The sequence below is a fragment of the Carex rostrata genome, chromosome 16, assembly GCF_964058835.1.
Source record: "Carex rostrata chromosome 16, lpCarRost1.2, whole genome shotgun sequence".
Lineage (NCBI taxonomy): Eukaryota > Viridiplantae > Streptophyta > Magnoliopsida > Poales > Cyperaceae > Carex > Carex rostrata.
The window spans coordinates 9,914,489-9,986,577 of record NC_135933.1 but is presented as its reverse complement, the minus strand read 5'-3'; the positions used below and the strand labels follow the sequence as shown (position 1 = coordinate 9,986,577).

Here is a 72,089-nt window from a genome sequence, read left to right as displayed (position 1 = left end):
TATTTTTCAAATCGTTATAACGTTTTATAAACGTTACAACGTTTACAAACATTACCAACGTTTGTTCCCTGTTTAAACAGCCTCAAACTTACTTTATCAAGTTTATGATTTTACAATTTATATTCTTGATAAATATCTTCATGATTTCTTCAGTTCAAGTATTATATATTGTTATTTCATTTGACTTAAACCTGCATATCTTTCAAAAATAGAAGAAAAAATAAAATTCAATAATTGTATGTTTTTGCAAATTAGTTAAATAGTCGAAAAAAATTTATTGGTAGAACAACACCTATTTCATGCACAAACAGTGAACATTTCACTAACATATAACTGAAGTGAAATAACTAATATATTGACATCACTAGACGTGTAATCCAAACATGAATTATGGATTTCTAAACAAAGCAGTTTAATTAAGTCCGATTTTTTTGAGATAAAATCAAGCATATCGATCTAAAGTCTAAACCGATGTCTATGCAATTTTTTTTTTAAGTATTGGCAGCGGCTGCCAATAATAAAATTTTATTGAATCAAAGTTGAGTATTTGCATCCTTCACAGAGAAGTTGAAAAATCTTAGGTCTATTTACATAAGTGAAAACCCCACTACTCTATCTCTAACTATAATGTAATTAACAATTGTCAATCCACATCTTCCCAACCTCTAAAGCCCCTATAGCGATTATCTCAAGTGGTATCCCAATTCCACGAAAAATCAGGTTATTGCGCTGCAACCATATATGCCAACAGATGCTAATAAAACATATAGAGAGTAGTTTTGACACAGAAAGACCTCTCAATTTGAAGTTGTTCCATGATCTTCTCCAACTGGTACGCAAGTCCTGATCACTATAGTTCAGATTGAACCCCAAAGTACTAGGATGTCTATGCAATTTAATGCTATCAAATACAAATTGCAAACTAACAGTTCATACAAATTGAATTGAAATACAAATTTAATGCTTACCCACTAAGTACCCAAGACAGATCCATGTTTGGCAGAGAGGAGGGGAGGGCTCACAGGAGAGGAAGGGTGGAGAGGAGAGGAAGGCGGAGTGGAGAGGACGGTGGAGAGGAGGCGGGCCGAAGGTGGAGGCGAACGGAGAGGAGGCGAGGTTTAGGGTTGGCGACTTCAGTTTCCGTCCAAGGGGGACAGTGCCACGAAGAGGAGGCGAGAAAATAATTCGCGTTAGAAGAGAAAAATAAATTTTGAAGATCAAGGCTATTTCGGTCAGTTCACTTATACTGTAAATTGTTTATTTAAAATTATACATTAATATGGTATTTGTGGCAATTTCCTTAATAAATGTGATTTGGAGTGGTATTTAGCAAAACAGAAATTTTGGGGTGGCATTTTTCTAAATACACCATTTTGGAGTGGCATAGAACCAATTTCCCTTTGTTTTTTTAGTATTGAGGATTGAGACGAAGTAATAGGGTTTCTTATCTCTCCCTGCGGAGGTTCCAATCGACTGGAGAACGATGGTATGGTGGAGACAAATAGAGGAGACGAACATAAATGTATATAATCGGACCCATTAAGGGTTAAAGGGTGAGGGTATTTTTGAAATATACGAAAATACTACTCAAAATACAACATATTTTGTTTATTTTTATTACAAATGTATAATAATTTGTTAATTGTGATATTTTCCTTAATAAATGAGATTTGGGGTGGTATTTAGTAAAACAGAAATTTTGAAGTAACATTTTTTTAAATTCACCATTTTGAAGTGGCATAGAACCAATTTTCCTTTTTTTTTTATCAATATTCATAATGACATTTACGAATTACGTATACCCTTCCACGTTTTATAATGGAATTTTTCCCTTATTCGAAGTAGATACACTTCTATATATTTTAATAACAAAATGTACTGAATATGCTTAGATACACTTCTGTATATTTTAATAACAAAATGTACTGAATATGCTTAGATACACTTCTGTATATTTTAATAACAAAATGTACTGAATATGCAAAGTAACAGCCTACGCCATTGCCAGCCCTAGGACGACCGCATTACAGATTGTACCATGTTTGGGAACTGACACGTGTCGAATTACATAACAATCATTAGTTTTGGCAATTTTAATAAATTAACACAAAAAAAAAAAAATTTCAAATCTTATCTTTACGATCTCCAAAAGTAAATTTAAAATTTAAAACGTAATATTATAAACATGATCAAACATGTATCATGTTTATAAAAATGATAAGACTTGATGTTTGTTTTACCCGGAATCAACAATCCTTGATGCATTATCAAATAATACTTGAATTATATATGAATAATTGTTAGATTATCCATATGTTCAATATCATATATATAAATTAAACCTTTTGAGTTTTAATTTTATTTGAATCCATTGAAAAAACTATGATCAAAATTGTCAAAAGTAACCATTGCCTTGCCGAATTCGAATCCTCTGAGATATCTCAAACTTTGCGTGACTTTATGGAAAATCCAAACCGTTTAGTTGCGCTATACACGAATCTCAAATCACACATATACGGCCCCCCTGCATCACCCCCGAATAGGCACCGGACACGTCGGTCACGCAAAAGTTGAGATATCTCAGAGGATACGCACTCTTGCCAAGTGATCCCTTCTCATATATGAAAAAGTAAAAAAGATGTGCATTCGCAAAATCACTCTACAGCTTTGCATTAATTTACAACTTGGCATCCTTACAACAAAATTCTGAACTAATATAAGAATAAAAAATAAATACACCCAAAAAAAAAACTACCAAGAAAAATACTACGAGGGGAAAGATCATAAAAATTAAGACTTGACAAGATCCCGGTTCTTCTTGCCTTTAATAAATGCAAGTTTAGCCAAATAAACTGCAGCATGATCCGTGAAGATTGCCAGTACTACCCCTCCAGCCACCATCATACCAAGCCTATTATCAAATGGCAAAACATTGAACTTTTTTATAAAAGGAATAACCAGACACCAAAAGGTTCCATGGATTCACATCATATCTTTGGTTATTTATAATCTGTGTGTGCACGAGCACTGTCATGTGTGCGTGTGTGTGTGTGTGAGAGAGAGAGAGAGAGAGAGAGAGAGAGAGCATACTTGGCAAAGATAGCAGAGACTCCTAATAAGATGGGCAGTAACGGGGCAAATATAGCAAGAAGTGCCATCATTATCCAGTACAAAATTGCTATTGCATCAGAGTTTAATATGTACCGCTGATGACCTGCATAAAGCCGACCAAATCAACGATCTGCTAATACAATGAGAAATGTAAAACAAATATAATAAATAAACAAAAGATAATAAAGAGAAATGAACCTTTTCCAGAAGGGTCATCGTGACCCGCCTGATTTCCTATTGCACCACCCCAACGATGCACCAGGCGGAGATAACCATTGAACAGAAGAAAGAAAGAGGTGAATGTGAGCTCATACATCAGCAGCAGGCCTATCCCTGGGGTCACCTGCAGAGGGATGAGCATAAATGCAAGGCCGAGTGAAGTTCCCAGTGATACAACCCAAGCAACTGATGTGATGTGGCCGAACAAAGGAGGTATGCTGCCGTTCTCTCTGTCTGTGAACTGAAAATCAGTTTAATCAATTGTCAGAGATAGGTGGTACTAGCTGGTACCAATGCGAGCCTCCAACCCCTCTTTTTAAGTATAAAAACAAGTAGAGAGAGAGAGAGAGAGGGGGGTTTGTGAAAAAAAAAATCCCCAAATATTAATTCCCACAGTAGTGCCTGACTGCAGTTGGTTTGTCTTTAAATAAGCTGTGTTACTCTTGAAAGTTGCTTTAGACAATTGCATAACGACGTAAAATTATTGATGCAATATTTTATCTTGGTTTTGGTTCATGTCCATCATGATGTTACACATAAATTCTGTGGCCTGACCTACCTGTGAAAATACAAGCTTCGGATTGCGCATGATTTTAAGTAAGAACTTTGTCAGTACAACATCCTATTTGCTTTGGCCAAGCACATCCAACTATAGTGCAAGGAATAATTTCCAGTTTTCTTATGTATAAAAAGGGGCTTCATAAATTTGTAGATAACACAAAAAAGAAAACAAATAAAGTTGTACCGACTCAAACCAACGAACCATCTGATTTGGATGTGAACTGGCTGACGAGGATGCAGCCACAGAAGAGTAGACGGGAAGGATTGCACCTGATTTGTACTGGTGGTATAGTCTTCTACCAAAAACACAGAGTGTACCTTGGCCTGACAAATCCCTCATAGCCTGAAATTAGTAATGCACGAGTCAGTTAAAGTGTCTATTTTTCCTTGAATTCGGATCCCCTATAGTGACTCAAAATTTGAGTTTGGATCCAGACCGCCTGATCTGCTTTGTCATGAATATTAAAGAAGCCCCTTGCATTCCACCTCAGCCCGGATTTTGATCGGACAGTCCGGATCTAAACTCAAAATTTGAGTTACTTTAGGGAATCCGGACCCATTTTCCTTTGGATCTTTAGTCTGAAGGTTCCATTTTGAGCATTAAAAAAAATTTAGTTGTTAATTTGGTCCACACAATCTTCTCCTATTTCCAGTGAAAAGCAGTTCAAGACTGCAATACTACCCTTTCCCAAGTTAAAAAGAAAAGAAAATGAATAACCCCTTGTCACTGACAAGGATTGTGACCATTTTGGCTTAAAATAATTATCATGGGCCAGAATAAAAAAGTTGGACTGGTTACATTGACTTAAAAAGGAAACCCTGAAACCTAAGGGCCAAAGTGGAAAATGGATGATGCTCTAATACTTCAATCCTTAATTACAGCAGTGTCATAGTGAATTACTAACCTGAACGAGAGATTGGTAATAGATGGGGATTAAAACAAAGAAAGGAAGAAGAAGTAGAATGGTAACAATGAATTGGTCACGAGGGTTTTTTCCACCGCCAGTCCCCGGCATAGACGCTTCAACTCTATTGCGAATTTCCTACCAAAAAAAAACTACTTGCTTACAACCAATAATAATATGCAACAAATAAGGCAGTGAGAGTAACTGAAGTCCAAGTCACCTGCCACACTTCGACAGGTTTGACGAGCCAAGCAGTGTACCAGTCCCAGGGCTTTAGGGGGCCAAGTGTGTAGTGAATAACTCTAAGTTCCTTCTCTTCAACCATCCACTGCACCAAACAAAATCAAAAGTTTTGGTAAAAAAAAACATTTTATATGTTTTAAAAGAAAGGGGGAATTTCGTGTATGCCCCTCAAAAACTTCGAAATTATGTACTTCCCCTTCTAAAATTCATAATATCATATTTACGCTTCTAAATTTCAATAAACCACAAATTTACCCATTTTATTGTCTTTTTATTAAAACTCATTTTAAATTTATAAAGTACCCATGTTACCCTTTAGCAAGAAACATTAAAAAAACATGTAGCATGTTTTAGAAAAATCTCAGTCTTCTAATTGGTTGGTTTTTTAGGGCAAATGGGTCATTTCTCTACTTCTGACGCTTACACAAGCATATACCTAATCTTACTGTGTATATGCGTCAGAAAGCATGGTAAGTTCATAGCATGTAGTAATGAATTCATTGCTGGATATTTTACATTACCTTATTAGCTAGCATGTAAAGACCAACATCAGCATTGTACAATGTAGTTAGCCTTTGTGTTTCTGGTTCAGGTTTAGATCTCACAACCTCGTCAGGTATAGTTGGATCAAACAAATGAGCATTGGGAAAATCAGCATAGTATGAGTTAAGGAATCCTTGATCTCCTGAAATTTAAACAATAAACAAAAATCATCACGAGTTAATTCAATTTAAAAAACAAAAAGATTAAAACCAGTTCCACGATTGACCAATTATCTGTTGTAGTAATCTTTTAACTACCCAAACCTTTTATTTTGTTTCTTTGTTGTTGGGTTTATACGTATAGCAGCACCTATTATTGGTTTAACAAATTTTTTTTTTAAAAAAAAAAAAAGATATAGGAAAGAAGAAATAGATCATATTAACCGACAATTTATATATATCACCTCCAGTGTAAGATGGCAAAACTGCAACCTTATCCATCATATCCTTGAACAGAACTTCTGATGGCTCAACTACCATAACTCCGGAATTTAACCGTTCTGAGTGTTTCAAATTTGCACAGAATTTACCACACTTGAACAAGTCTTCTATGCCCTTCACTACAATGGTATCGGCATCTAGATAAACAACTGCAAACAACAAAGGCAAGAGTTCAAGAATACAATGACATTCCGAAACATGGAATCTTTTGTAATTAACACCCCCCCCCCCCCCCCCCCAACCAAAAGAAACAATTGCAAGGGAAAATAACTTCCATAGAGATTTGCATATAACGCCCGACATTAAGATCAATGTGATGGAAGAGGTAAATTATCTTATCCTTGGCATTTTCACACCTAGCACAAAGAAGTCAATATTTCACTACATCCCAATATAGAAAAATATTGAATAATTATCCATTGGACCATTGGGGATTCTAGCTTGAATCTAATGGTTATGGAGTGCTTTGGTTGAATCAACATGAAAAAGTGAGCTGCACTTTAATCATGTTTTATGAACAACTCCATTAATGGTTAACGATTAATTACTGATGTCACAGGTGGGGTTTCAGCTGCAAATATTAGATATGTTGGGTTTATTTTGTAACTATTGCAAGCTGCTGAGTGCATTTTGCACAAAAAAAAGAGGGCAGAGAAAGTACTCCAGGAAAATAAAGCCAGGGCAAATAGTCAAAGTTAAAAAATTTACCTTTCTTGTATTGTGTCAAGCTAAATATTTTTAGCTTTGTATAAACCCCCCAGAATCTTTTGGGCCTCGATGATTTTGGATTTGGATTTGTTAATAAACTTATTTGCTGAACCTTCCATCCATCAGCCTGCATTTATTTGTTAAATAATAACATATGACTACATAGTACACATACACAACACAATTCTTAAAACTCCATCTGTTGTTCACAATTAACTGATAAAAATATAAATAGGTAGAATAACTCAACATATTATACCATACCAGCACAAAATTTAAATGCAATGCAGGCAATTTCAGAACTCTGCACTGTACTGGTACGACCTTGTACCAGTGTATGTTTCCCTGTTTTGATACGCCACCAGTGTATTTCTAAAAACAGTTATCAGATTCCGGTTTTGTTACTGTAACAGTCAGGTCTCATAAAGACCGACTGCATGCTTTCGATTAAATTCCTCATTAATTCAATTGAATTCCCTTCCACGATAAACTACTCAACCCCACTAAATTTCACAATTGGTGAATTACCTTGAGGAGGTCCTGAGCATCGGTGGAGACGCCATCAGATACCAGTGCAACGAGATCCTTGGTGGTTCCAGTGTCACGAAGCGATTTGCCTAGAACACGGGCACCCAGAACGAACTGATCTCCGTACAGGAGCGTGACGTAAGCCTCATCTGACGCGGCCACGGTCCCACCAGAACCCAGCACCGCAAGAGCGACTAGCAAGAGAGTAGCCGCAGATAGAAGACCTCGATCCCTCATCTCCGTTTGAAAAGTAATGGAGAAGGGAGAGGCAGTTCTGAATTTGAGGAAAGGAGAGAAACAGGATGTTCAAAATTGAGAATCGAGAGATTGAAGATGATTGATTTCAGGTGATATTTCCAAAGCGGAAGCCGGGAAGTGGTAGTACTTCTCTTCTCGGCTTTCAGATCGGGAGAAAAAACTGCCGCTTTATTCTTAAAAAGGAACATTTTTCTTATATGCCCAGAAGTTTTATTTTTTTTTATTTTAGTGCTCCTTGCTTCGCATTTTTTATTAAGATCCGTAGGAACTTGATTTGTACGTATCTTAAAGACAATTAATACACACAAATTTTAATATGAATCGGATAGCTCACACTTAATTTTGAAGGTATAACAATAGAGCATCAACATATCGAGTGGGTTTTCCGAATTTGGAAGGACGAATGTAAAAAAGTAGAGAATTACGGGTCAGAGTTGAGTGGACGATTCTAGGAATCAAATCAAGGTCTGCTTTCAGAATTCAGAGTCCTCGATCGGCCGCCAGCTCCGAATTCATATCACCTTAGTTGACTCAAATTTTGAGCTTAGATCCGGACCGTCTGATTTACTCTGATACGAATATCAAAGCCCCCTGCGTTCTTCCCGGGATGTAACAGTAACAGTTATGGCGGAACATGACAACACATGTGCGATTTATATGTCATGTGTTGTTACTATTTACGTGACATTTACATATTTCAAAAAATTAACATGTTATGATACAGCACGACACACACACTGATTTAGTTACCACGTGATTACAATTGTTAAATTTTAATTCAACAATACATCTTAAAAAAATATGAATAAAAAATATAAAATAGTTAAATGTGACTAAACATTACAAAAGTAAAACTATGGTGTTTTTAAGTTCATCAAATTTATTTGTGAATTCAACTCTAAAACTTACCTGATTGACTTTAAACGACAAATTTAAAACGTTAAAACTCATCTACCTTGTGAATAATGTGTCTGCACGTGAAAATTTGAATTTTCAATTTTTTTTAAAGAGACAAATGCCCATTTCAAAGTTGGACCGAGCATCATACAAAAGACCAAATTTTTTTAAATATCATAATAAAAAAAATAAACCAAAATACTCCTGTTTTGAGGAGATTCCATCAATATCTAGATCACAGAGCCAATATAAGGTTCCACATTTTTTTTGAGAACATTTATTAATAAAAATGAGATCGCGAATTCTAAGAAAAAAAGTGAGATATCTCAAATGATAAAACTGAGACAATAATTTGAAGAAAAAAAGAAGTAAATGTCATCCTTTGATTTCTCTGAAATATGACACAAATTCCAATAAATGATTTTGAAAATAAAGGCATAAAAGTAGCCAAACTTAATACTCTCGTCTCCATTTAATATAAAGCAAACATTTCATTGGATCCATGACAGAAAAGAAACACAAATATTTTTTTGGAGAACATGAATTTCAAACAAGAAAACTGAGATATCTCGCGACACGAATTTCAAGAAAATAAATAAATGTCATATGTTTCTGATTTAGATATTTCAAAGGACACACATTTTTAAAAAAAGGGTTGCAAATTGAATCTGCAAACTTCAGTTCGAGGTCACAGATTGATTGTGCGGTCCTCATTAAATGAAATTGCAAATTGGCCATGCGGCCTAAGTGTTGGTTGTGCGGTCTCTCAAAATGGAGGTCTTTGGTTTTTTTTTTTTTTATTATGGTATTTAAAAAAGTTTTGGTACATAAGAGCCTCGTGCTATTGTTTAGAGCAACATAAGAGGCTTTACAGTCCATTTTAAATTAATTTAGTATAATCTCAAGTGATCAAAATAAAACAGGTTTAGAAATTATCCTATATAAAATTAATTTTAAAATTAAATATTCGGTATTAGATACATCCCTCCTAAAGCAAAAGAGTTTTAACAATTGAAATTTATCATATAAAATCATAAATTTTAATTTTAAATTCACAAAAAAATGATGAAATTAAAAACATCCTAATTCTACTTACATAACAAATATTATTAGTTATATTTGAAAATTACACATATAATCAAGAACATAACTAACCATAGTGACAAGATTTGCGTATTATATCCGAATAATTCTTTTTTTTTTTTTGTAATGTCAAACCGAACATCGAATTATTCGGTTGTCCAAACTTTGACCGGATTAAACCCGAATAATATGCGAATTTTACGAATTATTAACAATTTTTTCTTGAATTTTTTCCAAAATATATATATTTTTTTGGTTTTTTTTTTCTTTTACAAGACTGAGATCTCTAGTTCAGACAATTTCAAATCATTTCCGAATTATACTTAAATTTTTTTTTAATCACAAATTTTTAATTTTACCGAACCGAACCCAAATAATTCATTTGTGACCATGCGACTGACCCTCAAAATTCGATCATGACACGATATAACAATTTAAAACCGCCTTACAGCACGGAACGTGACTAATCACGGATCACCATGACCCGATATAACATTTGAAAACCCGCCTTACTCACAGCACGGAACGTGACTAATCAGTAATCACCGGCACAAATTTACCAGAGTCTGATCGGACGGTCTGGATCCAAACTCAAGATTTGTGTTGCCACAGACGATCCGGACTCGCCAGCCCCTCCGTTTTTTATCAAAACCCTAGCCACAGTCGGTAATATATCTTTTCTTCCCCATTTTCTCTGATAGCACTACACCCTCGTATCAAGATCTAAGGTTTCTCGGTAAACATGGATCCGCTCGACGCCGAGCTAGCTCGCGCCCAGGAGGAGCGACGGAAGCTTGAGGAGATGGTCCCTATGGCCCCCTCCGCCGTAGCGTTCGACTCCGATCTGTACGGCGCTGCCGGGAATAAGCGCTTCGAGGGCTACGTATCCTCTATCCCCGCTACCGACGAGGAAGCCGAAGATGACGTTGCTCCACTCCCTTCTCGCCAGGCTTCTTCGATCACTGGCCACCGGATAGCGATGCAAGATCTCCCTCGCGACTCGGAGGAAGACTCTGTGGGGTTTAATAAGCCGCAGAAGATCATAGACAGAGAGGATGAGTATCGTCGGAGGAGGTTGCAGCGAATCATTTCGCCTGAGAGGAACGACCCGTTTGCAATGGGAGACGCCACGCCTGATCCGTCTGTACGAACCTATGCTGATGTGATGCGAGAACAGGCTTTACAGAAGCAAAAGGAGGATATTTTGAAGGAGATTGCAAAGAAGAAGGAGGAAGAGAAAGAGAAAGCTAAAACCGTTGTGCAGGAGCCGGCTCCTGCGCCAAAAAGGAGGAATCGGTGGGATCAGTCGCAAGATGCCGACGCTACTGGTGTGGCCAAAAAGCCTAAGATTGGTTCTGATTGGGATGCACCGGATGCAACTCCTGGTAGGGTTTCTGATGCAACCCCTTCAGTACGACGCAACAGATGGGATGAGACACCTACACCTGGAAGACTGGTTGATTCTGATGCAACCCCTGGTGCTGGTGCTACACCGGGTGCCACACCGGCTGGGATGACATGGGATGCCACGCCAAAACTTTCTGGTATGGCCACGCCAACTCCTAAAAGGCAGAGGTCTCGATGGGATGAAACACCAGCAGCGGGCAGTGCTACCCCTGCAACACCCAGTGGTGCAACTCCTGCTGTGGCATACACCCCTGGTGTGACACCAGTGGGTGGGGTCGATTTAGCGACACCTACACCAAGTGCACTTAATCTTAGGGGTCCGATGACACCTGAGCAGTACAATTTACTTAGGTGGGAGAGGGATATCGAGGAGCGAAACCGGGTGTTGACTGATGAAGAGCTCGATGCCATGTTTCCACAAGAAGGGTACAAGATTCTTGAGCCCCCAGCCTCTTATGTCCCAATTAGAACCCCTGCAAGAAAGCTCTTGGCCACACCAACACCTATGGGAACACCTCTATATTCAATTCCAGAGGAGAACAGGGGTCAGCAGTTTGATGTACCCAAAGAGGCCCCTGGTGGGTTGCCTTTCATGAAACCAGAGGATTACCAGTATTTCGGGTCCTTGTTGAACGAAGACGAGGAAGAACAGCTGTCACCAGAAGAACAAAAGGAGAGAAAAATCATGAGGTTGCTGTTGAAGGTTAAGAATGGGACCCCGCCTCAGAGAAAAACGGCTCTGAGACAACTGACAGATAAGGCCCGTGAGCTTGGTGCTGGCCCGCTCTTTAATAAGATCTTACCGCTGCTCATGCAACCAACCTTGGAGGATCAAGAGCGGCATCTTTTGGTCAAGGTAATTGATCGCGTTCTGTACAAGCTCGATGAGCTGGTGCGGCCATTTGTGCATAAGATCTTGGTGGTTATCGAGCCTCTTTTGATTGATGAAGATTATTATGCCCGTGTGGAAGGTCGGGAGATCATATCCAACCTTAGCAAAGCGGCCGGTTTGGCAACCATGATAGCCGCCATGCGACCTGACATAGATAACATTGATGAGTACGTCAGAAACACGACAGCTAGGGCATTCAGTGTGGTTGCGTCTGCTTTGGGTATACCTGCTCTCTTGCCTTTTTTGAAAGCTGTTTGTCAGAGTAAGAAGTCATGGCAAGCTAGGCACACTGGTATCAAAATTTGTCAGCAGATTGCTATTCTTATGGGTTGTGCCGTGCTTCCTCATTTAAGGTCTCTGGTTGAAATCATAGAGCATGGGTTAGTAGATGAGAACCAAAAGGTGCGTACGATTACTGCTCTTTCTCTAGCTGCTTTGGCCGAGGCTGCTGCTCCATATGGCATAGAGAGCTTTGATTCTGTGTTGAAGCCTCTGTGGAAGGGTATCCGGGCTCACCGTGGCAAGGTACTAGCTGCCTTTTTGAAAGCTATTGGGTTTATCATCCCACTCATGGATGCAGTGTATGCAAGTTATTACACGAAAGAGGTGATGCCAATTCTGATAAAGGAGTTCCAATCCCCAGATGAAGAAATGAAGAAGATTGTTTTAAAGGTGGTCAAACAGTGTGCAAGTACTGAAGGTGTAGAGGCAGATTACATCAGGGATAGCATACTCCCTGAATTCTTTAAGCATTTCTGGGTTCGTCGAATGGCACTTGACAGGAGGAACTATAAACAACTCGTGGAGACAACAGTTGAGATGGCAAATAAGGTCGGTGTGGCTGATATAGTGGGGAGAGTGGTTGAAGATTTGAAGGATGAGAGTGAGCCTTATAGGAGAATGGTCATGGAGACCATAGAGAAGGTTGTGGCGAATTTAGGTGCATCCGATATTGATTCTCGGTTGGAGGAGTTGCTCATTGATGGTATTCTGTACGCATTTCAAGAGCAGACTAGTGACGATGCAAATGTGATGCTTAACGGGTTTGGGGCTGTGGTTAATGCTCTTGGTGATAGGGTTAAGCCGTATCTACCTCAGATCTGTGGTACCATTAAATGGCGTCTCAATAACAAGAGTGCCAAGGTCAGGCAACAGGCTGCTGATCTTATTTCGAGGATTGCTATTGTCATGAAACAGTGTCAGGAAGAACAATTGATGGGTCACTTGGGTGTTGTTCTATACGAATACTTGGGAGAAGAATATCCTGAGGTTTTGGGGTCGATACTGGGTGCTCTAAAGGCCATAGTAAATGTGATTGGTATGACCAAAATGACCCCGCCAATCAAGGATCTCCTCCCTCGTTTAACACCAGTTTTGAAAAATCGGCATGAGAAGGTGCAGGAGAACTGCATAGATTTGGTTGGTCGGATTGCTGACCGTGGTGCTGAGTTTGTACCAGCCAGAGAATGGATGCGCATCTGTTTTGAACTTCTGGAAATGCTGAAGGCACATAAGAAGGGAATAAGGAGAGCTACAGTGAACACCTTTGGTTACATTGCAAAGGCAATAGGTCCCCAAGACGTGCTCGCAACCTTACTAAACAACCTGAAGGTGCAAGAGAGGCAAAACCGTGTGTGCACCACTGTTGCCATAGCCATTGTTGCCGAGACATGTTCTCCATTCACCGTCTTACCAGCCTTAATGAACGAATACCGGGTCCCAGAATTAAATGTCCAAAATGGAGTTCTCAAGTCCCTGTCCTTTCTCTTTGAATACATAGGAGAAATGGGGAAAGACTACATATATGCAGTCACGCCACTTCTGGAAGATGCTTTAATGGACCGTGACCTGGTGCACAGACAAACTGCAGCGTCAGCTGTGAAGCACATGGCATTGGGTGTTGCTGGGCTGGGATGTGAGGATGCACTGGTACATCTCCTAAATTACGTCTGGCCCAACATATTTGAGACATCGCCTCACGTGATAAATGCAGTGATGGAGGCGATAGAGGGGATGCGAGTGGCCTTAGGCCCTGCAGTAGTTTTGAATTACTGTCTTCAAGGGCTGTTTCACCCGGCAAGGAAGGTGCGGGAGGTGTACTGGAAGATTTACAATTCGCTGTACATTGGGGCGCAGGATGCACTGGTTGCAGCATATCCTGTGCTGGATGATGAGGAAAGCAATACCTACAGCCGTCCGGAGCTCATGATGTTTGTCTGATCGGAGAAATGTAAGGTTTATTGTTTCTTTTATTTTTCTATCTTTCGACTCATCTGTAAGTGCTCTCTTTTTTGTTCTTTATAAAGGATTAAATTTTAATAGGCTACTTGCATTTAAATCTTAGTATTGGGTGTGTTAATTGTTGCTTCTCTATGTGATGGGATTGAAAAAACTTAGATACCTGTCTGATTTAGATTCAAAACTATGTTGAAAATGTAGAATAAGCTCAAACAAAATAATAGACAGATTTTGTATTTTGAAAAGTTGATTTCCAATGTAAAATTTACTGGCTTCCCCCCTAGTTAAATGGAAATCTAAATAGTTGTGAGCATATGAACAAGCTGGCATACTCAGTTTTGCATAGATGGGATCATTAAATCATTAAATTACCTAAGCACGCTCTTGTAGACATGGTTTTAAACTTCCCTGAATGATGGGTTTGCATATGCACCAGTGCTAGATGTTCATACAAGGGGTTAGCAATTCAGAGTTGACAAATTATTATACTAATGTAATAAAACCGAGACCTATAATACATCCTTTTGAACAAGTTGTCTATTTATTTTGTTTTTGCAGGACATCCAATCCAAGCCCAATTTCCGTTTTTCTGGATGTGAATGAATCTGTCCTTTGTTTTGCAACTCAATCAGACAGTCTTTATTTTAACTTTGTCTAAAGCTTATTTGTTATATTTAGATAAATACGCTAACTACTTAAAATCTCTTTTTATGTTTTTAGGTTTGCTCTGGATCTCAAGCAGGATATGTTATATTGCAACCTGGTGTTTTAGTCTTTTCTTTGTCTTCTATTTTTATTTTGAGTTTTTTGTTTTGTTTTAGAACTAGAAGTCTATTTTATCAATGCTCTCAATGGAGGTTGCCTTGTATGCAGATTGGAGAAAAGCTACTTAAATTTAAAGACTGCGCTATTGGTTATGTAAAGTGCCGTAAGTGCCGTAACTATGTTTGGTATCTGAATATGTAGTTTGTTATGGAAGATTGTTTATATATTTGTCCTAGTATTGTTATTTGTGGACACCCTATGAAAGGCATGACTTAGTTGTATCTGTTGTTCTTTCTGATGTTTACAATCAGTTGTCAAACCTTATCAAACGCTGTGCTTATAAATGGTGGAATGTGTTGCAATTTTTATGGTTTTGTTGTATCTGTTTAGCTTAATCTCAGGCGATATTTCCTGTAATGGTGTGAAGAACATGAGAATAAAACAGGGGTTATTACAGAAGTATATAACACAACCAATTAGTTTGTTCCTGTTTTTCATGATGCACGTGCACTCATCAATTGATGCTCAAAATGATATATTTTATCTAGTAAACAGTTGAATTTTCTGTGTTAACTCTCTGGAATCAATTGGATTTCAGTAGAAAGGTTGAATTTTCTAACACCCCTTACCCCTATAGCAGAGAAAAAGTAGTTGCTTATTAGATGTGCGTAGCACATCTAGTACATTCTACGACTCTCTTGGCCGAACTATAGTCCAGAAATTAAAGAAATAAAATTACGTTTGTTCCAGGCTAAGTAATGTGCAAAGGGGAAATTTTACATAATATCATTCTTTATATTATCTTCTCAAATTTTCTTAACAAAATGTTTTTGTGAGCTCCACTGTACTCTCTCCTCCCTACCACTCCTTCCTTTTTACTTTTTTTATTTTTTATTTTTTTTATTCTTTGTTCAAGTAAAAAATACAAATGTGATTTTTTTAGATGTAAAGAACGAGAATGAGAGTTTGAAATGTTTAAAATGTGATCTTTTTATATTTATACACATTTACAATTTATATGGGTATTCAATACAAATTTTTACATTTCAACATCTTTGATTTATTAAACTATCTATTATATGGGTATTTAAGTATAGAGAATGAGAAGTAATATTCCCCATTCAATTTTTAGACCATAAAAATATTATATTTTAAATGTATCGTTGGATTATTCTCTTTAAACAAATAAATTACAAACTATTTCTGAACTGATCTCAAATGAATGATGACACGCATGCAAATTTATAAGCAGAACAACATATCTAATTGCCACAACAAATTGAAGTTGGGACCAATCAAAATTACAGAAAATCAGAGGCTTAATTGGCTAGTAGTGCTGCATCATAAACAACGATATAATGTGATATTTTCGAAATCAGAAACTAATAAGAAGATGAAATTAACAATGTTCATGTATAAAATCAAACTAATATAATTTTTATACTTGAAGAATAATTTATTTGCATGATTTAGATTATAAAATTTGTAAAGCAGTTTCTGATCACTTGAAATAATATGTATCAATTTATGCTGATTGATGCAAATCACAGACTATCCCGATTTTTTTTAAATAGAATTGAATTTAACATTTTTAACTGAACAAGCGTCATTGAATTGTTTTTTTATAAAAAATAAGATCGGTGGAGACAAAAATGCATTTGCTCCACCGATCCTGTGGATCGGTGGAGTCATTTGCTATAGATTTTCGTGATTAAGTTGTAAGGAGGGATCATAAAATGGCTGTGGATAGGTGGAGCAAATGTATTTTTGTCTCCACCGATCCTGTGGATTGATGGAATTGTTTTCTATAAAAAACAATTCAATAATGTTTATTCAGTTGAAAATGTTAAATTTAGTTCTATCTTAAAAAAAAAAATCGACTATTCCATACGCGCCAATAAGCATTGATGATAATTTCATCAAAGAAAATTTATATTGGATCACGTCCACATTCTGATATCCAGATTAAAAATTTAAATATAAATATCCAGTACAAAAAATATGTTCTATTTAAATTCTTTTTCGATGTACCTTTGCAGTATTTAATTATTCTTTTAGATTTATGGTTTTCCTTTATTTATGTATTTAACCAGGGTAAAAAGGGCCGAGTAAGAGAGAGGATAACAATGGAATCTTTATTAATTTTAAAAAGAGAATAATTTGTTTTATATTTTGAAAAAAAAATAGAATAATGTAAAATTTCCCGTAAGCAAAGTGGTGCGCTTGTCTTTTGTTAGTTTTGTCAATATCTCAGATTCCGCGGCTGCTGGAATGCTAAGAACCTTGTAGTGCTTCTCTGATGAATAAATAAAGTCATAAATTGAAGAATCGAGAATCGAGAATCGAGAGGGAGTACAGATCAGTAGATCAAGCCGAATTGACAACTCCCTGCCTTCTCATGTTGTTTCTCCAAGGATGGCGCCGGGCTTCTATATTACTCTTTTTTTATTTACATGCAAGATAAAAAAAAAAAAAAATTTAGGCCCGTTAGATCTTCACATCACGGCCCAATTTGGCGGTCCAGAGTTCTCCATCATTGGCCCGTGGTAAAATTTACGGTTGGGCCTAAAATTGGTCAAATTTTGGAAACTGATTCACCAAATTACACAGATAAGAACCAGGAAAGACTACTTGTGTTGTGATAGATAAAGAGACTAAGAGGGTGAGAATTTCCTGTGTAGGCACTTGTGCCATTTTTTTTTTTTTTTTTTTCTCATGTCTTATCCGTCTGATTCAATTTGGAACACCCTAATCAAGCCGAAATAGCAGATATGATTATATTTGACTTGATCAAACGATGGGGATTGGATAATAATACTATAGTGTCATTATGGTAATGACGACAAATTTTTACTCTTTAGGCGTTGCTACTTAAAATTATTCTTATTTAGCTGCTACTTAAAATTAAGACGGATTAAATCTCTCATTTTAAACTAAGGCGATTTAAGTCATTGTTATTTGATTGGAGCTTAATACTTAAGTTATAGACTTAAATTATCGATCAACGAGGAGCGACAAATCAAGAAATGAATGTTTGTCTCTAACAGTGAGCTCTATAAGCAAAGTAAACGTAAAATAAATTAGTTCAGAAATAATTTGACTTATTTTGCTGTCACTCCATCTTACCCTTTTTTTGTTTTGTTTTGTTTTGTTTTATTCTTCATTTGACATTTTAAAAGAAGAATAAGTCTCTATAACTTGTTGTACAATTAAACATGACAAGCTTATACACATTCGAAGACCGCAATATCGTGTCAAAAGATGGAAATAGAAAGTAAGATGAAAGAATAAAAATATTGATCATCATTTTAGGTACGACCAAAAAACACTAGAAAGGCCGAAAGAGGCGCAAAGAGGTCTAAAGAAGAAGAAAACACAAAATAGTGATGCACAATTTGGTCCTTAAAAGATAAATTTGCATCACATCATTCATCACAATTCACAAGTCAAAAAGGAAAAAGAAAAAAATAGGTGAAAAACTGAGAGTTGGAATAATTAAGGGCATATAGGATCTAGGGTCTAAGATTTAGAACAATTATTTTCTATAAAAGATGCTCTTACAGTATTTAAAAGAGAAGGGATTCAATTACACTCTTTTTTGGTGACATTGAATTACACTCTCTAATTTTAAAGTTTTCAAATTTCAAACAGTCGATCCAAACCATTCAACATAATGGATATGTTAAAATATGCTTGCATATCAAATTTTATATTTTTGGAACTTTTTTACTATTTCTAGTATTAACAAAATCGCTATATTCAGACCGTTGAATTTTTGTACCCATATTAATAAATAGTAAAAAAAATTCAGAAAAATATAAAATTTGATCTGCAAGTACATTTTAACATATCCATCAAGTTGAACGATTTGGACTTTGTAAACATAGAGTGTAATCCGGTATCACCAAAAAAGAGTATAATTGGATCCCTCCTCTATTTAAAAATGACGCAAAAAAAAAAACAAAATAGTATGATCTAAATTTGGGTCAATTTGTAACACGAGGTTTTAATGATCAAGACATGTAATATATTAAGGGGCAACCTAACAATTCATGGATTACATTTGTTCTAACAACCGATTATAGTGTGTGTGTATATATATATTATATTTTGTTGGTAGGAGATACCTACCAATATAAATGCATCGTTAAAAATTTAATACAAACGTAATGAACAAAATACGAGTTCGAAAAGTAAAAAGGAAAAGGATCTATTGATCTAATGTAGGCTCTTTTTTTTTTTTTTTTTTTCTTTTCAAATAATATAATTCAGGGCTATGTTCGGACTTCCTCCAATCTTATAAAATTTAGTGAGATTTTGAGCTAATTAAGTTTTTTTTTTTTTAATATTTGTTCGCTATTTATCGACTTATACGAAAGATTAAAAAAAAAAATTAGGCCCGTTAAATTCACCACTTTGCGGCCCAACTATGAGGCCTATAGTTCTCTACAATTGGCACATACTAAATTTAGATAATAATTACATTTGGGCCTAAATTCGGTCAAAAATCTGGATACGGATTCACCAAAAATACGCAGATAAGATTCCGGAAAGACTAATTTCGGATACATATTTTGACAACATGACGGTTTTTTTATTCATACAGAGCACAAGATATATATAGAGCATTATTACTCTATGAATTAAAAACTTCCCTGTCAAAATGTGCAAATTTAATTTCGATTGATAATTAGAATGATAATTTCTTGTGTAGGCACTCTTTGTGCCATTTTTCTTCTGAAATAAACAAATAGGATTATATTTGACTTGATCTGACGATCGAGATTGAATAATATGCTATTGTGTCATTACAACGACAAATATTTATTCTTAAAATATTGCTAAATGCTAAGTGCTAACAAACTAATTAAGAATAAAAATGAAAAGCGGCTTAAGTTATTATTTTTTTCGGTTACTACTTAAAATTAAGGACGACTAAATTCCTTATTCAATGCTAAGTTGACTTAACTTATTCTTATTTGGTTCAAGTTTGTTATTTAAGTCACGACTTAAATTATTGACTAACGAGAAGAGATAAATCGACAAATGAATGTTTCTCTTAGACAATAAACTCTACATACAAAGTAAGTGTAAAATAAATTAGTTTGTTTAAAGAATTAGTTTAACTTTTTGTGCTATAACTCCATCTTACTTTTTTTGTTTTATTCTTCATTTGATATTTTAAAAGAAGAATACGTTTCTTAATATTTTATTTTACAATTAAACATGACCTAAAGCTTACACAGTTTTGGGACCGCAATATCGTGTCAAAAGATGGAAATAATTTATCTTGGAGTCTTGGAGAGAAAGAAAAATGAAATAATAAAAAAAATTTACCATTATTTTAGGTATGACCAAGCAACACTAGAAAGGCCGAAAGAGGCGCAAGAGGTCCAAATTAAGTAGAAAACACCAAACAGTGATGCACAATTTTTTTATTTTTTTTTCCTTTGCGTCGCATCATTCATCACAAGTCAAAAAGAAAAAGAAAAAAAAAAAGGTGCAAAACTGAGAGTTGGAATAATTAAGGGTATATAGGATCTAAGGTCTAAGATTTGGAACAATTATTTTCTCTAAAAGATGCTCTTGCAATATTTAACAATGACGCAAAATACAAAATAGTATGGATTTAAATTAGGCCATTTGGTCAATTTGTAACACGAGGTTTCAATGATCAAGACATGTAATATATTAAGGACAACCTAATAATTTATGGATTGTATCAAAGATTCTATATATAGGTTGGCTAATATCAAATTGATTGTTTCTGAGGTTCCGTGCAATTAAGTTATTTTTCAATTTTTAAAGTAAAAACAATCGATCCAAACTGTTAGATGTGATCTCTATACTAAAATGTTCTTGGAGACCAAATTTTATATTTTTTGAATTTTTTTTACTATTTATTAAGCCACTTTAAATATCGTTGATCCAATGGTGGCCTAACAAAATAACAAAACCAGACTTGACCATTGGATCAGCGATTTTCAAAGTGACTTAATAAATAGTAAAAAAAAAAAAAATCCAAAAATTGTAGTCTCCAAACACATTTTAATATAGAGATTATATCTAACAGTTTGGATTGACTTTTTTGGACTTTAAAAATTGAAAAACGACTTAGTTGCACGAGATCTCAGGAACAATCAATTTGATATTAGTCAACCTCTCTCTGTGTGTGCGTGTATACACACACACAGATTGACTAATATGCTTTCGGTAGCACCTCAGTCGAAGTGCTACCGAGTCAAATTTTAAAAAACTGAATTCGAAACTTCAAACTAAGTAGCTCAATAAATTGGTTATATATTGAACTTGTAGAATACCAATTTTTACTATTTTTGAATTTTTTTTACCATTTTTTATGATTTATAAAAGAGGGCAAAAAATGAATTAAAAATAAAAGAAAATTTTAGGTCATTTTTAGGTCATCTTTCATAAATCATAAAAAATAGTAAAGTAAATCATATTCAATATATAACAAATTTACTGAGCTACTTAGTTCGAAGTTTTGAATTCCGTTTTTTTAAATTTGACTCGGTAGCACTTCGGCTGAAGTGCTACTGAAAGTATATTAGTTAATCGGCCGAAGTGCTACTGACTGAGTATATTAGTCAATCTCTCTTTCTGTATATATTGACCTTGATGGTACATGCTACTTTTGCAATATTTCATTTTCTCTATCATACATACATACATACATACATTTAAGTAATTAATTAATTAGTGGGTATAGCTTTGTAGTGTGAATTTCTTTTGTTTTCTAATGTTAATCGGCCTCCAAAACTAATGTTCAATTAATTTAGAATTGAAATGTGGTGACTTAATATATTAAAAAAATTGATGATGACGCAATAATCTTATATCAAATGAGAACGCATTAAAATTGAGTTTAGCTAGTATAACATCAGTGTCATTTCAACCTATATAACACCAACTCTAAAATTTATCAAATCGACTTCGAACAACTAATCCAAACCGTTCAAACCGATCTACTTCATTAGTTGTGCGTTTACATGCAAAATTTATAACCTTTCGAATTTATTTAGTATTAAGTCAAGCGGTCAAAAGTGTAAGTTTTTAAGTTAATTTTAATACATTAATTTTTCAATATTTTTACCGCTTGATTTGATACTAAAATAACTCAAAAATATAAAAAAAAAAATTGTATGTAAACGCATCACTCATAATGTATATCGGTTTGAACGGTTTGAATTAGTCGTTCAAAGTCGATTTGATAAGTTTTTGAGTTGGTGTTATATAGGCTGAAATGACATTGATGTTATACTAGCCAAACTCATTAAAATTATTTTTTTGTTTCATTTGATGAATTGCTTAAAATATTTTGGAGGGTCCGATGTAATTATCGCAACCGTTTTGTCTATTCCATAGCTGTCTAATTGCTTAAATTTTGATATGATTTAGAATTATTCATAAATGTCCGATCTTAATCAGATAGACGTTATTTTTATTCATATTTATTTTTTCAATGGTGTAAGCTGGTAGCTTCTACCAAGCCTGATGCCTCTCAAAAAAAGACTCTCCAACTGAATTTATTCGATTGGTGAAGAGTTCAATCCAACTAAATTAATTTGTGTGGGGGGTGGTCTCATGAAATCAGACTAAATTAGGTTTAATGTTCGATTAGAGTCATTTAATCTACATTAAAAAAAAATGTGAAATAAATATGTTGGGAATCTGTTATTCCGATTGCAACCGTTACTGTTAGTCATTATTGAAATGTGTATATAAAAAACTTACTTTATTGAGAATCGAAATAACATCTTCCTGTTGTTTCCGAGGATTAACATCAGATTTATTTTCATATTTTTGTGTATCTAATTTGTATGAATCTTAAAGTTGATATGTACGATCAAACGTTTCTGATTAGACATTTAACGAACTCTAGTAAACAGTAACCAGTTAACTTTAATTCTAGTAAACAGTAACTAGTTAACTTTAACTCTTTAACAGTAACTGGGCCCACCCCGCAGTGACTCTGGGGGCAGGAGATCTGAACTCCTCTGATTCCCTCTCTCTCATTCAAGGCACGTTTAGCAGAAGCTACAAAATAGTTAAAAAAAAAATTTTAGAAATTCCTTCATTTTGTATTAAAGTGCGGACATTAAATTTCAAAAGTGATATATTTCGTACGAAGGACATCTAAAATACATAATTATAATTTTGTAAACTATTTAATTTACCAGGGTAGCACAAAATGTTGTAGGTATGATGAATCAAGTTTATTCATTTTGGACTTTTGATAGAGACCATATATATAATATTCGATTCAAACCATTGATAATTTTCTAATTCAACTTGATTGGCAACATGTCATATTTAAAATTTTCGATTTTTCTCTTAGTTATTGGACTGAAATTCCAACAAACTGAGTTGTTAGAAAAGCATAAAAGCAAGAAATTATTTTAAATGTTCATTCAAACACATTCGCTGCAATGTACTGACGTAGTTTATAAAACTTCTAAAATAATTATCAAATTAATTAATTCAACATTTATATATATTATTAAAAGTGTTGGAGATACTATCAATCAATGTTAACCAGACATCCATCCGGTAAAGTTTCGAGTCCATGGTTTACTAATCGGATCAGCGAGTCAACCAGTTCGATTGTTGATTTATTTAATTACTTAAATATATATGAAATATGAATATTGCTACAAAATATTTATTCAAATAATGTAATATAAGATCAAAGTTATAGATATATTTCAAAATAAATACCTAAATAATTAAAAGATATAGCGATTCAACAAAAACAATAACCAAAAGTAGAATAAATACTGAAGTAGTAACAATTGTTATTTTGATAATTTTTTATACCATACATAATTAATTCTTTTAGAATATTTAAAATCTTGAGGTTTCATATGTAAATTTTATAAGATGAGATAAATCTTTCCTAGTGTGAACCTACCTAATCCAGATTAACATAATTTCAATCAAATTAAAAAAAAAAACAATTTCTGTTGGATAATCCAGCGGAAATCGAAGGCCAATTCCACTGGATTATCCAGCAAAATTAGATTCTGAAGTTGTAATCCAGCCAATTCAATTCTACTGAATAATTCACCGAAATCAAGCGAATTTTTTTCAAAAATTTCGGTGTAGAAATTAAGTCTATCAATAGTCTTTATATCTCTCATTTAATTTAATGCATACAAATAATAGAACCGTTCAAAAACCGATTGTTCTTTTATCAAAACCAACCGGATTTTATAAAAAAAAATAATCTATTTAAATCGAATCTTACCGGTTAAACAATCTTATTAATGAATCAAACTAGACAAATGACCGGATCCGATATTTTCCGTTTGAACCGACCGATTCAGTTCGGTTCTGATAGCACTGCTATCAAAATTAACTCTTAATGATAAAATTAACAAACAATTAATTTTATAAGTTATGCTAGTTCAGTTCAATTTGTAAATTTGTTCAATTATAAATGTCCATTTTGCTTGAATAGGACCAATCAAATGCACTTTGTCAGATGGATTTCAATTCAGGGAATACATATGATTAAGGATATTAACAGCACTAATTTATCTTCATACAACATACAAGTTACATAGTTTTCTCTTTCATTTAATTTCTATTACTTACGCGCTATATGAAATCAATCCAGCACAGTTTTTATCTTTACCCAAAACATATACGCTGAAGCTTAATTATTACGTAATATCTCTAAACCAATCAAAATTTTTTAAAAAAAGAGCCAATGCTAATGGCCCTACCCCCAAAAAAATTACGAGTAAAAATATTGACAAAGCTAGTTTGATTCCATACAACACATCAGTCATATACATATTCTGATCTATTGACTATGTGTTGAGTGAAGTAAAAATAACAGTGTCAATATATTTACTACAACTTAATATAAAACAAGGAATCTCTTGCATCAACAAAACAAGTGAGAACACACCTATTCTTTAATTAGTATATCCGATTAAATAGTCTTCATTTTGGAGGAAAATATTCAAAAGAGCAATATTTTTTTCCCCCTCGGTAGCTCAGTTAGTAGCCTTAATTGTCTAGTCATGTCAATTACCAAGTATGGTAGGATGTCATTATCTAGCAGGAGTTGATTTGTTATCGTCTAATTATTCAACACAATTAGATGAAATTAATTAAAAAAAAAAGAAAGAAGAACAACCACTATAAAATTAAAGTCCATTGTAGCTTTACTCCGTCAAACTTTTATTAAAAAAGGCTTTTGAAAAGTAATTAAGCATTCGTATCTCATTATATTAATAGAGCAACTAATTTTCAGGAACTTTTAAAAATAATTCTTAAAATGTTGTTCAACACCACCTCCTTTAATTTGTTTTAACTCTTTTAGCCACTTAATTTTTTTGAACACCGGCTTCATCTTTTATTTATTTATTTATTAAAGGGCATTCGTACACCGTAACGTCTTTTAGATGCTATATATTCTCGATAGTTAAATTTGTGTTTCTCTGTAAAGAGACAGAGCTCGTATCATTTTGCACTAAACTCGCAGTCTTGCACAGCAGCTTCTTAGCATAGATTAATTAAGAGTACCTCTTAACCTTATTTTGTCTAAAATCTTAATTTGTATTAAGATACCTCCACCCATGAAATAATTCTTCTTATATGCTTACTTATACGGATTAAGATAATTAAAACATTAACTCGAATTCAATTACATTAATTATATATGTTGCAAAAAAGCTCATAAATAGTACACATCTGTTTATACATACGATGTAACTTGACAGTTCATGAATGCATAGACTTCATAATTGAACCTTTACGTCATTTTACCTAACAATTTTGATTACTTAATAATCAAGTAAACGAGTACAAAGTAAAAAGTGAAAATGCTTGAATAAGTCCTACTCAACAGTTTTACATCAACACGTAATTGTACGTTATTTTAATTTAATTATGCGATGAACATTTTTTTCCTGATTTTAATGTATCCATTCGTAGTCTTGTTAAACAAAAATAATATTCCGTAATCAGTAACTATTAGGTATACACGAGCAAGAACTTATACTAGCTGCTTCAAAGTCAAAACTAATGGATTAATTTAAGCAGTATGTCGCATTGATGACCATATATTACCTGATTTTTAATAGATTCAAAATTCAAAATTTGGACTAAAGAGCAGTTGGATTCTGTCTATATATTAATTAATATTCACAATTTATAATAGATGGATACAAAGTATGCTGGGGAATTTTATACTCAAATGAAAGTTTCTTAATTAGACTATATATTTGTTGTTTGAATTCCGTGCAGTTCTTTTAATTATTTCTTTCACAATTTTATCTTCTTCTTTTTTCAAGGGCAAATTCTCTTGAATCTCTTCTTTTGTTTTTACCTAATTTTAGATCAAAATTTGTATTTTTTTCTTAAATCTGCAATAATTAAAATTACAAATAAGATCATCACGTACTCTTATTATTTCTAAAAAATAATTATCTTGAGATTTAGTAAGATTTCATTTTTTTTTTAAACAAAATTAGAGTACAATGTCCAACTAAATTTGATGTGAACAGAAACCAAGCATGTCTTTGACAACTACATTAAAAATAATTCATTTTACTTGATTGCATTGTTGAAGTGGTAAGAGTGTGAAAATTTCCTAACACAATATTTAGTTGACTAAATATTTTGTATTGACTTAATTATAATCTAATGATTAATCTTCAATCAACTAATAGATTCTTTTGTATGCTAATTAATTAATGATATGCATTCAAAGTTGGTGTCACCTTATTTGCCATACCCGTTCCTCTACTCTATTTATTGCATTCAAAATCTATCAAATTGATTTGTTCATACAGGCTCGTAAATCTAAATTATTCAAAGGATCGAGCAGTCAATGTAGAAATTACAAATAAATAAAAAATGAGAGGAACACAAACAATCATATGAGATTTGTGCAGACGAGTTTAGATTTGTAACGTTCCGTAAATTTAAATTATTCGTGTGAATTTCAACGTAAATTAGACAGTTTAAATCAGATATTACACTGAATTTGATATGATGTTTATCAAAATCTGTTCTCTTCATTGTTTAGATTATTAGCTGATGGAACATGTCAAATTGACTAATTAAGTATCACCATAATATCTACCGTGCTTTTCCTGTTTGATAATTAGCACCAAAATGAAACTATTTTCAAGGAAAAGAGAGAAAAAAAAAAAGCTAAATAATCTCACAAATATCAAACAATAGTATAATATCACAATAAGTTCTCAATAAATTCTAAGAGTCGTCACAAAATGATAAATATTCTAGCCTTGTTTATTAAATAAGTAATATTAATTTTCTCAAGTTTTAATCCGAAGAGAATTAGTTTTGATTGAGTGGTAAATGTAATGTTCTCAGTGTGAGATATTACAGGTTTGAAATTCTGATAAAAAAATCTTTATAGATAATAAATAATTGCCGATTTTTTTATATATATCCAAAACTTCAATCAAATTACAAAAAATAACCGATGCACCGTTGAAATTCGATTTTTACCCAATCCGGTTATCCAATAACCGGAATTTATAGAAATGTCCGGTTAACCACTCCCCGGACTCAAAATGCACAAATCCGGTTAATGGTTAACCGGATTTGTGCATTTTGCCTTTTTTTTTTTTTTTTTTTTGTATTAAAATATTAGAAATATTGAATATATTTCTTTGAAAACAGATATAATACAATATAATTTGATTTATTAGAAAGACTGCAACAAATAACCCGGATCAATATTTTTCAGATCTGATTTTTCGCGGCTGTAAGAAAAATTAATATATTTCTTTATGTGTTATTGGAAAAAAATAAAAATAATTAGATTCCGAGTTATTGATCCCGGTTCAAAAGTCACTTCTAGGTAATCCAGAAAATATTGTGACCTTTCTAGTACATTTAATTAATAAAAAGTTGTATCTATTTTGAGAATTCTTTTTGAAAAACAATAATTAAATAAATTAAAGTTTTTGATTTTTTTCAAAAATAGATACAACTTTTTATTAATTAAATGTACTAGAAAGGTCACAATATTTTCTGAATTACTTAGAAGTGACTTTTGAACCGGGATCAATAACTCGGAATCTAATTATTTTTATTTTTTTCCAATAACACATAAAGAAATATATTAATTTTTCTTACAGCCGCGAAAAATCGGATCTGAAAAATATTGATCCGGGTTATTTGTTGCAGTCTTTCTAATAAATCAAATTATATTGTATTATATCTGTTTTCAAAGAATATATTCAATATTTCTAATATTTTAATACAAAAAAAAAAAAAAAAAAAGGCAAAATGCACAAATCCGGTTAACCATTAACCGGATTTGTGCATTTTGAGTCCGGGGAGTGGTTAACCGGACATTTCTATAAAATTCGGTTATTGGATAACCGGATTGGGTAAAAATCGAATTTCAACGGTGCATCGGTTATTTTTTGTAATTTGATTGAAGTTTTGGATATATATAAAAAAATCGGAAATAATTGAATGACTTGATATCCAATCTTTACTAAAAAATATATATTAAAGGATGTTAAAAACTAGCATATAGATCTAGATTCTCACATTTATATAAAATCTATCCAACTTTTGAAAACTTGTCTTTAATTTAGTGGAAAATACAATGATAACCGTGTGAGAAGTTATATATTCAAAATTCGAATAGAAATTCCTTGTAAATATTAAAAACTAAATGACTCAACTCCATCTTTACTAAAAAAAAAGAGGTTTCCACCTCAAAAACTATATGAAAGCAGCACCTTAACTTTGAAGGTGAAGATTATTGGTCATTTTTTTTAAATTAATATTAACATATTTATAGATTATTGAACTTAAAGTATTAAGACACTTTAAATATTTGAATTTGGAGGGATAACTAGTAAATTTCCAAATTTTAATAGGCAAATATCTAATAATTAATGTTTTGATTCACATGTTAATAATTTTCTCTTAAAAAATGGATACAACAAACAGCATTGACCCAAATAGAAATAACAGTATGCTCATAAACAGAAAGAGTATCCCAAGTAGGTGGATAATAATTCCATTTTTTTTAGGATAAGATGAGAATTAGTATCCTTAATTGACCTTAGTGCAAATACCAAATTTTGAACAAGCAAAACTTAACTTTATTTTTCTCTTTTGTTATGAAAAGTATTAACTAATTTAATCACCAAAAAAAAAAGACTATCTCACCTCTGGAACCTTTTTGTTTTGTTTTGTTGGTCGAAGAAAGCAAGGTATGATCATTAAGCATAATCACCTTTTTCTATTTCTTTTTTCAAAACCCAACTGCTCCCTCGTTTTCTTTAATTTCTTCTTTATTATTGTCATGAAACATGTTTTGCTCCTTTTTCTCACCATCTAATAATTTAAAGATTTTATCCATATAGCTAGGTTATATCATCATGTGCCGAGTAGGATTACTATGATATTGATATTATTTCAGCCGTAGTGACACTGACTCCAAAATTTATCAAACATGCTTTAAAAAACGAATTCAAACTGTTTAAACCAATTTATCGTACGAATAATGCATTTACATGCAAAATTATAAAATTTTGAATCCATTTTAGATGGAGTCAAAGTGTCAAAAACGATGAAAAATGAATGCATTAAAATTATCTTAATAAGCTTATTTTTTTACCACTTCACTTCATATGAAATTAATTCAAAATTGTAAATTTTTTGTATTTATATGAAATGTATCACTCTAAAGATAGATAGGTTTAAAACGGTTTTAATTCCTTATTTGTAATGCATTTGATGAAGTTTATAATCAGTATCATTATAGCTGATATCATATATAATAACCAAACTCTCATATATATACCTAGTATTTGTTCATGTACATAATAAATTCTTATGAAGATCGATCTCCATGGTATGTCTTAATTTGTGCTATCTCAGACATACAAACTCGATCATGGTGAGAGCTTCATCTTTTATTGTGATGATGCTAGTTTGAACTTTGAATTCTCTTTTTTTATTTATTAACGAACAGAATAATTTTTTATGATTCTCCATGGTATGAAATATTTCTGCTTTTGAATAAAGGCCGAAAAGATACAAAAAAATGAAAATAAATAAGACTCGACCGCCAAAATTTTCTCCGTTGGAACGCACGTTTTATTGACCAATTGACCAATTGACCGATTGACTGTGCATGCGTTATGTTTACCGCAAAAGTAGACTATCACTGCACTTTTCAACAGAGTCTACGATCCCGTTCCCGTTCCCGTATCTATTAATATTATTTATAAAACTTGATATTTTATTTTTCTGTCTAAAAGGAAAACACAAATTTCAATCTTCGTACTCAGTGCAGTCAGAGCTCAGCGATACAAGAAGAGCGTTTGCGCATTTCGTAATATGAGATATCTCAGAGGATGTGAATTCCACGTGCTGCGGCTGCTGCCTCTATTATTTAACATGTACTGGATTGTCTCTTACATTTTTGTCGGCCATTTTTTTAAATATTCTTAAAAAAAAAGAAAGTTTAAAAAATACCCTCCGATTTAATCTTTTTTTAGAATGTCCCGACCGTCTATCCCACGGACGGTCCTCTTTTTTATTTTTTAGAGATCTTAGTATGTTGATTTAAATAATTTTGTGAAAAAAAGTTTTTTTGTTTAGAGTGTATATCAAAAAATAAGACATTTGATATATTTATGAAGTGATGTCGTAACTCTTTATAACTTTGATTTTATTTATTTATTTATTTTTATTTTTTTGGTGAACTTTGATTTTATTTGTCGGTTGGATATCACAAGTCTAAATATAATACTAATTAAGGACTTGGCATTTATTCAAAAATTTCCAAACTCTGACAGCTTATTGATCTTCTTCTCTTTATTTATGGTACTAAAACAGTAGTTTAGAGCAAACATCAAATTAGATCTCTGTCCATGTACAAAGTATCCTAAACTAACCTATGATATGGTATCAAGTCCAAACTCAGCAGCCAAGCACTAGGCAAATGCCACTGGTATAGTGCAATGCACTAAAAATATCAAATTTGACATTTGCTGGTAAATCAGCAAGTATGGATTGATACATGGATTAAACTGCAAAACTGATTGCACCAGCATGTAGAGCATTCAAAAATACACATAATTGATATAAATTTTAACTTATTTGAATTTTTCTACAGTTAGTTATGAATTTTTAAAGTTTAATTTTCAAAAAAAAATTAAATAACTATAACTTTGACTAAAAAAGTTGGATTTACGCGTATGAGCATTTTTCAGAAAGAGAAGGATGAGACGGATCCAATTTTGCCCAGGTGGCCGTCGATGTCAACCTACGTTTATTCCTAGATAGACCAAGTTTGTAGTGTATTAAGCTTGCACCAAAACCATGCATTTAATGAAAGACCGAAGCATAATTAGAAAATTACTTGTCCACCGAAGTTTCACCATCCCAATTAATCATTCAAAAACCAAGTTTATATCCATTTTAATTTAGATAAGCTGGCGTTACATGACAAATTCAATAGTAACACGTAATTTATATATACACACTGGATTTTTCGTAACAGGTTCGACAGTGACATGTAAAATTTACAGAAATGCCACGAGAATTTTCAGTATGTAAATTCCAAATTAACTTAATTTATTTATTTTACTTTTTTGATATTTTGCGACACAACTTGTAAATAAGCTTACTTAAAATGAGTGAGGTTATGTTGCCGATTAGTCCTTACTATAAATTAATAATTTTCTTTTTAAATTCAAATAGTCAGTATGAATCGTTCAATATAATCTCTAGATTAAAATATATTTACAGACTTAATTTTTTTTTATTTATCAAAAAAATAAAAAATATGAAAATTGAATATACAAGTACATTCATATGAGGTTATGTTAAATTTTTTAGATTAATTGTATGAACTTTTGAAAACTAAAATATTAATCTATAATAGGGGCTAATCTACAGAGCCTCACTAAATATTAATCTATAGTACAGGCTAATCTACAATGGGCATCGTCGTATGAGAAGCATTAGAATTTCAAAAAAACGTCGTTTAGGGCCTCAAAAATCCAGTTTAAGTTTTCGTTCGACGGTGCATTAAAAAACAGCGATTTTCAAACCATCTTAATAAATAGTAAAAAAATTCAAAAAAATGTAAAATTTGGTCTCCAAGCACATTTTAATATAGATTAAACATCTAACAGTTTGGATCAGCTATTTGGACTTCGAAACTAGAAATATGAGCGCGAATTAAAACACCCCGTTTAATTCACGAAGTAGCGTAGCCTTACTCTACATGTATATATATGTATATTATATATATAATATATAATATATGTATATATTTATAATATGAGGAGGGTTCAAATGCCTCCATGTTTTTGTGCCTCCATCATGCCTCCATCTTTCTCCATCATTTTCAAAGTTCAAACAGTTGATCCGAACCGCTCAACCTAACCTCTATACTAAAATATGTTTGGAGACCAAATTTTATATTTTTAGGAATTTTTTTACTATTTTTTTAGACAGGTACAAAAATATTATTTTTAGAGGGTTCAGATTTACTGATTTTGTACCTATCTAAAAAAATAGTAAAAAAATTCCTAAAAATATAAAATTTGGTCTCCAAACATATTTTAGTATGGAGGTTAGGTTGAGCGGTTCGGATCGACTGTTTGAACTTTGAAAATGATGGAGAGAGATGGAGACATGATGGAGGCACAAAAACATGGAGGCATTTGAACCCTCCTCTTATAATATATACATATATTATAAAAAAAATGAGTTTATAAAAAAAATTTGTATATATGTATATATGTATATGTGTATATGTATATGTGTTTATGTATATGTGTATATGTGTATGTGTATATGTATATGTATATGTATATGTATATGTATATGTGTATATGTGTATGTGTATATGTATATGTGTATATGTATATATGTATGTATGTCTCTATTATATTATTAAGCACGTTGGGTGTCCGATCCGCCAACGGCTATGATTGAGAGATGAAACTTCGGATTTGATCTCAGCTCTCCAATTACATATTTTGTCTTCTTTTAATTAAATGCATCTGTTTTATGTATAGAAGTCTAAATTCAGTTAAAAACATACCCACCACATATGCTGTCACACGATACGCTACAATTAAAATTGAATAAATTATGAAATTTAGCGATATATTTATCTGTTTTTTTTTTTCCATTTTTCTCCTCTTCAATTGAGAAGACTACACCTTTTATTTTCTTATTTATTATTTCCTTACTTCTTCGTTTCTATACGTATCACAATGGAAATTATTTTTTTTTTATTTCCTTATTTCTCTTTCTTTGTTTCTATACATATTGGTGTGGGCAATTTAGAATATATTTCCGATATAAAATATATCAATGTGTGTGTGTGTGTGTGTGTGTGTGTTCTAAATTGGAAACAAAGAAGAATATAAATTGGAACGTGTGTGTGAATATATATTTTTCTTATAATATGTGTGTGTGTGTGTGTATATTTATGTTTTTTGATATTAGATTCGAATCGAGCTATTATTTGATATCATTGGTACTTAAAAATAAAAAAATCATCATATCATCAAATTGTTATCAGAGATCACGATTAAAGTTAATTAAAAATACAGAATCATATAAATTTTCTATTAACATGTGTTTTAATTTTTAGATAATTATTATTTTCATTGATATATTTGTTTCTTATAATATGTCTCCGTTGCAACGCACGGGTATAATACTAGTATATATGTATGTATGTATATATGTATGTATATATGTATATATGTATGTATGTATATATGTATATGTATATATGGTTAATGTTTGAACTACATCTATATTAATCTTTATATAGGATAAGTGTTTTTTTTTTCTTTGAAAAATACTGACAGCGGCTGTCAATAAATGTTATTCTATACAAAATGACAAACAAAATCAAGTGTATATTCTATATAAATCAATAGATATTAATATTAAGTATGAATATTGCATACAATTAAATTTGTAAATGTTTCACGGTTCTGTATATCATGATTGCCATTTCTCAAAAACTTGTCGGTGAAAATATATTATTTTGTAGGGATAATTATTGGCCAAGCTCTTGTATAAATGATTTAAATATATAATACAAGAAAGTTTCACATTAAATCCGAGTGAGGAAATCTAAATAGTGAATATATTTTTCTGAAAAGGTGTACTTTTCTGAAAAGGTATCCTTTTCCTCATTGAAGGATTCAAATTAAACGCGCGAATCATAAATTTTGGCGGCTCAAGCAAAATGTTACATGGGTGAAAACGGTGTGGATAATATCGTATTTTATATGTATTTGAAAAATTAAATATAAATAACTGATATTTGAAGATCTCTGTGTGTGTGGATATAGATACATATAAGATTTTACGGATAATTGTGTTTTAATTATTCGTATTCAAATAGTAGATATATATCATATAATATAATATATACTATGAACAAATTATATTATTCGCTATTATAATTAGATAAATATTATGAACTTCAGTATTCTCTAATAATATTTTTATATTTTTTAATAAATATCCGATTCAATTTGTATTTGTATCTATCAATATATCTAATCCGTAATCGTATCCGAAATACTAAAAAAAAATGTGGATATGGTTATACCACCACCTGCTTCGTATTCACCCTTGAAAAAGTATAGATAAAAAAATAATTGTGGCCGTCCTAAAAAATGTAAATGTGATCTTGAACTTTCTCCATTCTTATATTTTGCACGTAGTTGTTCTAATTTGCCAACAACTAGATTAAAAGATGAATTTTCGAATTGAATATTAGCCCTCTAATCACATAATATATCTTATTTTGATTATATACATCTATTTAATGTGCAGAAGTCTAAATTTAGTTAAAAACATACTCGCTGCATAGACTGCTACATGGTCTATCGACCTTATATGGAACTTTTCAAGATTTTAATATATACTGTACTCAGTCAAACAACTATTTCCAAAAAAGAATTCAGGAAGAGGTTCATTTAATCCAATCTTAAGTCAAATTTTTTTTTTCTTGTTCAACTTAAAACACTTTCCCAATTTCTAAGGATCAAGTTGATTAGGTTGAAAATAAAACGGATATTAATTATTACACGTAAACATGTATAATTAATGGTTTTAGTCTAGAATCGTAATTTTTTTTCAATTTTCCGAAACCGTGGATTTGTTCTGCGGTTTTGGAGGGACTAAAACCGTAGATTTAATTTGAGGAAAGTTTGACCCAAAATCATAAAATAAAATTGTGGTTTGGATATCTTTCGAAATCTGATCAAACAGAATGTAGAATTCAAAATTTACTTTTATTTTTTGAATATTAATAAAAATTTCGGGAATGAGTACTAGTCGAGTAAAAAAAAAAGTTTGGATGTATTTGGAATACAGGAGAGCTCACTTTAAGATTGGTGCAAATTTATATTGAAAATCTAACCTGACACGTCATGTACCTTACCTGATCCGCATTACTTTTTTTTGGCTTATTCAATGGTTAAGTTTTATTGGAGGTGGGCTACAATTAATGCTTTGGGAATTAAGTAAAGCTCATGTAAAGACGTAACAAATGATGAATCAAACTATGGATTTGGTTCAAGCAGGAACAGAGCTATTCAACAGGAATGAAATTCAATTAATCTTCATTTGTTTTCAAAATTTTTGTATTTATATATAATTTTGTTTATAATTTAGAGTAAAATGTTATGGATACTGTAATATTGATATTCATTTGCAACAAGAAAATTTTTATATAATTGACTTTTATTCACATTTAACCCCTACAGTTAGATAGTAAGGTTCCGCCTCTGAATTCAGATGAGGAGTGAGCGAACCATAGATTAAAACAAGTGATTTGATCCTTGAGAGGAAAAAAATCATCAATTTGTCGTAACAAATCGGATTTTCAATTTCAAAAAAAAAGAAAAAGAATAATAACATGTCCAATTAAAAGTTCGGAATAAAATAAAAGGTACAAACAATTACAGTCTCAACCAGAATCTAGTCCAATTTCCAGTGCCTAAATTTAGAACAAGAGTTGTTCAAAATTTAAATTCAACGAGAAAATATCCAAAGAAAAAAAAGCCTCACGTGGTTATGTTCCATTCATAAGCCATCACAACACATGCCTGTATTATTTCACATGTACCGGATTCTCTTACAGTTTTATATACAATATATTATATAGCAAGGGTAAATTTCGCTGGAGGTCACTAAACTTTGTTACTTGTTACGAATTGGTCATTCAAGTTTGATTTATTCATTTTTAGTCACTCAACTTTGTTATTTGTCTCAATCAAGTCTCTCTATACTTTTTCATCCAAAATCTTAACGAAATATTCTTATTCCGTCCAAAATATTAACGGAATATACTCATTACATCTAAAATATTAATATAATGAGCATATTCCATCCAATTCGTGACAAATCGTGTCAAAATATTAACATAACGGAATATACTAACGGAATAGACATATTTCGTTAAGATTTTGGATGGAAAAATATAGAGGGACTTGATTGGGACAAATAACAAAGTTGAGTGACTAAAAAGGAACAAATCAAACTTGAGTGATCAATTCGTGACAAATAACAAAGTTTTGTGATCTATGAGGAAATTTACCCTATAGGGATTAGTACGTCAGTTTTATTTTTCCATTAGTACGGATGAATTAAGAACTTAAATTCTTTAGAAAAAAAAAAAAAGATTTCCAAATAGTCAATGTACTTTTTTGAAAAGGAATACTTTTCCTCATTGAAAGCGTAAACACGAAAGGCTAATCATAATTAAATTTTGGCGGTTCAAGCAAAATGTATATAGTTATAATAATATATTCAATACTATAAATATTTTCATAGTTGTTCTGTTGGACTTCTGTTGAACTCATAAGAACCTTTTCAAATTTTTAATCTATATTTTATTCAATCAAACAATTAAATCCAAAACAGAATTCAAGGAGAGGTCCATTTTTTTCCTATCTTTAAGTCAATTTTTTTTCCTGCTCAACTTAAAACAGTTTCCCAATTCCAAAGGATCACGTTGACTTGGTTGAAAATAAAACAGATATTATCATTTATTTGTGAAATATATAATACTATTGACAGAATTATTCGTATAATATCCGTATTTATATCGAAGCAAGAACTTCTAAATAGAATATTTATATTAGGTTAAAAAAATACTTTTAGTTCTAATAAAAATTAAATAAAGTCGGCAAAGTAGAAAGTAGGACGAGAGTGCCTTAAAAAAAGAAAAGGGAATAAATAGAATCTAATTTGTTGTCAGCAACAAGTGGCTAAAATGACAGGATGGCATTGAATTTGGATCCATCCAATTTAGATAAATAAGACGCAATTTGGTAAATTCTTTGGATTTGGTATCCGGACCTATTAATTGAGTCTTGCTGAGTTAAAAGAAAATCAAATCTCTCACTCTCTCTTTTTGCCTAGAAACTTGTTTAAAATGTAGAAGGATTAACTTTAAGATTCGTGCAAACTCACATTAAACAGTTTAGATTGAACCTGAGGGGATGAGATACCTTTTTATTTGCTCTTTTTTTTTTTTTAAAATAATTATCATCCTGTTGAAGAAGATGCCTACTGACTGTTTTGTCTAGGGGCCCACTCATGAAGACTAGCTTGCGTTGATCAGTCAACCAAAAACAGCTTCAACCCAACTTAGAACCTATAATATAATTACATGCAAAATAAAATGATTTGTTCTCAATTTTTTTTTTTTTTTTTTTTAAATGTGTGTATCAATATATAAGTAGGACTTGATCTAGGTACGGGCTCAAGTGGAGCCACTAGAACGCCATTTCGGATTTTGAAATTTCATACAGATCTATAGATTCGGATCAACTTAATTTGTTCCTCTTTAGAAATTTTTTTGCTCCGTCTAGAATTCTGATATATAATTTGAGTTAAATTTTAGGGTTAAAATTAGAATAAATTCTTTAAATTTGAATTCGGATTGGTAAGTAGGATTAGAAACTAGAGCATTGAAAATTATAAGTTGGAGCATTGTATTTTTATTTAGTACCTGATTAGCTAATGAGTTTAAATTCAATTAGCTATTTAAATCTAATTCACTATTTTTTGCTTCCCTGACGAAAATCCTGAATCTGTCCTAGACTTATTGAAATAAGTAAACAATAAATATTGGAGAAAATAAAGTATGACAAGTAAACAATAAATTATTGAAATAATTAATTAGATGTTAGATCTATTTTGCATATGAAAAATTATTGGAGTTGTGTTAAGTGTTATGCAAAATAAAGAAATTTCTGAGATTTTGAGTTGAATTTAATTTTGATCTGAGAGTTCGAATGTCTATGTAATTGGAGCCACTTAATCTAATTCACATATTGAATCTTGACAAAGACCAAATTTTATATATATATATATATATATATATATATATATAGAGGTAGGCTAATAAACAATCGATTGTTCCTAGCCTCCCGTGCAACCAAGTCGTTTTTCAATTTTTAAAGTCCAAATGATCGATCCAAACCGTTAGATGTGATCTCCATATTAAAATGTGCTAGTAGACAAAATTTTACATTTTTTAGAATTTTTTTACTATTTATTAAGCCACTTTGAAAATCATTGATCCAACGGTAGCTTCTGATTTTACTGTTTGGTTAAGCCACCGTTGGATCAGCGATTTTTAAAGTGGCTTAATAAATAGTAAAAAAATTCCAAAAAATATAAAATTTGGTCTCCTAGCACATTTGAATATAGAGATCACATCTAACGGCTTGGATCGATCATTTGGACTTTAAAAATTGGAAAATGACTTGGTTGCACGGGAGGCTAGGAACAATCGATTGTTTATTAGCCTACCTCATATATATATATATATATATATATATATATATATATATATATATATATATATATATATATATATATATATATATATATATATATAGGGTCTGTCTAAATTGCTGCTGGCAGCATTTCAGCAGAGGTGCTGCCGGGGCTATATTTAGCCGTGTGATGTCCAAACAACAAATCCAAACCGTTAGATGTTTAATCTATATTATAACCTACTTGGAGACCAAATTTTACATTTTTTGGAATTTTTTTACTATATATTAAGCTGGTTTGAAAACCGCTGATTTCAGTAAATTTCTGCAGCATTGAAATCAGCGGTTTTCAAACCAGCTTAATATATAGTAAAAAAATTCCAAAAAATGTAAAATTTGGTCTCCAAGTAGATTATAATATAGATTAAACATCTAACGGTTTAGATTTATCGTTTGAACAACAAAAAATAGAAAAAACAGTGGCAGCACCGCCGGCAGAAATGCTGCCGGCAGCAAATTAGCCACAGCCTATATATATATATATATATATATATATATATATATATATATTTATACCTTTCTTTCACCATTTTTCAAACGAAAGAATTTTGTTTAATCTAAAAAATATTACGTATCTAAAAGAAAAAAAAAGAATAAAAATCATATAAATTTGTCTTCAACAAGATTTCATATGTAGATCAAATTGACGACTAAGACACATGGACGGATTTAAAGATTAGCAAAAAGTTGGTCAGCCACTATTATAATTTAAAAATTGTAATTATGTATATTAAAATTTAACTGAATTTTATTTTTGTAAAATTTTGTTTATATATAGTTCTGTCTTCCTCATAAAATATTAAATATTTATTTATAATCTAGTAATTATATATTATAACTATATTTTGTGAGGTTGTAGACTTAAATTTAAATCTCACATATTACATATTTTGCATTTTAAATATCAGCATCTCTATAAAGATTTTAGTTCCACTCAGCTCAGATATTATTTTAATTGACATTGAGTAAATTGATTTTTTTGCCCAAGTATATTATGGGTTAGAACGAGTCCAACCAATGTCTCACCTTAATTGGGATAAAATGATATTATTTTATTTTTTACAAGATCAAAAGCGAATTCTTGTGGAAATGAACTTGTTATTAACTATATATATATCTTTATTTAAACTATAAACATGTTGGACATATTCTTTGTACGTAGTACTTATGAACAAGTAAAATCTCAACTTTTCGCCTTGTACAGATGCCTTCTTTTATTGAAACACAACATAATACTGTTTCAAACCGAATAAAATATAAGTATATGGGCTAAGATAAGAGTCTCCTTTAAGACCAAATCCACTAGCTATATTCTATATATGTAATAAGAGGTTTAAATCTCATCCCTATTGCCAAGAAATTTCCTCATTACAAATTATATCCCACGTTTTCAAATAGGGACCTCCCCCAAGTTCAACCAAATATAAATACCTAAACAAACCAGCAGCCAACCCCAAGCTACACTTGCAAACAGTGCTCTCTAGCTTCTCCTTCAATCTCCAAAAGCTAGCTCAGTTCCTAATTGAAAGAAGCCTAGCTAGCTAGCTCTTACAGTAAAAGAAAAGAGATTTATTAATTTAGTACATATATATATATATATATCAACTTTTCAAAAGAGAGCATGGGAAGAGCTCCTTGTTGTGATAAGGTAGGATTGAAGAAGGGACCATGGAGCCCAGAGGAAGATCAAATTTTGGTTTCTTACATAGAGAAGCATGGCCATGGCAATTGGAGAGCACTCCCCAAACAAGCTGGTACGTATATATATATATATATATACTTCCCGATCAAATTACAATCTCTTTTGATTTTCATTTTGCTCAATTGGTTTCGGTTCTTTTAGTCAAAATATTATTTTATATGTAGAAAATGAACGCATTCTATATATTTTCCCAAAAAGCACCTTTTTTTTTTCTGGAAATAAATCTGAAACTCGATCAATTCCAATTGATCAATGTTTTTCCTTTTAATTGATTTTTTTACTTATGGATTAATTATTCTTTTAGGTTTATTGAGGTGTGGGAAAAGCTGTAGGCTACGGTGGATTAATTATCTACGGCCAGATATTAAGCGTGGAAATTTCACAAAGGATGAAGAAGAGTTGGTCATAAGCTTACATCAATCTCTTGGCAATAGGTATATACAGATTTTAAATAAATTTAACCAGAAATTTAGCAATAATGAATAGAATTGTCCCAAAATATATTAAAAATATGTAACAAGCAAATATGAAATAAACATATATCACACGCACATGCATATTTCCATTGTGTGTTGAGGTTTAAATATAGACATGCAGTTCACTGGATTATGAAGCTCATTAAATTATATACAAAATGAATAGTTTCAGGCCTCATAAAGCATCTCCCATAAAATCACCTTCTAATTAAATACTCCTATATAAACTTTTAATGCACCTATTGTTCTTAAAACTTGATAGAAAAAAGTTGGAGTTTTTGAGGAATAGAAGATTGGTGGCTACATTGTATAATTAATCTTCCATAAAATTTTGTTAATTTTTATTATGATTCATCCATTAATAAATGATGAATTGATTAACAAAAAGAATGCATGTTGTTCCCAGAGTTTTAATATTCGGTCTATTCGGGCCGAATATTCGTATTCGGTTGGAAACCGAATAGGAAATGAGTATTCGGTCCAATATTCGGTTTCGAATATTCGGCCGCATATTCGGCCGAATATTTTTTTCCGCATATTATATATTCGGCCGAATATTTCCGAATAGAGAATAAGAATCCGAATAAGAACCGAATATTTCCGAATAGAGAATAAAAATCCGAATAAGAACCAAATAAGTTATAATTTCATTTATTTAAGTTTGAACTTATGTTTTATTTATGCTTATTTGTAGTTTTGTAATTTGTTCTATGGATTGTTAACTTGTTCTAACTTGTGTTATGTTTTATTTATGTTTAATTGTAATGTTTATCTATGTTTATTAGAGTTAATGTCTATGACTTTTCATTTGAAAATCCAAATAAAAATCCGAATATTCGGCCGCATACTATATATGCGGTATTCGGTGGCTTTCCAAATACCGAATAAGAACCGATTATTAAAACACTGGTTGTTCCTATAGACCCGACAGTAGTGGTGTGTATTGTATAGATACAGTATTGTCATGAAATTTACTTCTATTATAAAATTTAATGCATTCCATGCGTGTCCAAAGGAAACAAATTAAACTTTTCATTTTAAAAGGGTCCCAGTAATTAAAACCTGAGCTCCCACGATCCAACTGTCTAATAATGAAGGTTGTCCTGAGGATCCATCCATCCATCATATCATATTTTCTATCACTTGCCTTCACCAGTGACAAGTTGGTAACTATGATAGCTCTTTTGTTTTGCCAGAGAAAAAAAAAATGAAAAATATGATACCACTAGTATTCAGGACCACCTTTATTTATTACAGAAGAAAAATATATAAAAAATACAACTCAACAAAAAGTGTACCCATTTTGATTTGTCGCTATGATATATCATGTGCAAGTGCAATAGTATATATGATCAATGTTAGCTTTGCTTTTGCTTATTCTATAATCAACAATAAATAAAGTCTTACAATTTTATTTGTTTATCATTTTATAATAGATGGTCAGCAATAGCAGCACAGTTGCCAGGAAGAACCGATAACGAGATAAAGAACATCTGGCATACGTATCTAAAGAAGAAGTTGGCGTTGGATAACTCGACAGTTGTGCAACCGAGGAATACTAAAAAGACCAAAAAACAAAAGGCAGAGTCGACGACCAACTTTGATTCAAACCCTAATACGCCACAACCCGAGTCGATCAGTAGCCTCTCTTCCTTATCAACTGATCAGTCATACAGTGATGACAAGGAAGAAAGTTTTGTATCAGAAGACGATGTAATCCTGCCACAAATGGATGAGAGCTTTTGGACTGAGATGTTTTCAATGGATAATGGCACAACTTCTTCAAGTGATCAATCTTTAGACACTGCTGGAGATGCCTCTGGGTACACATTTGGGGATCAATATTCAATTGAGGATGATAAGGAATTTTGGTTAAAGGTCTTTTGTGAAGCTGGTGGAGTCATGGACATGTCTCAATTATAGGAAACTTTTACCATTGGGATCTGATATTATTTTGTTTTTATACTCAAAAGAGGATTGGGATGAAAGGTTCAATCAATTGAAACCATTAATTGGATTTGTTGGGTCATAGATTTTAGCAGTATATGTTCTTTTCCTTTTTCGAAAGAAGAAAAAACAAATGTTCTTCTGTCTTTTACTGGTAAACATTACACGAATATATGTTATAAGAATGTGACAAAAAAAATATGTACACTCTTAGCAATCACGCGCTTATTTTGGACAGAAATAATTGTTACCTCTTACCGGGAATTATTATTTGTGCTGTTAGAATATATACAATAAAAGAAATTGAGGAGATTTAAATGCCTTCATTTTTTGTGTGTCCACTATGTCTCCATTTCTAAGAACTTTAATAACTCAAAATTTTAAATTTAAAAATCAAAATAAAACCGTCAGATGTGATCTATGTTATTTTCTCTATGTGCTCATAATAAATTCACATTTCGATTTTGTTTAAATGTGAATAAATAGGTTGAAAAATCAACGTCTAGAAATTATCCACATTAGTATGTTTTTTACAAGCTCTTTATGACAATCAAAACAAAATTGATGAAATGTTATAATTTTTTACACGTGCATATATAGATAAAATGATATAGATCATATCCAACGATTTTATTTTAACTTTTAAATTTTAAATTTTTAGTTATTAATATTTTTAAAATGAAGATACGGTGAAAGCATAGAAAATGAAGACATTTGAACCCTACTCAAAGAAATTATGCTTCATTTTGGAAAAGCAGCTTCAGGCCAAATATTTTATAGAAAGATAGGCTTTGAACGCGCCACGCAATTAAACAGCTGTCTTTCATTGAATCCAAAACATAATGAAGTAAGAAAAATATTTACTCAAAAAAGATAATGAAGGAAGATAAATCAAACAATTGATGTTACAAATCATTATTATCCGACGGAGAAAATATGTGTAGCCCAGCGATATTTAAAACAATCTTTTTCATAAATTAATTGTGAGATGACGCGCGCTCAATTTATTTCAAACATTATAAGTGCTTGTATATATTAATTAATTGTTGGATATGATAATCCTATTAAATTTTAATAAAAAAGATGACCAATGTACGTTGTTTTAGAGTATCCCCTAAAATACCTGATCTTGTAGAATTTTCACGGCCTATATATTTAGAATATATCAGGTATTTGGCAATGCTATTCCATTTTATTGTCAAGTTCCAATCGCACACTAAATTTTAATTAATAAAAAATTGATATATGTAGGTAATTAATTAATTGCGCCGTTACGACAATAACATATATATAATTGACTCCATAACTTCTAGCTGGTGCTTAATTATATATATGTACGTAGGTACCTAGATTGAGTGTGAAAATTGACATGACTCATGATCTAATTACAAAAGATTAATAATTTTAATTTCTTACAAGAAAATTTTGTTGTTAAAACGACTTGAAAGCACGAACTGCGACGTACGTTGTTATTTAGGATGGTTTGTTGTTTTCAAAATATACCAATCATATGTTGTCAAAAATGGTGAAATGTAGACCGATCGACCACTAAAAATATTAAAGGTTCTTACTAAATATAAAGCGACATAATTAACACAATATTATTGTTTGTAATTAAGACCAAAGTCTACAATCATATATACACAATTACATATTTATATCCATGCATGATTTGTGAATATATGCACACACACACATTTGCTTTCAACCTGAACAATATATTCATCTTATTAATTATCCGTGTGATAGAAGATATTATTTTGCTCCATATATAAGGATCCCAAATTCGACTCCAAATTAGCCCATGAGGTGATTTAATTTACTTATCCAATTAATGACTTGCTTTCATAAAAATATATAGTTCCATAAGGATTGCTGAAAAAAATAAAATCGTCAAATATTTTTGTTTCAATTATAATTTGTGTAAAGTAATATATTTTCTTATTTACTGTATATTTTTTGTTAAGTTATATAAATTATTATTAATTTACTCATAATTATCCTTATTCGTCCATTATTAACTCATTAGATAAAGCTAAAGTAAAAATAAAAACTAATAGTTACCGAATAAAAATTAAGTATCATTAAAACTAATTTTAGACAATATAAAATTGATCTGCATAGTATCCATCAATATACTCGTAAATCATAATTTGGATTAGTTGTTGCTGTCTGGTGATGCTTTTGAAGGCCAACATTAATGACCTTTCAAGAAAACATATTCATGATAAATCCCCATCATTCATGAAAAACACTAGCGATCGAGGTGGCCTATAAATCTGACCCGTTGACAGTCTTATTTAAATCCGAATCTAAATCGTACGATCTACATTAAATTTTATGCGGACGACTTAAATTTATTGAACCATTTAAATTTATCAAGTTCGGTTCTCAGAAATAACCGATCCAGATAAGTGCCTATTAAGATCGGTTGGTTAAAAAATAAAAAACCGATCCTGATAGTATCAGTATCGCTTTCATCAGGATCGGTTATATTCCAATACTAATATGCATATATAACCGATCCTGATTCCTTATTTTCCACTAGTGATTGGTCAAAGAAGAACATATCTTCGATCGTGTTATAGCTAGGAACTTGTATCAACGAGCATAAATAAATATATGGACCTAGTAGGAAGCGTTTGGTTAATAAATAATTATTCATGATGGGGAAGGACTCTGGGCAACCACACTATGCCAATTATATAACATCACGGAATGTTTACAGTTAGTGGATGCTACAAACCTATCTAGCTTCCTTAGGGAACTGGCGCCTCTCACGCCCTTCTTCTCCGCCTCAGTGAAAATGGATTTGGTAACCCAAACACTACAGTGGAGATGGACATCAACAAAAGTCTTCTCCTATGCATCGGCATACAAGGCAATGCACGATACAGGCATTAGATCCGAACATCATCAAACGCTCTGGAATTTAAAAATTCCAACAAAAGTAAGAATATTCGTATGGTTGATGATAAACAATAAGATCTTAACTCAGGAGGTGCTCGAAATGAGAGGGTGTGAGGTGGCACAAGGGTGCAAGTTGTGCAATAGTGACCAAACCGAAACATGCGACCACTTGATGAGAACGTGTCCATATGCTGTAAACTTTTGGAATGGCCTATATGCACAGCATAATCTACAGAGGGTGATGGGTAATAGTTCAGCTGAAATCTGGAGTGAGGGCCGACAACAACTGAGGGGCCAAGTCAAACAATGCTGGGACGTGACATGGGCAGCAGGCTCGTGGGCATTATGGAAGGAAAGGAACATGAGGACCTTCAGCCTGAAGAGTAAATCTGGGCACATTTTAATTAATGAAGCAATAATTGATGTACATAACTGGGTGCTATTTAGTTAAAAGTATCAGAGAAAATAGTGGGTTAGACACTATTGGGGCTTTTTTTATTTTGTTGGCAGAACTTTTTACCATATAATAGGTGAGGAGGGCATTTTTAGCTTTAAACTTTTTTTTTTTTTACTCTTGCTACATTTGGTTCATGTAACACTCTTGTAAATACTTTTATATATCAATATATCTTAGTGGATCTTCCACTAACCCTAAAAAAAAAAATAAAGAATTATTTGTTTCGATAGGAATATCAGTACAAAAAACATTATTAGTGTTGGGCATATGATCAGTAACTATTTTTGTAAATAACAGACACTGATAGTCAATTTAAAGGTAGTGAAAATAAAAATCGCCTTACTCAAATATATATATATATATATATATATATATATATATATATAGAGAGAGAGAGAGAGAGAGAGATGGGCTATGGTGCATTGCAATGCATGGAAGGGTTTGTGCATTGGACCATAAATCTAAAATTCAAAATCCAAATGGCCGATTCAAACCGTTCATCTTGTTCTCCATATTAATATGTGCTTGGAGACCAAATTTTACATTTTTCTGAATTCTTTTACTATTTATTAAGTATTTTACAAAATTGTTGATCCAACGGTGGCTGCTGATTTTACTGTTTTGTTAAGCCACCGTTGGATCAACAATTTTGTAAAATACTTAATAAATAGTAAAAAAATTTAGAAAAATGTAAAATTTGGTCTCCAAGCACATATTAATATGGAGAACAAGATGAACAGTTTGGATCAGTCATTTGGATTTTGAATTTTAGATTTATAGTCCAATGCACAAACCCCTCCATGCATTGCAATGCACCATAGCCCATCTCTCTCTCTCTCTCTCTCTATATATATAGTGTTTATAAAAGGATGAGCATTGTTAGTCAAATGCACAAACCCCTCCATACATTGCAATGCACCATAGCCCATCTCTTTCTCTCTCTATATATATATAGTGTTTATAAAAGGATGAGCATTGTTAATATCATGACCCGCCAACTCCATTCCGGAACTACAAGAATTTTTGTTGAAAAAACAATAAAACAAAACCGGAAATGAGTAATAAAAAAAAAATTATAATCAAACTTATTTGGCAAAAGAAAGTGATATATTGATAGTGGAATAAGATATATTGTATACAAATTCGATGTAATTTAAAAATTAATTAGCCAGCAATTTTCACTACTACAAAAATGATCATTGTACACGAATTTGACAATTTTATATAAAAAATGTGTAGAAATTGTAATTTTTTGGAAGCCTGAATATCTGTGGGATCTCTACACGGATATTTATTAATTAATTAGTGTAGAAAGCCTTGAGAGAGTGTCACACCCCAAATCCACGGGGGTCTGACAGCCTGCCGCGTGTATAAATCAAGCGGCACATATACACGCAAGGCAGTGGATCTTTTATATGCATTGCCAATATCCTCATCTGCTGCGTCCGAGCAACAAACCTGAAAATAATCGGGAGGGTGGGGGTGAGAATAAATTCTCAGTGCGAAATTTGCCACAGTTTGAATTATTGGACTTGCAATCAAACTCTATATTCAAAAATGAAACCCAAACCAATAACAGTTCAAACAGATATATATTCGTAAACATAAATAACAGAATGCCAATGCACGACAACAGTTAAATCAACCTGCAACACAGTTTACGGAATTTCCAAGATGAATTTCAAACACAACATATACTTTGGCTTAACTCGATTCATAAATCAGTTCATTAGGGCTTGTAGCAATTACAGATGTTCTTTCGAGCTGAACCTTTATCAAACCCACATCTGTAGGGTTACTGACACCTACAGATGGCCAACCGCTGGACCCTTTATCTGACACCCATCTGCAATCGCTTGGCTTAACAGTTTATTAAGGTCTGGTTCGAATCATATAAAGAAAATCCACTTTGGAATCATTCCAATAGTCGTAATATTCAATTGACCTTTCAAATGCATTAACACGTAGGAAAATGCCACCGAGCCATAGACGTTACACATGTCACCCACGATTTCCAATCACACATCTCATAACATAATCACCCTCCCTCGTCCCAACCGGTACTGGGAATATCGAGGGCCGTTCACCTAAGGCCATTTAGGATCCTGGGAATCCAAGTCAGCATACAGCCCGACTTGGCAAATTCATTGGATCCAAGTGCTTAACTTCGTAAATCCATTCACATACATTCACATATTCAATCCAATCATGGTGACTTTCAATCAAAATCAGATCATGATAGATCGATACTACCTATAACCATACCAGCATGCAAATCATTCAATTCAGATCAATTCGAGTTTAATTTGATTGGGCGATGCAAATGCTCTACACAATTCAGTGATGCAATCAATGATATTCAACATGACAAACGAATAAACAGTTTAATTCCTGAAAATAAAGTATCAAACAAGTCCAAGAATCCCGCACCTTATTATGACGAGCGTACCGCTTAATTTAAAGATCAGGCGTCTCAAATTGCCTCGCGAAATCTGGCTCGACTGAGCCTACACCTATATTATACGATTACTTGGTTTAGTTCGGTTACATTCTCAAAACTTAAATTCCAAAAACCGTCTTTCAATTCGTCAATTCTTTTATACCTTTCGGCTCATTTATAATTATTTTAATTCAAGTCCAATTTAATAAGGCCCTTATATAAACTTTCACCTTATTACACTTTGGTCCATTGGACGTATCAATTATTTTATTCCAATTCAATTTAATTAAAGACCCATAATTTAGTAAAGGTTTAAGCCTCCTATTTAAAATTTACAATTCATTTCAGATTCATTATAACTATTTTCACTTTCAAGGCCCATGTATAAAATTCTTATGCATGTCATACATTTTAATACAATGGCTTACTTATTTAATTTAGTCCAATGCATACATAAACAAAGGCCCCCAATTCATTTAATCAATTCATCCACAAGCCAACAGTAACGGTCACGGCCTAATTTATCACATATACCAATTTGGTCTTAAATTACACAATTTCATTTCATTTATGCCGTATTCCTTTTTTTTTTATCACTTAACCTCCACAAAAATTCACACACTTGCACCTTAGTCATATAAACCATACACCTTTCCGTATATAGACACAATTTGCAAAATTTACCAATTTAGTCCTTGTTCAACCCAAGGCCGAAAATATAAAAGAGATGAACAAGAGTTATCAAATATACACATCTAATCAATTTATTCTCATACTAATTTGGTAGTTGTACGTATAAAAGATTTAAGAGGCACCCAATAATTTTCCCCAATTACACAAACCATAAATCAATTAAAACCAAATAAATTTCAGATTTTACAATATAACCCCTTATACTTAATTTATTCGAACAAATCGATCGAGTCGGGAAAATCAACAACCCGTACTCGAAACTTAACCAATTCACATCCTACGACATTAATCAATTCATCAATACACACAATTCACGAATTTTAGAAATTAACCGCAAGAGAGGATGTCAAGAAAAGTGATCGGTTCCGAGGGTTTCGCCTCGCCTCGCGGTCGTCTAAAATCAGCGAGCACCACATGAAATGAGCACTTCCAAGTACCGGGACAGCACCAATCGAACCGAGGCACCACCAATCCTAAACCCTAGTTTCTAGGGTTTCAAGGAAGGGAAAGGGGGCAGAAACCGAGAGAGAGGATGGGGGCGGGCTGGGGTCTTCCGAACCGAGAAAGAGAGAGAGAGGAGAGCAGTGGGGCGGCAGCGGCGGAATGGGAGGGGGCCGCCCTATTTTTGGCGGAGAAAGGAGGAGAGGGGGCGGGGGCTGCAGCCCTCACGGCCAGAGAAGAGAGGAGAGCAAGGCGGCGGGTTTGGTGGGGTTCGCCGGCGACGGGAGGGGGCGGAGGGAAGAGGGGGCGGAGCCCCTCTGTTTCTTTGGCGTAGCAAGAGGAAAGGGGGGGCTGGGGTTGGGGTTGGGTTTCTGTCACGTAGAGGGAGAGGAGAGAAAGAGAGAATGGAGAGGGTGGGGTGTTAAATGGCCTGCTTTAAGATCCGTGCTGCAGCAAAATCAAATGGTCTAAACAATTCATATTATAAACATTGTTTCTTTTAATTGGTTTTAATTCTGTTTCTTTCATAAATTCAAATCGAAAGTTCATAATTTTTTTGTAACTATATTTGTGCATATAATTTGTGTATTTATCTCTCAATTTAAGATTCGAATAATTCGTTCTCAATTTAAGATTCGAATAATTCGTTCTCAATTTGTATAATTTTTATATATTCCATTAACTCTCTAAAATTCCTAAATGAACTAGTTTTATAAATTCTAAAATCCAATTGTACGAATAATTTTGTATAATTATGCTCTTATTTGGAATTCAATTTATTTATTTATTTACACGAATCTAATTAAATAAATTTCTTCTTTCCTAAAACTTAAAAAGAATTGTAACGGATTTTCTAAGTTTCTAATTTACCGAATAATTATAATTTTATTCCTAGTGCTATATTTTATTTTATTTCTAAATCTCTAAATTTTATTATACATAATTTTATACATTATTTATATTACGAAATTTTTGTTTCGTTTTAGTCGGTCATTAAATTTCTGAACGATCGTTAATTAAATTAAACTTTTCATTTAAGCAATTTGATCGATTTATCAATTTAATCAAGTTTTAAAAATTTCGGAATGTAACAGAGAGCTACATGGACGTTTATTAGAAATTGTACACGGATGTTTAATTAAATAACATTGTAGAAAGCCTTAAAAGAGCTACACGGATATTTATTAAAGAACCGTGTAGAAAGATAGACATTGTACACGGATGTTTATTTAAATAACAGTGTAGAAAGCCTTGAAAGAGCTACACAGATTTATACTTAAAAATCCGTGTAGAAAGGTTATTGTAGGGTTTTGGTTATATAAAATGCCTTCTTCTTCCAGCACCATTTTGATCAATTAATACTCTCTCTCTGTATTGAATGTTGATATGATTTCTGCTCACAAGGAGGCTGGATCTGAGATCTTTGAAGTTAATTTGTATTTCTCCTCTCTATCTTGTTAAGGTTAGTCATATATATATAAATATATAGAGAGAGAGAGTGATTAATGTGCATTCGAATGTATATGGGCTGAAATACATACGGTCCAAATTTGACTTTTTAAAATTCAAACGGTCGATCCGAACCGTTCATCTTGTTCTCCAATATTAATATGTGCTTGGAGACCAAATTTTACATTTTTATGAATTTTTTTTACTATTTATTAAGTATTTTACAAAATTGTTGATCCAACGGTGGCTGCTGATTTTACTGTTTTGTTAAGCCACCGTTGGATCAACAATTTTGTAAAATACTTAATAAATAGTAAAAAAATTCAGAAAAATGTAAAATTTGGTCTCCAAGCACATATTAATATGGAGAACAAGATAAATGGTTCGGATCGACCGTTTGGATTTTGAAAAGTCAAATTTGGACTGTATGTATTTCGGCTCATATACATTCGAATGCACATTAGTCAATTATTAATTAATGCATGCATGCATGCTTGATTTGTTAAGATAATGTAAATAATTAGTGTATTGTGGACCATTTTCTAAAAGTGAGAAGTAAAGAAAACGCCTAAGGTCTCCATCATCAGATCTGAGAAAAACCGTTGAAGATCAGTACTAACGCTTCCGCCTAAAGATATATGTCTGCACTTCAGAACTGTAAGATTTAAATTATTTTGCTATTTTATTTTGGATTTATGAAATTAATTTTCAATGGTTCGTATTGATGTGAATTATTACAATACAAGTAATAAATCCTAATTTACGCTCAATTCGGTTGCAAGTGTACAACCTTGTCGAGTAGTACTTAGGGATTGTCTCCACAGGGACAAGTTGGAATATTAAACATAACCTAACAATTTAATTTAGTAAAAAGAAAATAAGAAGGTTTTTGTTTGTTTAAAGGGTTGGTTTGATTGTGATTAAACTAAAGTCTTTAAAGCAAAATTAGGTTTTTAACAATAATGAGAAATTAGGGTTTCTTAGGATTCCTATCCACTAGTGTTATGACTAATTGGTTTATTAAATTTGTTCTTTTAGTTATGAAGGCACAGTTGGGTGTTGTAGGTACAAATGGATATCTCTATATTAATACCATCTTTAAATTAGAATAAACGTCACCTCTCGGTACTTGGCTACCCTAATCTAAAGTCATTAAGTTCTTACTGTCCCAAAAAATATAGAAAACTATCTTTCACCTCTCGGTACTTGGCACAATTCTCTAAACTATTAGGTAAAGCCTGTATAAGACAAGCGTCACATCTCGGTACTTAGCCTATCAAATACCCTATTCCTTATGGTCTGGACCTAATATTCAATTTCTCAATTGCAAATACCAAATCCTAGGATTTCATGTGATTTCGATTAAGTCCTCACAATCAATTAAAATAAAGAATAGATCACAACAAAGAACAAGAATATATAAAATAAAACCAACTAAATCATAACAAAAGTTTCAAGTACAACCCTAATCAACCCTAGAAAAGCCTTTAGCCAGTCATGGCTAAAGCACAAATGAAATCAAAATAATAAAAGAGTTCCAAAGGAAAGAAAATAATAAAACCGGTTGATCGATTTTTGCTCTCTCCTCCCTTCTTCTCTCTTCCTTGCTTTTCCTTGCTTTTCCTTGTTGAAACCCTAGAAATTCTGCCTAAAAAACATCCTTAATCTGTTCTACAAGTCCCCCTTTTATACCCCTCGCAAAACCTAAAAATAACTCCATAAAAATAGCAAATTCGGGCTCTGAACCGACTTATTGCGGGCCACAATGAGCGGAGGCAGTTGATAACTTCGCGCAGAAACACTGTAGAGGTTATTGCGGGCCGCAATAACTTTATTGCGGGCCGCAATAACTTTATTGGGGGCCGCAATAACTTTATTGGGGGCCGCAATAACTTTATTGGGGGCCGCAATAACTGTGCTGGAATAAAAGGGGCTCTGACTTGTTTGGTTGTGGGCCGCAATAACTGTTGGCAGAAGCTCCAATCTTCGTGCTAACTCCCCCGTTTTGCTTCGTTAAGCTCCAAACACTTGATTACCTGTAGAACAAACATAACTAGGGCAGTAACTTGAACTTTTGGATATTTCTAACCTAATTAAACCTAATTTAATCAAAACTTGGCTAAATTTACATAACAAACCCTAGGTTTCAATAGATACAATTTCAGCTTATCACGTATTAAAGCTATACAGATTCAACTAATTTTATATATAAATATTTTCTTATAATTTTGGATGAAAATTTTAAAGGACAATTGTTATTCCCTATTATGTATGCACATATATATGTTGATGAATGGATTCTTATTGGAGATGCAATGTATTGGAGACCTTTAACCAAGAGGCATCATGTCATGGATCACATGGGAGCTCCCTTTTTTTATGTTGGATCTAATACGCCTTAGTTTATATGAAATTCTAGTCCAAACTAGATCATAACCAAGCGTTTTGACAACATGAGCCCAACTTTAATTTTGGGCCAAAGCTTGATCACATAGTTACTAAGTGGTAAGGATATAACTTTTATACAAACATTGTATTGGATCCTGAAGAGTATATGTTATGTTTTATCACATGGGATTGCATGTACAAAAGGCTATGTATATATATATGTTGCACCAATTGTAATATGTTAGTATTTTCTATGATTTTCATATTGTGCTTACTTATACTTTTCATTTTATTAATAGCAATTGATATTTGCAAGTGTCTTGCATCTACCTTTTCTTGTTACTAACTAATACCAAATTATAATTGTAGTATGGACCAAATCAAAAGTGTTACACCAAGGAGCAAATCGACGATGTCAGATGTATGTGGGCAAGGTGGTTTCAATTTAAATTTTGTAATGCTCAATATGAATTTGTATAATTTTGTATAATTTAGTGTACATGAATTATTTATACTGTTGTATAGTTTTGGAATTCTGAGTTTAAAAGGTCTCTGTTTAATGTTTCTCTGTTTTGGAATTCTAATTTTAAATGGCTAGCAAAATTGGAGGCTAGTCACCACAAAAAAAAAAAAAAATTGGAAAAAGTTCGGAACTTTCACTGTGGTTTCTTACATTATCTAAACCAAGAAATAGAATACAATAATAACAAGAGGTAGCCAACTGGCCATTATAGCCAAAAGCCCAGAACACACGTGTTTGCTATACTGTTGAAGCACCAATGCACCATAAGCCCCATCCCCTTAAATTATATGCTTGATGGTTGATGCATGCATCGACAACCGCGCAATATTGGTCATATCCTTGGGAAAAAAAAAATAGATTATATATAATATATCTGTCAGTTCTTGTGTTGTGACCACAGTATATAGAACCATGCATGGTTTAACCCAATTCAAATGTACAAATTGTCATTTGTCAACAGTCATAGATAGCATGCATCTGGTGTATCCCTAGCATGTGATCATAGTCGACGCTGGATTTCGTATTTGGACTGTGGACCAATTCAAACGGGGGAATTAATTGTTTACTGCCATCCTTCTATACAAATCTAATACTATAACTATACAAATCTCTAAATAAATTGCTTACTACCATCCTTTGATACTCCCAGACCATATCTAAACTGTTACGTGGCGCATCAAAAGTCATGCTATACAAATCTCATAATACATCCCTATAAATTCTATAGTCGTTAATTCACTTGATAAGAATCAATTCACCCCACTGATAGTATCAGAAACATGTTATGTTTTTTGTTTGTAGTTGACTCTGTAAATTATACTAGCTATTTGGTAGCAGTACTGTTTGGTACCAGAACCAATTCAATGGATATCGGTGAGTTAATTTACTCCAACTATTACCAAACTACTGCTATCGTCTCCTAATTTTGCATTCACTTGATCAAACTAACCCCGATTCTCATCTTCCGTCTCTCCAACTGCCATTTTATTTATCTCGCTCACATCGAGCCTTGGACCCACAGCCGGAGCCTTGTAGGGTCTAGCTAATTAAGCTCCAGTCGTTAGGATGGTTAGTACCGGTTAATCTGGAGTAAAATTTTTAAATAGATTAGAAGATATTTAAGAGAGAATAAAGCACGAGCCTACAAGGGGTATATTTGTAAAACATGCTTGGAAGATCATACAATGTACAACCTGTGAGTTTTTTTTTTTTCTCTATTTTTTGTTTGGTATAAAATAACTTTTGAGATCTGGTCTAAGGAAGCATAGTGCCAACAATGGGTGTATTATCTGAAGAATCACTTATATATTACCTGTAGATAGTTCGAATTTTTATTCATAACAAAAATTATATGGCTGTTCTGAATCACTGTGGCATTATATTGCTAGATGGCCGGTAGATTGAACTAGAGGTATCAGGACCCATCCATATGTTTTTCGATTATACGAGCATAGGCTACCTCCATAGTTTTGCCATCTTGCCATGATCAATAGTTCAATACAGGATATAAGATTCTGGCTTAGAATTAATTCAATTTTACCAACCTAAGACGCAGCTCAGCTCTAAACAGGCCCGAATTCAAAAGAGAAAAATTAGCCCACAAGGGCAAAGTAAAGGCCCAAAATTGTTCCAACATCAATTTATTGGGCTCCAGTTTCGTCGTCTTTCTCAACCAAGAGTAAAAGACAAGTAATTATTGAGAGTTGTAAGGAAATATTTAAGGTCGTCTTTCTCAACCCTAAATATTAAGTAAATTTCAATTTATTCCAGATTTCCTTAAATTTCGAATTGTAAGGATTAGACACAAGATTTCTCACAGTAATGAAATTTTGTTAGAATTTATATTTTAATTATTGAAAGTAGTATTGATATGCATTACGGGTGTCAATGGTACCTTTTTACCTGTTTATTCGACCCGTATTGTATATTTGTATTCGATAAGGCGGGTATGGGTAATATTTTTTTTTTCGTTGACTTATTCGGTATGGATATGGATAAAAAAAAAATTCGTTAACCAAATGGGTAAGGGTATAGGTAATGACTATTCCATACCCGTTACCCTATAGGGTAATTATAAAATCTAAATGTTTATTCAATTTAATTTTCAACCCACTTAAATATATATTCGTATTTTTGAATTTTTTTCCTTTATAAAAAACAATTTAGTTGGAATTGATTGCACATTTATTTTTATTTTTTTATTAGAAATGCAATTACATATGTGTAGAATTAATGAATTTTTTATGTCTAATTTGTTAAAAATAATAAAAATTATTATATTAGTATTATTCGTTATTCACCCGCTACCGTTTTGTTACTTGATAATATTAACGGATAAAGGTAAAGTACAGGGTAGGGCAAGAAAGTATCAAATATGATTTAAATGGCTAATTGGGTTCGAACCCATTAACAATCGGGTTCAAACTCATTAGTAATCGGGTTCAAACCCATTAGATAATTGAGTATTAGGGTTCTACAACCTAGTAATTCAATATTACAATTTACCTATCACAAATTCAATCTACCAATTATCTAACTTTAAGATCTAAAAATTGAATCTACCAATCAATTAGGATTCAAAGACCAAGATAGAGCAATTCTCTTTTTCAGGGTAAGGCAAAGTAAAATTCAGTTCGTGTAAACTAAATATGAATTTTCAGGGTAGGGCACCTGTCCTACCCTGTGACACACTGCATCCACCCCTGGTAGAGTAAGGTAAGGTTAATTTTTAATGGATATGAGTAGGACATGAATAAAGTCAATTTTAATATGTATAAATATAAAAATGTTTTCATCCAATCCATTGACACCCCTAATATGCATCCGTCATGAGTACATGAAATATGGAAAGTTAAAAATAGATGTTGGATACTATCAAAGGTTTTAAATACAGATGCTGAATCAACTACTTTAAAAATTGATCAACGTAATACTATCTACTTACTGCACCAGTGTGCTATTTTAAATTAGTCCTTTTTTTTTTTTACTTATCATGGATTTTCAGTCTTAATTTTATTTTAAATTAGTTTTTTTTTTTAATTTAAAAGACCCTTATTTTATTTTAAAAAAGAAAATAAAAAGTGAACAGTATACGTATAGAGGGCAATTTTTTCGCTAAAAATGAGTGTGGAGCCCTGGACCCATTGGTCGAGAGGTGAAAACGGATCAGATAGTGGTAAAATCAATTAGGTACGGATATAAATCAGATATCTGTAGATATAAATACAAAAATATTTTCATAATATATTTATCGATATGGTATATATCTATTATTCTATAATAGAATACGGTTAAAATATAAAACCATATTCGTACCACTATCTGCACGGATATTTAGATATTGAATATCCGTATCTAATATTCAAATACGCATCCGGATTTGATCAGATAATATCTAACCCGTTTCACCCATACACTGGTCAGGGCCAGACAAGAATGCAAATATTTTCTTTCAAGAAAGATTTCCGTAGGAGTGAAAAACTTAGCTTGAGATATACGCTACGTAACATATCACACGGTCTAAAAATCTTATGTGAACCTGTTATAAAGTATTTTTAGCACTTTCTTGTGAATTTTTCTTTTCTTTGTTGCTGTTGTTATTGTGTTTACAAGGCCCAGGGCCCTGAAATCATATCTGAGCTAACTCAAAATTTAAATTTACATTCAAACTGTTTGACCTGTTTTAACACAAATATTAAAGAGATTGTACTCTGGTCTCTGGGTCGCATCTAAGCTTAGCATGACGAAACATTTATGGATTCTCCGTGGCGCTTTCTTGTGAAAGCTTTGTACCTTTCTAATTTTAACGAATATACACAAGTTTAGATATTGTATGGTCACTAAAACGACACAAAATAAACAAATAACTCTAATTTTAAGAATATTGTATGAGCCGTTCGATTGATGCATCCCGGATAGACCGTTGCTATTTCTAATCGAGTATACAGTTGAATTAGTTGAAGGCTCCGCTAATTAAAACCGCTAAATTTAATTTACCTAACATCCACCGCCTTTCCGCTTTTGCTCAAGCCAATATCAGCCGTCCGATGGATGCCTCTGGATTGTAGACCGTTGAGATATCCAATAGAGTAGACCGTTGAAGGCTCCGCTAAACCCCTTTATATATTCCAACATTCCATTCACTGGGAAAGAAAATATTCAGATCGATAACATTTCTTTCGGAGGTTTAGGGAGAGAACAAAAGAGAGATAGAGGCGAGAGAAAAAACAAAAAACAAAAACCAAGACCTCCATTTGCTTTCTCTCTTGTAATCCAACAATGGCTGCCAATTTAGAGAGACTAGAAGAGGAGAAGCTGAGGCTTCGGCCCCTTCCAAATATTTCTAAGAGAAAAGATAAAGAAATGGATTCCATGGTAATAACCACGGATCAAAGTATGGTCATGCAACAGCAGAGAGGTACATATATATCTACCATTTTGTCTCCAATAAATTCGCTTTTTCTTGAAATTGCTAGGGTTTAGATTTAGTTCTTCCATTGATTGGCTGAGCTTAGGATTGTCTTTGTCTTTTCTTATATTTTGTGGACATCCAATTGATTTTGACTTACGAATAGTGCTTGATTTGGGTTTCGTGAGCTATTATTCGGTTTGGCCCTATATCCCATTTTCCTTTTTTTTTATGAAGAAGTTGTACCTGACACCACCTATATCTGTATTCACAAAAGAAATACATAAAAAGGAAAAAGAAGAACTCAGTATTGTTTGTCAAACAAAAAAGGAAGCCAGTAACAGTTTTTGTCTAACATCGAAATTTTCAAATTTTAGGGGGTGCTATGGAGAAACAGAAGGCTCCTAATGCTAAGGGAGAAGTCAAAAGCCGCATCACCTTAAACAGCATTGAAAACGTTAACTCCCCCCCAACAAGGTTAGTTTACTCGCTGAGATCATTTTTCTTCTTCAATTTCATTGAAAATATATAATTTACTATCTTTAATTACTGTTTTCTTCTGTTCGGTTTCAAGCAGGTTTGGAGCAAAAACTTTCGCAAATACAATGGAAACTCAAGCCGTGGCTGCTTGCAACAAAGTAATTATTCTATGTCAGATTTAAACTTTTCTTGTAATTTGTAGAGTTGGATTAATTATCCTGATATCAAACTTTGTTAAGGCTATTCAGAATAAGCCCAAGCACAATTATAACCATGTAACCCACTTATCACTGTTTATTTAATATTTCAGCAGCTGCCAGCGATGTTTCAATCTGACAATCAAGCAGCACAGCAGATTGCACTGAAATCTGCCACGAAGAAGCCGGTTAAGCTGGTCCCCAAACAAGCTGAAAATATTAATTTGGACCATCGTTATGACGACGGGTTAAAACAAATGTCAATTTCTGTTGCAAGGACGCAGATAAGACAAGACCATTCACTTACTTCTGTTCTCTCGGCCCATAGCAAGGTGTTTTTCAATTACCATTTCCTCACCTTTGTTTCAGTTTCTGTAAATAAAGATATGTAATGACAGAGTTTATTGTGTTATTCAGATAGCCTGCGCCATCAGTGAGAAGTCGAATCTAGAAATTGACGAAATAGATTTACCAGATTTATTTAATCACCTAGCTGTTGTGGAGTACGTTCAGGACTTATACACTTTTTATAAGCAACAACAGGTATTATATTTTTCAATTTATGAAATTTACCAGTACCGTACCTTGTAACAAGTTAGTAAACTTCAGTTATTTTGTTTATTTGTTCAAACAGCATGTCGGTAGGCCCATTGACTACATGGCTAAGCAGCCACACATCAACCCAAAGATGAGGGCGATTCTGGTTGATTGGATAACAGATGTGCACTTCAGATATAATTTGCTACCAGAGACTTTATATCTGACAGTCTACATAATCGACCGGTACCTCTCTCTAGATGGAGTAAAAAGACTCCAGCTTGTTGGAATGTGTGCATTATTAATTGCTTGCAAGTACGAAGAACTTCGGGCTCCTCGGGTATGAACCAATATACGCAAATCTTTCCAATTCTCAAAATTGCTGCTGGGCGAATTTACCAATTTTAAACTAAACTACGGCATTGTGTTCATGCAGGTAAGTGATTTGATCTACATTGCATGCAATAAGTACACAAGAGAGGAGATTCTGAGGATGGAAAAGATGATTCTAAACAAGCTTGAGTGGTACCTAACCGTACCGACAGCCTACATGTTCTTGGTTCGGTTCGTGAAGGTAGCCAAAGCTGACCAGGAGGTATTGCATACCATCAATCACTTCATTCTTTTTCCTCAAAAAATTAATCATTTCATTCTTTTTGTTTCAGAGTTGCAGGTTAATCATTAGGCTGATCCTGAAAATCTTGTTTTAATTTGACAGTTGGAGCACATGATATACTTCCTTGCTGAGTTGGGGTTGATGCAGTATGACCTGATCAAGTACTGCCCCTCCATGGTAGCGGCCTCAGCTGTGTACACAGCTCGTTACACTCTAGGGAAGTCTCCTCTCTGGACAACTGCCCTCGAGCGCCACACTTCCTTCTCCGAGCCCCAGCTATTGTAAGTGTGCCTCACATTTCTACTATCTTTTTTTTTTACAAATGACTTCTACTACTATTTGGTGCATGTAGTATTTGTGTACTGTTTTTAAATTCCATCCTTATTTATTTGTTTGTTTTGTACATGTAGAGAATGTGCACGGGTACTCGTGCAAGCTCATTGGACCGCACCAGGTGGTAAATTGAAGGTGATTTATCAGAAGTACATGCTTCAACAATTTGGGCATGTCGCGCGCTACCCACCTGCAATGAGTCTGATTGAGGTGTCAAATTCAGGGGCACCTTCTTCTTCTTGAGGGAAGAATGGCATTTATTTCCTCCAACTTGCAATCCATGCTGGCTTCAATTCATGTGTTTTGCCATATGTTCAATTTTTAAATTCTCACTCTAAATTCATGTCAGAGTAATGAATGATAGTGATATGTGGATGATGTAATATTCTGGAGTCACTTCAATCAGTGTTTAGTTCAATAGATATCTTTGGCTTTAAATTATATGTTTGAACTCTCCCTCTAGCCCTGAATTTATTTCAATGATTGGATTTTCTTTAAAGTTACATTGATTATTGAATTTACAAAATTCTCTTCAAGTTTGTGAATTCTCAATCTATATCCAAAAATAAAAGAAGAAGAACGACATCTCTCTACTTGTGGAATACTTGTTGAACTTTCTGATTCAGAGTTAGTGGAATCTTCTTTCCTTTATTTCTCGTCCTTGATTTCTATCTCTCTTTTTTTTTTGTATATTCTTATTTTGCTTTCAGGTCTCAGTCATATGACGGAATGGAAAGGATTTTAGAATCTCAGGTGTTGATTTTAGCGGAAGTATGAGACAGAGAGAGTTATGAATATTTTGTATTAATATTGATCTGTTTTTTTGTTATTGAAAAACTTTTTTTTTACATAAGTCCTATTCTATATTTATACTACAACTTCTAACGGCTATATTATGTACCTGTTACTGTACCAACGTTACTATTCCTATTTATGGTATATACTATTCATACTTTATACATATTTCTAAAAATAACAACAGAACATATATTTTATTCTTGATTGATTCTAGGCTGCTTGATCGATGATGAATGACTAAGATCAGCCTTCAACTTTTTTATTATTTTTAACACTCCCCCTCAAGCTAGGAATGTATATGTTGTACAATCCTAGCTTGCTTGTGATATTTTTGAATGGACTCGGGTCCAATTCTTTGATGTGGATATTGGCAAGTTGCTCCTCACTTCGCATATTGTGGAGTTTCGATTTTGGCTTGCATCTTTTTCATGCACGAACGGATTGCATCGTCTCTAAGTCTTGAAGATGGTTGCATCACCCTTGATGTTCTTCGCATTTCTTCAATCCTACAATTAAAAATTCAAACAATCGCAGTAACCCGATCTTTGTATCTAAATTAATATAAAGTCAAGGTGCCAAATTTAAATTCCTGTGTTAACTTATTGATTTTGTCATTTTTGTTATGTCTAGATTATAAAAAATATTTTGTCACCACTATCAATTATCAATTATTAATTTATCATGTAAGGAAATTTTAATTATATTAAAAAAAGATACCGTATTTTTGAGTTATCTTGTTGAGTCAACACCACAATTGGTTGTTGAAGAGATTGCCTCATTTGATCTTGATTTTGTTGAATCGGGTTGCTCTGACCCGCTACATATGTTTCTTCATAAACTCCCCCTAAAATAGAGGCATCAATGTGCTCTTTATATACATATATACACAATTACCAACGTATCAATTTTATTTTTCATGACCTTCGTATTTTGTATTGGTATTTCTTCTATTTGGTCATTTAGTAATTAGTTTTGGTAATTGGTATTGGTATTGGTATTTGCATTTCTAATTGTACATGCTCTTGTACAATTATTTTTCATTTGGTATTGGTATTTTGTATAATTTGAGGTATTATCGACACACCTTGGTCATCCACCCTATATAGGGCCATTCACCCCATATTTTGGTTATTGATCAGCCACCTCATTTTGAGGTTATTACTGACATATTTTGTTTATTTATCAGCGACTCCGCTTTTGGAGTTGTTACTGATATATTTTGGTTTTTGATCAGCGACCCTTTTTAAAGGTTCTTACTGATTTTTTTTGTGGTTTTTGGACCAGCCACTCCTTTTAGAGGTTCTTACTGGTCATTGGTCAGCCACTCATTTTTGGAGTTTTTACTGACATATTTTGGTTATTGAGCCAGCCACCCCAAACACCCCTTTTTGGGGTTATTACTGACCCCTTTTTTTGGGTTTAGTTTTGGTGATTTTTCGACTCTAGATAAACATCCATGAATTAAATTGTTATGGTCACCAGATAAAAATAATTTTTTCAAAATTCATGAATTAAATTTTACAAGTCCATGTATATTAAATTTGTGCACTGAATTGGGTTTTATGGTAAATTGACAAACATAATTAATACAATTGTTATAGGAAAGTTAGAAGATTTTAAATATTTTATTGAAAGGATGTCCAAAAGTCTTGTGCTATATTTCTCTCATATTTTTTCAAAAAAAACAATTCACTGTAAGAAAACTCTGTGTATTAATTTATGCATTAAATTTGAGAGAGTATTAATTTTAAATTTTGATTTACAAAAATAAATAATTAGAACTTAGATATAATAACTTGAAAATGTTTCAAATTTTAGAAATTTGCGAAACAATTTTATACCGTTCAATATGTCAACATACAATTGAAAAGAGTCAAGCTTTTAAAAATGCCGAAAAGTAAGTTTTGAACTTTTATAATTAAAATGTTGAAATTTATCAAAACATGTTTTTTTTTTTTTTAATGAAAAATTTGCATTGCAATCAAATTCGAATTGTACTAATTTTTTAATAGAAAGCAAATTTGTTGTAGATGGTTCTATAAAAATATTTTGAACATTTTCAGAAATATATTCGGAAAGTTTTTAAATTTTTCTATTGATTGGTGCACAGCTATATATATGATTTCTTTATTATTCAGATTAGGTCTAACGGGGAATCATTTTTTTTTTTTTTACATAAACTTAAAGGCTACACAATATGAATTTAAATATTGGTTTTAGAGTACCACATGGAGATTCTCATGAACATTAAGCGTATTGGATCACCTTCACTGGACCCGTTTGACCCACTAAAGGAGCCTTAAATGGATACCTCCATTTTCCTGACCGAATGGAGAGAATTCACCTTTTCCCTTTCTTCTTCTCCCCGTTCCTCTTTTCTTCGGTCCGATTCCACCTTCCTCCTCCCTTCTCCGCTGCCATCTCTCTCTTTGGTCGGAGATGGGAATAGAGGAACCAACGCCGGTCAACTATATGCCCTTCTTTTTTGCAATTTGTGCACTTTTTTATTTCAATTTTAGAGCTAGGTTTTGACGGGAGCAAAGTTGCTCGTGTCCCTTGCCTCCGAGGACTTGTGGACCATTCATGACGCAGCATCGTGACTCTTCTTATTGAATCATAGAGAATACGGCTGAGAGAGAATTTGTGACCTCACCGCATCAAGGTTCGAGTTGAGGCCAACTAGAACTTTCGGCTCTTCTCAAGACTTCGACACTATCGGTTGTGTGAGGTTGGTGTGGTATTTTTGTGGCTTTGGCTTTTATTGGTGCTGTCTTTTCTCATTTTTGCTGATATGGCTGTTTTTTCGGTATTTGATATGAAAGGAGGGATTCTGATAAATTTTTGGTCACTAGTTTTTTATGGATTTCTTTTCTGGTTTTTTGTACCAGGTTTTGCTGGTATTGGCTGAAACAACACTGTTCTTTTTCTGAAATTTCTGGTATAAATCAGATAAAATCAAATCTTGGAATTTTGTTGGGTTTTCCTCTTGGACCTGATAAGAACAGGTACCAGTATGGGTATCGGTTATTGATATCTTATAGGAACAGATGCGATTTGGTGCTATTTTCAGTTTGTTTTCTGGTATTAATCTGATCAAAACAGATCTTTGAGGGGGTTTTTCATTTTTTTTTCTGGTATTTGCTCGTTGGTTTTTGCTGGGATGAACAGCCTTTTCTGGCATTTTTGTTGGTATGAATCTGATATTGGCTCTGCGGTATTGATTATTTCGTGAATACCAGTTCTTACTGGTACTATGGTGGTTTATTGGGTTATTGAGTTATTGGGTTATCGGGTCTCGGTGCTGCAGCCATCTCTCTCCTTTTTTTCTTTTTCTGATATGGGTATTTCTGCTTTGCCCATGACATTCTCATATAGATCTCAGCTCTGGCCCATGATTGAAAGTTACGATTGTTGAGCAGCGTGACGGTTAAGCGTGACGATCGTACCTTGATGGTGTTGTTCATCGCCTCTGCCATGTTGTTGTCACGATCTCAATCGCAACAATTTGATGATTGAACTATTCTGAGGCCTTAAAGCAAGGCTCTGATACCATGTTGATTTTAGCGGAAGTATGAGACAGAGAGAGTTATGAATATTTTGTATTAATATTGATCTGTTTTTTTGTTATTGAAAAACTTTTTTTTTACACAAGTCCTATTCTATATTTATACTACAACTTCTAACGGCTATATTATGTACCTGTTACTGTACCAACGTTACTATTCCTATTTATGGTATATACTATTCATACTTTATACATATTTCTAAAAATAACAACAGAACATATATTTTATTCTTGATTGATTCTAGGCTGCTTGATCGATGATGAATGACTAAGATCAGCCTTCAACTTTTTTATTATTTTTAACATCAGGAAACATTTCATGAGGGAAGACTGTGAGAGCCAACAGTGGAATCAGCACAGTCCGATGAAGGTAATTAATAAAGTTCTACAGTAGAGTGCCCTGTAGTACATCATATATATAATCTACTACACTTCATATCATATGTTGTACCCGTGCGGATGAAATTAATAAAGCAGTATGCAACATTGTTATAGGGGTTCCAGCTTTACTGCCAACTGGTTTTCAACCAAAGAAAATATCCATATATTAAAAATTACAGTGAAAAGGGAAAAATCATGTAAATTGGTATTACATGTCTGGTACATTTCCTGTCTTTCCTTGACGTTTTCGTTATGAAAATTTATCAACTTTTGCTTAATTTAGTTTAATTCAGTGCCATTTTAGCTACTTAGTAGGGTATGGATCCCATAGTGAGGTAATGTTGCTATTGAGGTTGTATCGGTGGAGGAGAGATGGATAGAAGGGAGAAGAGAGGGTGATTCAAAATTGAGAGAAAAAGGAGCTGATAAAAATAATAGTGATTCAAAATTAAAAAGTCGGTTGAACTAGTTGAGAGACTGAATGAGAGCCTGGGGTTATTCAAATAATTAATAGATGAATTCTCTTTAGGGTTTAGGTATACAGAAGTAATTATAAATCAAAATTTCTTAAATTATGAATTTCAACGCTGAACGGCTCTCACTTGTTGGGGGCGGTACAAAGTACAAACCATCACCTCTGTATTGAGTCTAGAATTGCAAAAGATCGAGTACCTGAATAGAGTCTCACTATCGTGAGAGCACAACAAATTTGATCTTTCAAAGCAGAAAGGTTCTTTTTCTTCTCTTTTTTTAACAAAAATTAGAGGCCAAAGTCACTCAACTATTTAATATTCACAAATAATTATTTTTTTCGAGTTTTGAAATTTCTTTCACGGAAAGCATTGTCTTTACTACTAAAAACTAATTATGAGCGACAAATTTCTTTCCATTTTTTAAGAGTTAAGAAATCAAAATCATAAATAACTTGTCATCTATTGACCCAAATTGCTAATCGGAGCTCATTGGACTATGTATCTTTAATTGTTTTTTTATTAGGTAATGTATCTTTAACTGTTACTTAAAACTCTTATTCTCTATAATCTTTGTTAAACAGAAGGAAAAAGAAATTCTGATCTGTCCCCATTCCTAAATTCCTCAAATTCGCGTAACGCCAAAATTATTTATTATTTTTATAGCTATATGGTATTGTTTCATGCCATCATGTGCTTAGAAGCGAGGCGACAGAGTGGTTCATTCTGAATACATAGCAAAAAAAAAAAGTTCTGCTGAACTGATGTCCATGGATACTGGGAAATGGTGTTACCTCAGCAAATATTGCCATGTCAATGTAACAAAAAAAAAGAAAGAAAAGACATTTCTCAAGCCGCGATTCATTAAAAAACACTCTTAAAATACAGTGCCCCACAGAACACCAGTCAAAAAGTGTAACTATTAATGTCCGAAAAATAAATACTAGAAACTGGAATACACAATCAAGAGTTGCAAAACTGCAACAAAACTCTTTTAGCTGCAAAGTGCTCTTATTTTGAAAAAAATAAAGGGGCACATGATATGCATACTCAAAATAGAGCAAAAAGTTTCTTAAGAGAGGCACGAGTAAGCAAGAGCCTTCTCCTCAGTCAACTCAGCAGCAGTTGCGTCCAACTTGGCCCTGGAGAACTCATCGATTGACAGACCTAGAAAGAATCCAGGTTAATAAAATAGTTAGTTGACTAGCAAAAAAAAAAGTCTGACAGGAATAAACTTCCATAAATATAATGGTGGCCCTTTCTCATATACTGAGTATAGACGGGTTAACAGATACCTCAACAGCCTCCATTGAAAGTTTTATTATAAACTTGTAAGGTATAAACTTGTAGATACTATTTAGGGTCTACTTCAAAAAGCAAAGGTAGTTCAACTAAAGTTTGTTAATTTTGGATAGACCCTCAACACATCTTTGTAACATAGAGACAATATAGAGCATAAAAAGGTAATTTTCTACAGAGATCACCACAATATAGTCCATAGTCCAACTGGTCACTCACTCTGATTTATTCCACCAGCCACTGAACTTGCTTCAACTTAAAACCCAATGAATTTTTATTTTTGATCCAAGTTGGTGAGATTAAATCTCATGACATGTACAACTTAGGACTTAATAACATATTATTTCAGAAATCAACTTGTATTTCTGCATTACTTATATTTGAACTGGATACATAGGCCCAATTTGCATTAAAATCAGATTTCAGTGGTTGTAGGGGAAATAAATCTTGAGCGACCAAAGAAGAATATGACATATATTATTATGACCTCTGCAGAAATTAATCATTAAAGAATACTCTAGAGCCAAGTACAATGAATAAGCATACCTTGCACAATCTTCCACTCACCACCACTGCATGTCACAGGGAAAGAGTAAATGAGACCAGCAGGCACATTGTAAGATCCATCAGAGTACACACCCATGGAGACCCAGGCTCCCTACAGTCAAAATTTATAAAATTTTAACACAAGTTGCATAATAGCATGAGAAGATCCTTCTGGCCATGAATGAAAGAAGAAAATAAAAAAATTACCTCAGGGGTGCCAAGGACCCAATCACGGATGTGGTCGCAAGCTGAGCTGGCAGCAGACAAAGCACTGGACAACTTCCTCGCCTTGATGATTGCAGCACCACGCTGTTGCACAGTGGTGATGAATTCACCCTTGAGCCTGTCAAATATAAATAAGCCTATATGTTAATGCTATATCTTATCAGCAATAGTTGACACCAGTACATAGGCATTTCTAGCTTATGAAATTGGTTGGAGGATAGAGAATGCTTTTCCTAATCATATAAAGTACAGATTGCAACTTGCCTGCAATGGTTTGAATGAAAACAGCGACAACTAATTGGTTCAAGAGGAGGGCACAAATGCCTCCATTTTATAACTAAAATAATGTAAAATTTAAAACTTAAATGTCAAAATAAAACCATTAGATATAATCTATATCATTTTCTCTATGCACACAAAATCAAACCGTTAGATATAATCTATATCATTTTCTCTATGCACACATAAAAGGTCATGACATTTTGATTTTGTTTTGATTAGTATCAAGAGCTTGCAAAAATACACCGATGTCTATATATTCTGAACGTTAAATTTTTTATGTGCATGTAGAGAAAATAATATAGATCACATCTAATGGTTTTATTTTGACATAATAATTTAGAATTTTTGTTATTAGAAAATTAAGAAATGGAAGCATTTGAACCATGCTATGCATTACCATGCATCATCTTTAACAAGTTCAGGAACTGGCTTGTCTCCTACGGTGGCATGGGTGACATCAGGGTACTGGGTGGAGGAGTGGTTGCCCCAGATGATGACATTCTTCACATCAGATACCTGGACATTGAGTCTCTCAGAGATCTGGCCAAGGGCCCTGTTGTGGTCCAGCCTTGTCAGACAAGTGATGTTCTTCTCTGGGATGGATGGGGCAAACTCCTTCAAGATCAGGGCATTGGTGTTTGCAGGGTTAGCCACAACCAAGACCTATTCAAAATAAAAAATAAAGTTACTTAATCGCAATTGTAAGCAAGCAACAAAGATATTTATCCATGTAGACACTAGACAGTACTAAACAAAATGTTGCCAATGATCTAAATTTAAAATCTTCAACATGAGAATATTGCAGAGACTATGAACGAGAACAAAGTTCATCTTTGCCATTTGCAATTAGAATTTTTCTATTTTGAACTTTAAAACCAAAGTGAATGGAAGCATGAGCCATTTTTCTGAGAGTTCTTTTCAGAATAATGAATCTTAAAAAGTCAAACTAAATAACATAAGATTGTGCAGAAATTTAAATAGTAAGTCTCTATAACAACTTTCTCAAAACAGTTGCATTATGAATAAATTTTCAAAAGGCCTAATACCTTGCAGTTTGGAGCAGCGTACTTCTCGAGTGCAGAGGCCTGGGCCTTGTAAATGGAAACATTCTTTGACATGACATCCTTCCTCTCCATTCCTTCCTTCCTGGGGAATCCACCAACCATCACGGCAACGCTCACACCAGTGCATGCCTCAACTACATCAGTAGTGGCAACAACTCCTGCACCATTATTTTATACTGCTTAACAAAAGATAATAAAAGAATTGACGGACTTCATGATAAGTATGAAATCAAACATTTGCTAATTTTTAAACATATATAGCATAAAAAGGTATTATATCCTTGAATTATGATTTTGATATCATTTTTCTGCTAAATCATTGTCAAAGGAATGCGAGAAAACTACTTGTCACAAGATATAGTACCCTTAAGAAGGGGGAAGGCAGCATCAACCAGCTCCATTTTTACACCATTGAGTGCTTCAGCAGCTGGTGGGATATCGAGCATGTGCAAGATGACAGGCTGGTCAGCACCCAGCATGATTCCCCTGGCAACCATTGGTACTAGCGCATAGCCAATTTGGCCTACACAGAAATGAGTTGAGAAGTATAATACATATCTGTTTCATAGAATGACAATTTCACTGAGAAAAGATGGCATTGTATTAATAAATCAGTAGTAAAAGAGTCAGACAGGATCCAGGTGATACTTCACCTGGTCAACTGACAGGATCCATGTTGCTTAGTACTAAATAAATTATAGTTCCCCTTAAGACAGATCCTCAATTAGAATTATTTATTAAATCTAAGTTTCCATTACTTCAAAACAATGTAATAAGTTTCAATAAATAAACATGACAGATCCAAATTGGAAAAAAAAAAAACTTCTCTATAAGAAAATATCTACTGAGGGGAAACCCTTTGAACATAAAGAATTAACAAAGCTAAGCTATCCCCTTTTTGGTACTACTATACAACAGATCACAAAGAGAACCATCTCTGATCCTTGTAAAATAGTAACAAAAACAATAATTAGATATTTGAGAAACTGATTACATAGGTTCAATCCAAACTCCTATTATAAGAAACTACTCTTCCTGCAGTTTATCCATCCCAAAATCAGTTCGATAGGAGCTGTCAACCTACGATCTACTGTATGAAGTATTCATTAAACCCTGAACCCCGAGATACTTATCAGATCCAAAGTCAGCTCAGCTGGACAATTCAAAATCCAATCGATCACAGATCAGCGACATAAGTGAGGATCTATGTATATGACTTACGTAATCATCCAAAATCACAAAAATCCAAAAATACGGTAGATCTAACAACGATCCACTATATGAGTGCATAACGTCCCGCTAGATCTAAATTGTAAAACCAGAGAACCAAAATACCTGCGGCGCCAGTGACAAGAACACGAACTGGTTCCTTGGCCATTTGATCGAGATGAGAGTACGAGATGGGTAGAGAAAAGGCTACGAGACCAAAATGAAACTAGGCGACTTGGGGATGAAGATGAGATTCGGAGGGGTCACTTATAAAGCAGCTGAGGCTATTTCCTGATTATTTTTCCTAATAATCCCGGATTAACGTTCTAGAATAAACCTTATCACTGAAATTGGGCCCCACACTGTCGTGTAAGCTATGGCAAAAGCAAAAGATAAGAATTTGCGGTTTGGATCGTGATCTGGAAAGTGCAAATGATATAATAGGGTCCCCGTGATATTCCTCTAGTCCTCGGAGCGCTATTCTATAACAAATTATTTCACTGACATGCATGACCCACAAAAATAAAATATTGAGCGATAATATTTATGGTCCTCCCCTGTCTTGAACTCTGGATTTAGGGAGAAAAATTGTGGACCTTTGAGCTGCTGGATGGTCTCGGATCATGACATTAAATGGAGTTCACAAGTGAGTATGATATTATGATACGTGGAAGGCAGAACAGCTACTGTTTTCCTCGGGTGCCGAGCGAATTATCACTGCGAAATTCTACAAATGCAAATATAATCTGCTGATGTGGCGGTCGTAGTGAGCTGCCGTTTAATGGTTATCAGGAAATTGACTGGTTTTGTGAATTTTTAGTAGGCCGGTTGTAGTGAGCTAAGTTATCTTACAGGCTCACCCACTAGCCACTAGCCACTAGGCCACTAGTTTTGCGTTACCTACGGATCCAGTCATAAATCATTACTTTCTTTTTTTCTTTTGGGAAAATACAAGTGATCTAAAATTTGAATCCACAAATGGCTAATCAGAGAGTATCTTTGACGGATTATGCCGTCCCTATCATTAAATTTTCAACTTCTCTTTGTTTATGTTGTTGATGGTTTTGCCGATTGTTGAAGAGTGTGTATTGCTTGACGTAAGAAATTTTTTATACTTATATTGCTACTTGCATCACTATTCACTAGAGATAAAATTCTAAAATTATATTTTCAATTTTTCGATCAAGTATTACGCTTAAAATTTCATATGATTGCTGAGAAACAAAATGTAGTGAGAACTTCACATTTAGATATAAACATTTGGAAATTCAAATATTAGCGACTTACATATTAAGTATAATTATTTTTAATGCATATAAAAAGGTACAAAGTGGTGTGCAAGATTTTTTTTTTTTTTTTTTTTTTTGTATTTTCATAATATCTCAAAGGAGAAGCTCGAAGGTCAAATCTTGTTTTTTAAAACGCATTATTAGTTTTTGGATGTCAACGAAACGCATTATTTGTTTATCCTATACTCGTATCATATTCAGACTGAATGCATGAATAAGATTTTTTTTTTATTAGTTTATACTTTATGGATAAGGATATGGACATAAAATAAAATTTTGTTAGTTCC

The 72,089-nt window shown here is 32.9% G+C and overlaps 5 protein-coding genes and 1 long non-coding RNA gene across 9 annotated transcripts; 4 read left to right on the top strand and 2 right to left on the bottom strand.

Annotated features, from left to right (window-relative positions):
- Positions 1 to 2,597: 2,597 nt before the first annotated feature.
- PGSIP6 (plant glycogenin-like starch initiation protein 6) lies at positions 2,598 to 7,694 on the bottom strand. 2 transcript variants are annotated; one of them, XM_078317306.1, is made up of 10 exons: positions 7,259 to 7,694; positions 6,731 to 6,857; positions 5,986 to 6,171; positions 5,561 to 5,724; positions 5,017 to 5,124; positions 4,797 to 4,934; positions 4,076 to 4,234; positions 3,310 to 3,571; positions 3,091 to 3,214; positions 2,598 to 2,911 (listed from the first exon to the last, which is right to left on the bottom strand). In XM_078317306.1, exons 1-10 carry the CDS (start codon positions 7,493 to 7,495, stop codon positions 2,791 to 2,793), a joined length of 1,626 nt encoding a protein of 541 aa, XP_078173432.1. In that variant the 5' UTR covers positions 7,496 to 7,694; the 3' UTR covers positions 2,598 to 2,790. The 2 variants fall into 2 exon arrangements, with proteins under 2 accessions (XP_078173432.1, XP_078173433.1); XM_078317307.1 differs by having other exon boundaries at positions 4,094 to 4,234.
- Positions 7,695 to 10,136: 2,442 nt separating this feature from the next.
- LOC144567831 (splicing factor) lies at positions 10,137 to 15,062 on the top strand. 2 transcript variants are annotated; one of them, XM_078318006.1, is made up of 2 exons: positions 10,137 to 14,025; positions 14,592 to 15,062. In XM_078318006.1, the coding sequence occupies exon 1, from the start codon at positions 10,239 to 10,241 to the stop codon at positions 14,013 to 14,015; it is 3,777 nt and encodes a 1,258-aa protein (XP_078174132.1). In that variant the 5' UTR covers positions 10,137 to 10,238; the 3' UTR covers positions 14,016 to 14,025; positions 14,592 to 15,062. The 2 variants fall into 2 exon arrangements, with proteins under 2 accessions (XP_078174132.1, XP_078174133.1); XM_078318007.1 differs by having other exon boundaries at positions 10,139 to 14,025; positions 14,754 to 15,062.
- Positions 15,063 to 40,114: 25,052 nt separating this feature from the next.
- Positions 40,115 to 42,881, top strand: LOC144567815 (transcription factor MYB30-like). The gene is made up of 3 exons (XM_078317998.1): positions 40,115 to 40,431; positions 40,684 to 40,813; positions 42,292 to 42,881. The coding sequence occupies exons 1-3, from the start codon at positions 40,299 to 40,301 to the stop codon at positions 42,776 to 42,778; spliced, it is 750 nt and encodes a 249-aa protein (XP_078174124.1). The 5' UTR covers positions 40,115 to 40,298; the 3' UTR covers positions 42,779 to 42,881.
- On the top strand, positions 40,821 to 42,119 carry LOC144567816 (uncharacterized). The gene is made up of 2 exons (XR_013515512.1): positions 40,821 to 41,275; positions 41,790 to 42,119. It is a non-coding gene; the product is annotated as an uncharacterized LOC144567816 (long non-coding RNA).
- A 15,463-nt stretch (positions 42,882 to 58,344) lies between the features above and the next one.
- Positions 58,345 to 61,119, top strand: LOC144567538 (G2/mitotic-specific cyclin S13-7-like). Of its 2 annotated transcripts, none has more exons than XM_078317703.1 (9): positions 58,345 to 58,520; positions 58,889 to 58,988; positions 59,089 to 59,149; positions 59,305 to 59,520; positions 59,606 to 59,731; positions 59,823 to 60,065; positions 60,162 to 60,320; positions 60,444 to 60,622; positions 60,752 to 61,119. In XM_078317703.1, the coding sequence occupies exons 1-9, from the start codon at positions 58,382 to 58,384 to the stop codon at positions 60,915 to 60,917; spliced, it is 1,389 nt and encodes a 462-aa protein (XP_078173829.1). In that variant the 5' UTR covers positions 58,345 to 58,381; the 3' UTR covers positions 60,918 to 61,119. The 2 variants fall into 2 exon arrangements, with proteins under 2 accessions (XP_078173829.1, XP_078173828.1); XM_078317702.1 differs by having other exon boundaries at positions 59,302 to 59,520.
- A 5,614-nt stretch (positions 61,120 to 66,733) lies between these two features.
- LOC144567219 (malate dehydrogenase) lies at positions 66,734 to 70,878 on the bottom strand. Its single transcript, XM_078317305.1, has 7 exons — positions 70,640 to 70,878; positions 69,669 to 69,827; positions 69,287 to 69,462; positions 68,638 to 68,903; positions 67,941 to 68,076; positions 67,734 to 67,845; positions 66,734 to 67,055 (listed from the first exon to the last, which is right to left on the bottom strand). Exons 1-7 carry the CDS (start codon positions 70,680 to 70,682, stop codon positions 66,961 to 66,963), a joined length of 987 nt encoding a protein of 328 aa, XP_078173431.1. The 5' UTR covers positions 70,683 to 70,878; the 3' UTR covers positions 66,734 to 66,960.
- Between the last annotated feature and the right edge of the window lie 1,211 nt (positions 70,879 to 72,089).

What these genes read in the sequence shown, in the direction of transcription:
- PGSIP6 (XM_078317306.1), bottom strand. Translation starts at nt 7,495, where the DNA reads ATGAGGGATCGAGGTCTTCTATCTGCGGCTACTCTCTTGCTAGTCGCT. An exon ending in ATGCTCAGGACCTCCTCAAG is followed by an intron (nt 6,858 to 7,258) that starts GTAATTCACCAA and finishes AAATAAATGCAG; the next exon opens with GCTGATGGATGGAAGGTTCA. An exon ending in ATTACCAATCTCTCGTTCAG is followed by an intron (nt 4,235 to 4,796) that starts GTTAGTAATTCA and finishes TACTAATTTCAG; the next exon opens with GCTATGAGGGATTTGTCAGG.
- LOC144567831 (XM_078318006.1), top strand. Translation starts at nt 10,239, where the DNA reads ATGGATCCGCTCGACGCCGAGCTAGCTCGCGCCCAGGAGGAGCGACGG.
- LOC144567815 (XM_078317998.1), top strand. Translation starts at nt 40,299, where the DNA reads ATGGGAAGAGCTCCTTGTTGTGATAAGGTAGGATTGAAGAAGGGACCA. An exon ending in AGCACTCCCCAAACAAGCTG is followed by an intron (nt 40,432 to 40,683) that starts GTACGTATATAT and finishes TTATTCTTTTAG; the next exon opens with GTTTATTGAGGTGTGGGAAA. An exon ending in CATCAATCTCTTGGCAATAG is followed by an intron (nt 40,814 to 42,291) that starts GTATATACAGAT and finishes ATTTTATAATAG; the next exon opens with ATGGTCAGCAATAGCAGCAC.
- LOC144567538 (XM_078317702.1), top strand. Translation starts at nt 58,382, where the DNA reads ATGGCTGCCAATTTAGAGAGACTAGAAGAGGAGAAGCTGAGGCTTCGG. An exon ending in CTTTTTATAAGCAACAACAG is followed by an intron (nt 59,732 to 59,822) that starts GTATTATATTTT and finishes TTGTTCAAACAG; the next exon opens with CATGTCGGTAGGCCCATTGA. An exon ending in TTCTCCGAGCCCCAGCTATT is followed by an intron (nt 60,623 to 60,751) that starts GTAAGTGTGCCT and finishes TTGTACATGTAG; the next exon opens with AGAATGTGCACGGGTACTCG.
- LOC144567219 (XM_078317305.1), bottom strand. Translation starts at nt 70,682, where the DNA reads ATGGCCAAGGAACCAGTTCGTGTTCTTGTCACTGGCGCCGCAG. An exon ending in ACGCTGCTCCAAACTGCAAG is followed by an intron (nt 68,904 to 69,286) that starts GTATTAGGCCTT and finishes TATTTTGAATAG; the next exon opens with GTCTTGGTTGTGGCTAACCC. An exon ending in TGAGTGGAAGATTGTGCAAG is followed by an intron (nt 67,056 to 67,733) that starts GTATGCTTATTC and finishes GATTCTTTCTAG; the next exon opens with GTCTGTCAATCGATGAGTTC.